Source organism: Epinephelus lanceolatus, chromosome 20 (assembly GCF_041903045.1).
Source record: "Epinephelus lanceolatus isolate andai-2023 chromosome 20, ASM4190304v1, whole genome shotgun sequence".
In the NCBI taxonomy this organism is placed as follows: domain Eukaryota; kingdom Metazoa; phylum Chordata; class Actinopteri; order Perciformes; family Serranidae; genus Epinephelus; species Epinephelus lanceolatus.
The window spans coordinates 9,405,418-9,477,506 of record NC_135753.1 but is presented as its reverse complement, the minus strand read 5'-3'; the positions used below and the strand labels follow the sequence as shown (position 1 = coordinate 9,477,506).

General features: G+C 41.1%; 1 long non-coding RNA gene and 2 pseudogenes across 1 annotated transcript; 1 reads left to right on the top strand and 2 right to left on the bottom strand.

Moving 5' to 3' along the window:
* Nucleotides 1-24,478: 24,478 nt before the first annotated feature.
* On the bottom strand, nucleotides 24,479-28,858 carry LOC144458995 (general transcription factor II-I repeat domain-containing protein 2A pseudogene; annotated as a pseudogene).
* Nucleotides 28,859-30,437: 1,579 nt separating this feature from the next.
* Nucleotides 30,438-31,919, bottom strand: LOC144458994 (zinc finger BED domain-containing protein 4-like; annotated as a pseudogene).
* A 7,441-nt stretch (nucleotides 31,920-39,360) lies between these two features.
* On the top strand, nucleotides 39,361-40,448 carry LOC144458958 (uncharacterized). Its single transcript, XR_013488288.1, has 4 exons — nucleotides 39,361-39,407; nucleotides 39,493-39,580; nucleotides 39,662-39,732; nucleotides 39,820-40,448. It is a non-coding gene; the product is annotated as an uncharacterized LOC144458958 (long non-coding RNA).
* Nucleotides 40,449-72,089: the final 31,641 nt, after the last annotated feature.

Here is a 72,089-nt window from a genome sequence, read left to right as displayed (position 1 = left end):
ACCCGGTGGGCAGTCACACCAAGGAAGCTCCTTCTCCTAACTGACCAGCAGTCTGTAGTGGTGGCGATGTGATCCACTTTACTCATCTCCTCAGTTAACACGTTTTTCATAGTCTTTGCTAAATCTTCAATCCTTGATCTCAGGGTGACCCGTGTGATGACTTTGGCAGTAGGAAGGAGATCTGTGAGAAGCTCTCTGAAGGCTTCATTTTCAACAGTTGACAATGGCTGGAGCCCGTTGACAACATACTGAACAACGGCCCTGTCAACTGCACTCTGAGATATGGATCGGGTATCCAGCAAGGTGGTCTGTTTGATGGTGGAGGTCCCAGCTTCCGAAGCCCTCTTTCTTTTCTGTGAAGTCAGCTGCTCATATTTTTTTAGATGGTGTGGATGTGCTCTCTACATGAAAAACACAAAAGTAAAAGAAATAACAATATTGGTTTAAATGATACTCAAGACATCATTCAACAGTTACCACAATGATAGGTCTGGATTGTTCTAACCACTTTCACCCTGGTGTCCCATTTGTGGGCATGTCCAACATTGATAAAAAAAAATGTTGGTCAACTGTCAACTATATTTTATCTTTCAAAAATACCAAATTGTTTAAAGCTAAAACATAATACAGCACACTGAGCTTGGACATCTAATTGCTGTACAGCAAATACAATTTAAAAAACAAAAACAAAGCCATTTTATTGAACGGCATGCTATTTTACTACAGCTCCTATGAACAAACAACAACAAACAATAACCCAATGCTTAACTTCAAGTTACTAATCTTGTATGATTTGATTGTGTATTTTTCATAAAAAGGTGAAGCACTTGATATTAAAAATGTATCATGCAGGAGGAAAACTGCCTCGTTTGAGTAAGTTAAGATGCTAACCTTGTTTTATTGACACTGCCGCAGAACAATTTTCCGCAAGATATTATCTACGGGCAAGTTGCTTATGTTATTAGCACATAGCATTAGCAACTTGCTTCTTACTAGCACGTAATGTTGGCTAACGAAAAGGCCAAAATGTTGGCTAAAACTATGTAAAACTATTAGCACATATTTATTAGTGCTGGGCCTTTAACGACCGTCGGTAACGGCGTCGTTAACGCTCGTTAACGGCCCAGCACTAATATTTATACTCCTCCTGCCACATGACATGACATTGGCAGCGATTAACTTACTTAATTCACTTACCTCAATGTGTTTCTTAAGGTTGGATGGAGAGTTGTTAAACGCCTTTATCTCGTGGCACTTTGGAAGGCACAACATGCACTTCATTCGGTAGGTTTTGGGATTTATCCCCATCCCTAGGTAGCTGAACATTGTTGCCAGGTATGACCACGGGTGACCGTCGTCTTCTGCCGAAGCTGTACCGTCTTCTGTCTCCCCCTCGTTGTCGACATGTTCTGCGGCTGCCATGTTTACAGTGCTGCAGATCTCTGCCACCCCGCGCATCCCGCCCTTCACTTTAATCTTCGCGAGAGTACCGTACGTGGTTCTTCTCGTCCTCTCGGACCCGCGCATTCCAGATATCTCTTTGATTATTTTAATTTGTAACGAGTAACGAGATGGCAAATGTCAAAGTAACGAAGTAAAAGTATATTTTTTTTACTTTTAAATGTAGTAAAGTAAAAGTAAAAGTCTTGATTAAAAAAAAAACTCAAGTAAAGTACAAATCCTCAAAAAAACTACTTAAGTAGTGTAACGAAGTACATCTACTTCGTTACTATACACCTCTGTTCTCATGGGACTGGCTAAGTGCACAGAGGATACTGTTTACAGAGGCTTAGATCGTAGTGACTAGTTTGGAGGAGCTGATATCAACCCATTTGTATTTAACCCATGACAAGAGGCACTGACTGCAGTTCAAAGCACTACATAGTACAAGACTTCACCTTTTAAAGTACAAGCCAATCTCACATATGCACATTTACAGTTTTTAACACTCCTGAAAAACACATTTAAAAGCACAAGCTGAAAGTATTGAGCCCTCTATTTAACACATTTAAAGTTGACTGTATAATCAGAACTACAAAACACCAAGAAGTAAAGAGCCATTAGTCAGTAATACTGCTCTTCAGTATGAATGCTGGATGTGCCAATCATTCATTGAGGTCAATGCACCTGTTGTGAGAGATACTGAATAAGGTAGACTTATCTCCCCTGGTTACATTTTCTAATACTGTGATTCAGCTCTGACCAAGACTAAAGATTTATTATTATAATGTATTAAAAACTGCAGCATCATTCATGTCTTTTTTTTAACACTTCAGAACTGCTCCTTCAATTCACATCTAAAAAATCCTATCAGCGTTATGCATTAGAGATAGATACTCTGTTATGAACATCAAAGGAAACCACAGTCAAGGTTGTTTCTCCTCTCCTTTTGAAAGCTGTTACCATGGTAAACGTGTAGGTAGATAAAAAAAAAACATTATCTTTATATCTAACACGCAAACGTCCTCTGAAAGACGAGGAGAAAATGTAGATACCTTATAAACACAACTTTAACTTGTGATACAGATTAATTGCTCATTTAATGGTCTTTTTGGTTCCTTGTATGGCATTAAAAGCTGCAGTAAACTGCAACACATTTCTACCACAGCTCTTATTCTCACTTCTACACCTTTAGTTGTTCCCCCTTCTGCACCCACACTTTTCACTTCCTCTTAAAATACTGTCTCCTTCAAAATGGCATCAGACCGAGTTTAACTACAGCCTGCGAGTAAACTAACCACACATGCAGCTGATCTACAGTAAAAATAGAAAAAAGGCAGTACTCATGTTCATGGTTGTCTTTAATTGCTACAAATTCCATCCTGAAAAACAGTGGAAATCCATGTGACAGAGTTACGGTGCTCTCTCGGGTAGCATGCTGAAATGATTGATTGAATGAATGATGGAAGCAGTTTCTCTTTTCACTGTACACAGCATCGACAGTTACCAAGGTGTCTTTTGTAACATCAAAGGCCTTGAACGCCATTAATTTCGAGGTGTGTATGCTTTTAGTATTGAGTAACAAGAATAGTATTATGTTATGTTATGTCGTGTTATGTTATGAATTTAATTTAAAAGGTTTTACAGACTTCACAAACCAAGTTCAGGGACAAATTTAGACACTATAGCCACCATATAATATTAAATGAAACTAGTTTATAAAAGTGTTTGAACATCAAATCCAAACAATTATACTAATTTTCTCAAAGTGTCTTACATTTAAACACAATCAGTCTTGTGTAACAACTGAAGAACATACCCTGCACAGACTTTTAGTTTCCACTTAGTTCACATGGAACTTTAATGTCCACACTAAGAAAAAAAGCATTGTATTTTTTTTCCCCTTAACATTTTTTATTCCCTTTATTTCCAAGTCATGGTCTGTGCCTTTCCTTCATTCCTCATGTATCAGCTGTTCTCCCCCCTCCCCTTTGCTTCATGTGGTTCCTTGTTTAGGCTCATTCAAGATGAACTGGGCCTTGCCTGGAAAGTAGACGAGATCAGACGGCTGCAGCAGGCGGCAGTCACAAAAAGCTGCGGTGAAGTCGGACAGTTTCCCACTCACATCCTGTCCGATTATGATGTTGGTTTATTGAAAATGTTATCAGACTCATATATCAGTTTGTTCTCAGTCTCTAATTGTTTTAATTATGATAGATTAATTTATTAAAATGGTTTACAAGCTTTCTGTAGTTGCTTTTCATGGTTCAATCTCCATTTTACATGAATTCTCAATAAATCAGCATCATATCAGTTTGCTGTTGCAGATCAGACCTGTCCCCTCAACTACACAGGCTAAATAAATTGTGTCTGGCTATAAGGTTAATATTTTCATAGGGGAAAAAAAACAAGACAACAGTTTTTTAAAAGATCAGTCAGATATAATCAGTATATAATATATATAATCATATATACACGTTATCTTAAGAATCCTCACATCCCACTGACCACAAGTCTCTGTGTTAGTAAATTGTCCACTTCAATAATAAACAGTCCAGTGTTAATATACAGTAGACTCTGTATAGTTTATGATGAATGCATTCAGTCTCTGACGACTAAACTTAACCATCAGTCACGTTTTCTGTTCACAGAATAAACCTTCAAATCAGACAAATAAAAATAAAATCTCTGAAATTCAACAAAAATGAATAGTTTATCTAAAACATCATATTGTTGAGTCAACTTCTAAACCAATCAGCTGTTAGATCAGGTGAGAACCAGGCATTTCCCATCATGCTCCTGGGTGTTGCAGTCGGTGGAGAGCAACTGCAGCCCCTGGCTCTAAAAACAGCGGCCGCCTTGCTGTTGTGAGATTATGGCTGTCCAGTTTTGCATGACGTCAGAGCAAGTCAGGATGAAGTCGGACATAAAACTAACTGGCATGCATTGTGCGCCAATCGCCGGTGTTCATATCTGTGCAGGCCTGGCTCATCTCGAACAAGCCTTTTGTCTCTCTCTGTGTCTGTGTGTCTGGGCGTGGCTCTCATCATTCCTGCTGCCAATCTGCCTGCTCACCTGAGAGCCATCCACTAATCAACCCCAGCAGTACAAATACCCCGCCTCTACAGTCCAGTCTCTGCCAGATCATTCAGTCTACTTTGTGGTACTAACTACGGCCTACTTGTTGCTTATTGCTTGTTGCCAGCCTGCCAACCTGTTTCTATGCCTGCTCAGCTTGCCTACACTGTTTTCCCTGAGTGCCCTGGATCAACCCAAGAGACCCCCTCTTGCTTTATTGAAAATTAATCCACTTAAAACTGAACAGCTGTCTGAGTCCCACTTTTGGGTCCAGTTCTCTCCACACCAGTGTTGGGTAAGGGTTACTTTAAAAGTAATCAAAGTACGTTACTGTGTTACTTTTTAAAAAAGTAACCAGTTACTTTACTGCATTACTCCCTGAGTAAAGTAACTCAGTTACTTTAAAAGTACTTCCAACATTACTCCCTGAGAAAAGTAACTCAAGCACTTTTAAAGTACTTTTGAGTATTCTACATTTCCTATTGGGCAATGGACCACAGGGCGCTAAGCCTACATTTTTTGTCTCCAAAATTAAAGTTATGGACCACTTGCCCTTCACTGAGATCCAATTCTCCCATCACAGCCGTCACTTTGACCAGTAGAAACACAGAACGACCTGCTGCCGTAGACAACTGTATGACAACAACACCCCAGCGTTTTTAATATTTCCTCTAGGGATGTTACCACACAGAGTAAAAGGGGGAAATGATGGTGTGAAACAGCAGAGGCACTTTGTCAACCCGCTGAGTACTGCCATTAGCATCAAGCTAGCAAACAATGGTACATCCTTACGGTCAGACATAAAGTAATAACATTAACAAATAGTGGCGGGGCTTTTACTCACCACAACTGCAGAGGCTCCCAGCTTCATTTGAAACAAACTGCATTATAGACGGTCTGTTATTTATTAATCCCTCTGTGTGTTTATATATTTACTTTTTATCCGCTCCGTTGTCTTTGTAAAGTTAACATATCGCACCGTCATTTCAAACTCAACACTTGTTTCAAATTAAAAGCCCCTTATAACTTCGGCTGAGAGAATCCCTCCATTTTCTCAATGGGCTTTTATTCTGAAACATTTGTCAGAATTTCCTGTGGAAGATACAGTAGCTTGACAGTTTACGTATGACGCTTCAAATGTAGCTCCTGCCATCTGCTGATGCTTTTAGGTGACTACAACAACATGTTGGCTGGCACATGAACAGACACACAGTGACTCAAATAGTGAAAGTAATAAAAATAGGACAAGAATAACCCGATGACATCACACACGCCGTGAAAGACGACCGGGGATAATTGGTGAGTACCAGCGTGTAGTGTGTACCAGGCATAATGCAAGTCCTGAGTCTGAAATATGTCTGTCAGCGAGTCCTACTCCACCTACTGAGTTGTGGGTATTTTACTGAAGGATCCTGCGGAATGTTTTAGACTCCACCATAGACAACGGCAGCATTTCTCTGACCACGTAGCGAGCCACAAGCTCCGTGGCTTCTTTCAGACTGATAGGTTTAATGTTATCTCCGTTATTAGAACCAAACGACAGCCGTTGCTGTTTCAGAGCTGAAGGACCAGCGTTCTAAAAGTAATTGAAGTAACTGATGTCTTGTTTGAAAATGTACTTAAGTATTTGATTACTCAAACAGCAAAAAGATTACTGCAAAAAGTAATCAAAGTACTCTAACGCGTTTTATTTACAAGTATCTATTCTAGACTTTTACCATCGCAGTACTTTGAAAACATCTGAGAAATGGTGAAAAATGTCATTGATATATATTTTTTAATCAAATATATAATGGAATAACATTGAATATATGGTATTATCAACAGTCTTTATTTATCCCTTTTTTTATTTGATAAAAGTTGTAAATTAATAATCTTAACATCACTTCCTTTACCATAAAATGACAATTCAACGATTTGGTTGAGCGTGGCATCAGACAGGAAAAAGTATCCTTACAAATTATTTCAGCATATTTAATTCAGTTCAATACAATTCTGTTCAGTTTAATTAAATTCAGTTAAATTCAGTTCATTAGAATTGTATTTATCCAAAAGGAAATCCTTGCACCAGAGAATGCTTCAAATTGGCTGTAAATTCATAAAATTACTCCCAACAGCCATCACATAACAGGAACGCATGCACACACTCAGGTTTCATGCTAAGTGTAAAGATTTGGTGCAATAACATGCCAGTTGCCAGAAGAAAATGTTGGCATCTTAAATTTCTGCAAACCAAAAATGTCACATTTGTATGTTTGTATCATAACGTTTCTAAAGTGATGCAGTGTATGAGCTGACTTTGTCATCGGGAGGTAGAGAGGATGGTGGATAGCGTGACACTAAAGCGAGACCTGCCAAGCTCCAGGCCACTGTTTGAGACCAACCAACAACAAAACTAAATACATGGGCATCTTGATCAATGACTCCCTCACTTTTAAGTCACATGTGATGTGCTTGGTGAAGAAGCTGAGGTTAAAGTTGGGGTTTTATATTCGCAATAAGATGTGTTTTTCTTTTAATGTGAAAAAGCATCTTGTTGCTATCACCTTTTTACCTGTACTGGACTATGGTGATCTTTTATATATGCAGGTAGGATGGTCTGCGCTGGCCACGCATAGGATGTGTCATTGGTACATGTTCATTTATAAGGCAATTCTTGGTCTGCTCCCACATTAACTGTGTATATTTATTGTGCAGAATGTTGGGCAGTACTTTTTGTGTTCTCGATCTCTTCCTGCTTAATGTGCCATTTGCACACACCAATCATGGTAAAAGGGCTTTCAAGCATTCTGCTCCTTTGTCATGGAACACACTGCAGAATGTGTTAAAACTTCATAATCTTATTACTTTGACTGCTTTTAAATCTAAAATGAAAGAAATAGAGTCTGAATTCTTACACTGTCAATGTTTTGATGCATAAATGCTTGATGATGTGTATTCTTGAGATTGTTTTTATGTTTAATTCCCTGTATTGTTGTTTGTAATGTTCTGTCTGGAACTGCTTTTATTGTTTACTGTTGCTGCCTGTCTTGGCCAGGTCTCCCTCGCAAAATAGATTTTTAATCTCAATGGGACTTCACCTGGTTAAATAAAGGTTAAATAAATAAATAAAAAATAAAATTACAGTAAGGGAAAAGCTGCAAGGTGTTCCCCCTTGGAGGACCGCAAGCAGTACCGCCCTTGACCAGGGGACAACCATTTAAGGCACCAGGCCAGAGAGGGCAAAAGCCCCCATCTACCCGTCATCCGCCTCAGCCTCAGGCTGGCACACACACCCTCGTCTCCAGTCCATGCCTTCATAATTCCCAACTCACAGGGAGATGGTACCAGTAACGCCTTTGGACAGGGGAAAACACTTTAAGGCGCCAAGCCAGAGATCCCCTGCCGATGCCAGTTACCTGCTTTGCCCTCTGGGCTGGCACAAGCACCCTCGCTTCCAGTCTGAGCCTTTATGATCTGTTCCCGTTCATGCGGCCGGAAATATAATCAGAACTGAGGGGCGGAACCACCACACTCCCAAAGTCCTTCCCAGGCATCTCTCCATTGGAGGGTGGATCACGCATTTGCCTCTGTGAAGGCGACAGCTGGACATGGCACAGGAACGGCTTGGGTGTACCACCGGCAGCCCAGAAACTGGCCAATACCACCCTACAGGGACTACTATAACTGGCATTTGTTGGGGACAATGATGGGCAACCCCACACCAAAAGGTGTCCCCCGGCATGTGTGTCTTCTGCATAATTATGGTAAGACTTTGTTATTTTACATAATCTGGGCCAATGTAAGGATGTAGATGGTAAACAAAAGAGGTCCCAAAATGGAGCCCTGGGGAACTCCGCATGTCATTTTTGTCTGCTCGAATGTATAATTAGCTATAAACACATAATAGTCCCTATCCTTTAAGCAGAAATTAAACCACTTTAGTACTGTGCCAGAAAGTCCCACTCAGTTTTCCAGTCGGTCTACTGATGCTGTGGTCAACCATGACAAATGCAGCACAGAGATCTAGTAATATTAAGACAGAAATTTTGCCACATTTGTGTTAAATTGGAGGTTACTGAAGACCTTAAAGGCACCCAAAAATGAAAATTCAGCCATACTCACCCATATGCCAATGGAGGCCCTGGTGAAGTTTTAGAGTCCTCACATCCCTTGCTGAGATCGGCGGGGGAAGCGGCTAGCACACCTAATGGCAGACGGCGCCCCAGACAAACGTCCAAGAACACAAAATTGAATCCACAAAATATCTCCATACTGTTCATCCGTAGTGATCCAAGTGTGCTGCAGCCACGACATAAAAAGTTGTTTTGAAAAACATCATATGAACTCTGTTTTTAGCCTCACTGTAGCCTGTAGCTCTGACTGCTTCTCTGTGCTCCACATTCACGTGTGCGCGCTTGCGCGAGACCAGCGAAAGCATGAGCTTTGCTCACCCGTGTTTACATCACGTGACACATGCACCGCAGGGGGGGAGACAGCAGTAACCACAGAGCTGAAAGATAATTTGCACTACGGTCTTCTAGCAAAGGACAGCCCAACATGTCTGAAGACTTTGAAATTGAGGAGGAACAGCATTTCTTTGTTGAGCCGTATTTGTTTTAGCCTGAGTATATGGACAGGCTACTGGACAAAGCAGCCGCTGCAGCTCATGAGCCAGCCGCAGAATACCGGAGTCGAGCACTGGAAACCTGGTGGTGTAGTTGTTTCAAATGCAAAGCAATGCCAACGGATGAGCAAAGTCTTTGCTGCTCAGACTGGGAATTGGCGATGCCTGCACTTGAGAATCTGGACATCAGTACTGACGAGACTGCTGCTCTTCAGAGACTGTGCATCACCGATCACCCTGAGCGCGCGCACACGTGAGCGCGGAGCACAGAGAAGCAGTCAGAGCTACAGGCTACAGTGAGGCTAAAAACAGAGTTCATATGATGTTTTTCGAAACAACTTTTTATGTCGCGGCTGCAGCACACTTGGATCACTACGGATGAGCAGTATGGAGATACTTTGTGGATTCAATTTTGTATTCTTGGACGTTAGTCTGGGGCGCCGTCTGCCATTAGGTGTGCTAGCCGCTCCCCCCGCCGATCTCGGCAAGGGATGTGAGGACTCTAAAACTTCACCAGGGCCTCCATCGGCATATGGGTGAATAGATAATGGCTGAATTTTCATTTTTGGGTGCACTATATCTTTAACAAGAGCAGGTTGACCATGACTGAAAGACATCAAAACCTTTTTTTCCCCAAGTTTTATAAAGAGGAAACGTTCTAGCTTGTCCAATTCCCAGTGTAAGATTATTCTACAATTCTACAATTGTGGAGCCCTTACAGCAAATCCCCTACTATCCTTTCCCCCAAGCTTCTCCCCAAAGAGCAACTGCTGGTGTTCAGATCTGAGAGTACGGGCAGGTGTGTACGGGGTGAGAAGGTCGATAATGTAAAAAGGGGCAAGGCTGTTCAGTGGTTTAAAAACAAGCAGAAAATCAATTCAGAACACTGCAGGTAACCAGTGCAATGAGGCATGAAAAGGGGAAATGTCTTCATATCTTTTTTTAAAGGTGACCAGTAAATGTAACAGCATAACAACACAGCTGACCTTCTCCAGGTTGGCTGGAAAGAGAAAAAACATGATTAAAAGGTAGGCAACACCACCATTTTTACCAACAGAATAACACTTTTTTGGTGTTTATGTTATTCAGTTGGAGACAGTTCTGAATATATGAATACAGAAATTGGGCCTCAGTGGAATAACAATGAAAAGAAAACGTGGGCTTTAATACACAAACCATAAGTGCACACGGGATGTTGCTTGGATACACAAATTTATAAGTTTAATATAAAATTGTCATCATTTAATATTGCATCAGCAGTGCCAGGGACCTATTAATGATGTCCTGCTAAGCTCCTCATGTCCCAGTGGGAGTTTACTCATTAACGGCCGTTAGATTTTTTTCAATGTAAGTGTATGGCCCTGTTGCAAGGATGTACTGTGTTTGTTGTAATCACAGAGGTACAGTAGTGGTAAAAGAAATAATGGTGCTAGTAGTAGCATCAGTTGTTTTAGTGTAAGTAATTACATATATATATATTTTAATTTACTTCTTGTGTGTGTTTAGTTTAGAAACAGACAGGGAGATGGGGTTTGACTGTTTCAGCAACCTGGAAAGAGATACAGTAAGTGAACGGGTTGGCTGGTTTAGCACCATGGAGGGAGACACAGTTAGGGAATGACTCTGAATGTTTCAGCCCCATGGGGAGAGAGACTCAGTGGGAGGGTTTGATAGTTTCAGCAGCATGGCTGGTTTCAGCAGTTGTAAGGGAATAACTGCATGTTTAAGCACCATAGAGAATGACAAAGTAAGTGGGTGAGTTTGGGTCTTTAAGCACCATTAACAAAAAAACCCAGTGCATTTCAATACCCATACTACCCTACTATTAAGTATGCCAGAAAAAGATTTAGTATGTCCCAATACATAGTATGTCAAATGCAATACATCAAAAGTACCAGGATGCACTACTACACCTTGTCATATTTTGCAATTGCAAATTCACAATTACACAACCGTACAATTATTTTTCATATTTGATTATATGCATTTACCATACTGACCCGTTCTGAAGAAATTTCCCTCCAGCCAGCCAACGAAACTCCAACTTGCAACTCAGCAACTCCAGCATCTGAAAAAGCATTTAAGAGTGAACAAAGAATGACACAGAAGACTAGAGATGCACAGTACAGCACGAAATTCAAAAGCAAGGTGATTCTAACATGGCAATAGCCCCATAGGCAAAAACAATCCATCACATCAACCTACAGTTTGGGCAGTGCAAAGAGTAGGGAAACTGGTTGTGCTCCAAGACTTTAAAATGTTGCTAAAATAGGATCTTAAAGGCTTCATTTAAAATCTTACTCCCTATAACCTGTCACCTCACCTGAGCAACCTTGGATCCTTGGAGCAAATTAAGAGGAAGACTAAAACAGACAGAGCAGGAGAATAATGCAAAGACAGCAACTGGTGGAACAGTGACATATTTTACAGTATTACAGTGAGACATTTGATTTGGCTTGTCAGGACCCTAAATGTCCACTTCCTGACCACGAATACAAAATGTTGAACCTAGTACCTGTGTTTATGTGTCTAGCCAAGCCTATTCAGAATTACAGCTAATCAAAACACACTGAACTGGAATTACACATAAGTGCTCCACAGAAGTAGCACTCAAAAAGCCCCTCCAAACAAACCCAATCCTAAGACGGACAAAACAAAAGTACACCAAAGCTAAAACAAAACTCACCCCACCAAGGCCTGAGCTAGAGCTTCCCATCATAAACTACAAGCTAATTCAGATTCCAACTCATAGGCTGAGCTCAAATTGACCCAATGCACAGCCAGAACATCACTAAAATACATGTACTGAAAATGTCCCGTAGGCAACTGACACTAACTGCGTTGCCACAACACTTCCACAAAAACAAACTGATGCGACCCAAAACGGAAATACCATACAACCTAGCAGGGACAGAAAATCAGTGATTTATGACCAATGACCATGCACATGGACATACAGAACATGTCACCATTGAACACTGCTCAGTAATACAAAAATTCAACCCTCAGAACTAAACAACTTGCTATTAAACCCAAAGTAGCAAAAACAGCTTCTCACCAAACTCGGTTGTCTCCCGACAAAACCAGCACGCAGCTGAACCAAACCACCTAATCAGCACATGCACTAAAGCATGTGCCTGCTGCTACCAAATGTACAAACACACACTTGCCAACAAATCAACCTGAATGGACAAGCTCTCAATTGTCACTTTTGGTAGCAACACAATCAAACTGGGCAAAAATACCACAAAGCCTAGACCTCATTTTACTAGCCCCAACTTGCTCTTAGGCTACCACAATGATGGGAGATGACACAAGTGTACAAATAGTTAAAAGCTTATTTATTTACAGAATAATGATAACTAACCAAATAAATGTTAAAGTCAGTATTCAGTCATGTCATTCCACGTGTGTGGAAATGTTTGCAGACAAAGCAAATGCAGCTGTGCCGTGAGGGAAGAGGGAAGTCTGATGAAAGGTGGTGAGCTTCATGAAGCACACTGGGCCAGGTGTGGCTCATGAGATGACCATCTGCCTTGTCCCTCATCCTGAAACAGAAAGAACAGCCAGGGGTTGTCACACAAGCCAGCATGCTTTTCTGTTTAATCATACCCACATCGCATCTACTGAGTCACAAACAGCTGGTTGACAGCTGTCAGAGGTCGCAATGATGGATGACAGCGCATTCAGGTGACTGATGACCAGTCAAATCATAATAATAGGAATATTAATTGTTTTTATTATTTTTGTTTACTTTAAAACAATACTTTGCCTTGTGGCAACCCATCTATCCATCCAGCCTGGCTGGTTCTGTGTGAACACTGAAATCATGACAGTATAATGAAAGTCATTCTCTCAGGCTGTCTTGTGTAGTCTACTCAAACAATGACGAAAAGTCATGACTACAAAAAAGACAGGAAACATTATTGAACTGGAAAAGCAAATGTGGTTAAAGGTGCCTGATTGTCATTTCAACTGACAATTCCTGGTCAAGTTGTGAAGCCCCCATAATGAAACAGGCGAAATGTAATATGTAATAAATATTCAATAAGAAATAAAGAAAAGGAAAAAAAAGGCTATAATAATCATTTGCTTAACGTGATCAATTTCACCTGGACAAACATGATCACGATAAGCAGCCACTGTAATGAAATACAAAGGGGAAACATCTGTAACAAAATCCAACTACTACATTTTTTTACTGTATAATAATCACTTTATATGCTAATGCTATGTTTAAACTGTTAGCTAAGTACAGCTAACATTAAGTTAGCATTGACAGTTGGAATTTGAATTTATTAAAAGGATAAGCCGCATGGTGGTGAACTGGTTTGCACTTTCGCCTCACAGCAAGAGGGTCCCTGGTTTGAACGAAGAGTGGGGGGTTCTAACCCAGGGAGCCCTTCTGTGCGAAGTTTGCATGTTCTCCCTGTGTCAGTGTGGGTTTTCTCTGGGTACTCCGGCATCCTCCTACAGTCCAAAGACATGCAGGTTAATTGGTGTCTCTAAATTGCCCATAGGTGTGAATGTGAGTGTGAATGGTTGTCTGTCTCTTTGTGTCAGCCCTCCGATAGTCTGACAACCTGTCCAGGGTGTACCCCACCTCTCCCAGTGTCAGCTGGGATAGGCTCCAGCTCTCCTGCAACCCCTAACGGGATAAGCAGTTATGGAAAATGAATGAATGAATGAATAAATGAATGAATGAATGAAAGGATAGCCCTTTGAGATGTAGCTCATTTTCAAGGGGGGTCAACTAGACACAAATACAAAACAAAAACATACAGACAAAACTGCTTTACATAACAAACATACACTACAGATACACAGATACACACATCTCACTCACCATCTCGCACCCACACCCCCTGCCCTCTGTTGCTGTACAGGAAAAATTAGAATTGGATATGGTGACCTTAAAGAGATATAAAGCAGTTTTCAATATGACATTTTAAAAACATGAGCAAGTTTATTTGAGATGTGAATATAAAGAGGTCCTGGAGCAGCAGAAAGATAGTTTAAAGTTAACAGAGCTCAGGAAAAGTGGAGGAATATATTCTAATCAGATGGAGCTTTGTATTAGAATGACCTTTGTCCAACTTCTTTGAAAATTCTGGGGACAAAGAAGAGAGTCCATGGTGTATGGAGTCAAAACAGTTTCAAATACGAGGGACAACTGAAAGAAATGAACACATTTGAAAATGAATTGAAACCAGTGAAATGCCCTCTAGATTTAGGCTGCAGCCAGTTCAATGATTCATAGATGAAACAATGGTGAGTTATATATGGTAACCTCAACACAAATATGCATAGAAAATGAAAGCTACATTAAAGCTACTCTTACCTTTCTTGCATTTCACACAGCACTCAGAATAAATTTGAACATCCACAACTCCCGCCTCCTTCCAAAGTCCCATCCCCCTCCTCCTGCAACTCCACTTCCCTCCAAAGGCCTACTCCCCCCTCCTCCATTACGTCCCCATTACATCTATGATAGACATAGGTGTTGGCATGGTAACGTTAGATACATGGAAGAGGAGAGCGACCAGGACAGTCAAACGCAACCCCGGATTTTTAAAACTCAACCGGAGTCAGTGATGACTGATGAGTTTTAGAATAAGGTTACAGTGCTAACGTTAGATAGTAGTGTTAACGTTACTAGGAAGTGGGAACGCACAAGGAAGATAACATTAATGTTTCAGAGGCTACGCTACAGTAGGCTAACGTTAGCCATTAGTAACTGAAATGAAATGACATTTCACATACCCCAAGCAAAAAGAAACAAAACATTTAAAACAATTTGTGCAACATATAAGAAAGAACATATAGTGCAATAGTAAGATGAAAAGGGTCGACATTTACAGGCAAAAACTCCACATCCTGAGAGCAGAACTGGGAGTTCCTCTTCACATCACAGCACCATGAATTGTTTGTGTATATTGCCAAACCATCACCACAGCGCTTACCAGATGATGCAGCCTCCCTGTCTGTTCTATGTAGTGTTAGCCCTATTAGCTCAACACCGGAGTCTGATATGTTACCATTCATCCATGTCTCAGTGAACACAAGGACGCAGCAGTCCCTCACTCCTCGGTGAGTGGATCTCCACAGTCAGATGTAATCCATTTTCGTGTGTAGCAAGTGGTTACGTCAGTCGGAGGCTTCCACGTAGGGAAGACAGACAGGACAGGAGAAAATTTGGTCCGAATGCAATGATTGGTCGAAGTTTTCTTCAAATCATATGAGAATGGTATAATTTTGAGTTTTCATCTCTGGTGGAATTCACTAACATTTTAGTGTGCCATCAGCTTATTAATAGTGTTGCTTTAAGGGGTCTAAGATGAGGGTCAGATGTGTTTTGATAGACAATGTTAGCATAATTAATCATAGGTAATATCAACTGTGATTTTTTTTTTCTTACCTGTAATGTGAAAAATTAATCGATAGAGTGAACAGGAGGTGATCCATCATCAAAATTAATATGCAAATTAAGGGGATGTGAGCGGTTGTGTTGTGTACCAAAAACCATGCTGCAGGACTTCTTCTCATTCAGCACAAGTTTGTTGTAATGAAACTAATTTTGGACCAAGTTAAAATCTAGCTGTAAAGAATCCTGGAACTGTAATATATCAGTTGTATGGAACAACATTCCACAACGCTTTCTTTTTTTTCCACGCGAGGATTGGGATGTATACAGTTCACATAATACGGTCAAAATTAATATATAATTTTAAACGCTTGATGATCCACTTATTACTAAAAGTGTATGTCATCCAAGAGAGACATTAAAAACTAAAGCAATGGTCAGAGTTGTCACATTGAAATTTAAAGTGTGCTGGTGGCTTCACATTGTCAACTCATGCAAGAAGCAGCAAAACATTGTTTCATTTTACAGTTATAGTTTACTAATATATGTAAAACTCGCCACAGTATGAACAGTGGTTACATTGGTCTCAAAATCAGCCACAACTCAGCCTTGTCTGCTACTGACCATTCAGTGGCCGGCAATGTTCACAGCTCCACCTTTTGGTACCAGATCTGTGTGCTTGGTACCCCAACAGAGGGGTGACCAAAAAATGGGAACGGTATGGAATGGTTCCATTGGTACCATCCACAGCTTTTCACAGTGAAAATGGAAAAAATGTGTACTGAACTGAACTGCACTATACTGCACTGCATGGTGGAAACAGGGCTTTTGAACACGATTGGGGTAAATCATTAATTAAAATATAATTTTATAATTTCCATAACTTTCTATAGTTCAGATATATAAAAAAGCCCCAGTGAGAGCCAATAAAAACAAGATGTCAGAGTGCTGTATGTAAATAGCCCCACTATCATGAGCTAATCAGACACTAGACTTGACCCCCCTCCCCCACTGCCCAACTTTGGCTACACTTTTGAGGTTAAAAAAAAAAGTCAAGCAAAAGACTTCAAACTGAAGCTGCTGGAAGAAAAACCAGACACTCTGCCCGCTGAGCTCTATAAAAATGGGGGTCAGCAAACTAATATTTTACTCCCCAGTGCTTGGCCCAGTGCAGTCACCCTACACCACCCCTCTGCAGGAAGAAAAGACATCCATAATAACTGGAAACTACAGCTAAGAGAGTGTGACGACCCAAAAACAGTGGTAACAACTAGCAACAGCTATAAAACTGGCAAACTGTGGTGCAAGACAACTTAAAGAACGTTCAGTTTGAATTTCAAACCCTCAAAATACAAGCAGGAACAAACAGAGAGAGAAATTTGGCCCTGTTGCTGCCCTGCCTTTGTATTCTTATTGTTTATATGATGACACTGTTTGTATGAAAATGCTTTGGCAACATTGCATTGTATGCAGTCACGCCAATAAAGCCATCTAAACTGAACCTGAATGGGTTTGGCTGGTTCAGCACCATGAAGAGAGACATAATGAGAAATAGGCTGCAGCTGTTAACCCAAACTGTGGATTTATCCAGGAAAGTGGCACAATAACGTGAACAACATTAACAGGTAAATGCTACATCCATTACAAAACAGGACACAGACAAGACACACACTAATTTGGAAAGCACTTGGGTATGATATAATGAACAAGCTTCAAGCATACAAACAAGATCTCACCCATCTCAGTGCGGATGTTGTGATTCCAACCCTGTGCTCAAGAGGGTCAATTAAAATTGCATGCTTTTAAGGCCTGTGGTGTGATGAGCATTTCCTGGGATCTGCTGTTCTATAGATAATTAGCAAACATTATAAAAGGGCTCTCTGTAACATTATGTGTTCTGAATATGAATCAGACTTTCCTTAAAGAAAAAAGTTTTTGCTTCTCTACTTTATTTCTCCAGAGAAGCTTCAGTGGTGTGGCTGCTGGGGGAGATAATACCAGAGACTATTACTTTGAACAGACCTCAGGAGTCTTTACCAAAAAGCACGCAAGAGTGCCAGTCTGGAGTTTTCACCTGCTTTCAGATAACTTAATTGCTTTTCATTTGTGCTGAGACTGTCTTCTTTTTCTTTTGCCTACTTTGAGCTGCTACTTTGGACATCTAAAGGGGAAACTATGTATGGTATCTTTACACCTTTTGTCAGGGTGTATAGAGATTTGCAACATTTCCACATTGGTATCCTGAAATTTGTTCTCAAAGCATCCATTTTCTACAACAGTCAGTGTATAAGGGGCGACAGGAAAGCAATCCAAGCACACCAAGTAACGAGGAAGTAATATTAAAAAGCCTACAAGATAGAGGCTAAGTCATTACAAGAGCCAACATGTTTCGACCACTGCAGATCTTCGTCAGGGCTTTAAAAACATAGAACTCAGGTATGGCAACACCTATGTAGGCAGGGACCAGTCAGAGGCCATCATATGACCCGTGTAATGGCATGACAGGTTAAACAAATAGTAATGAAAAAAATAAGTTAACACTTATCTTAAGCCACAGGCTGTGAAAAAAATAGCAAGGCTTGTAGAGAATAAAGACAAATCACAAAAAAACGCGAAGTCTATATCCTCATTGAGACCAGGATACATTAAAGCAGCATCCAAAAAGCTTCCCTTTGATTCAGTTCCTGTATTCTGTCATCCCTCAACGTGTATGTGTAATGTGTATGCATAATAAGGAATCATTAGCATTATGAAATTCACTGAAATGTCTTGCCATGTGGTCGTGATTTTTTGTTCTAATGGCAATTTTATGCTCAGCAAGGCAATCCCTCAGAGGTCTTTTTGTACGGCCCATGTAGAAAAAGTCTTAGACTAGAAGGTAAATAACAAAAGTAGTGTTCCACAAAATGTTTAGTTTGCATAACATTGTCACAGTGAGGGCAACACATACATTTAAAAGTGCCAAAAGCGTTTTTTTCTGGTGGAAGATGTAAATGCATAAGTCTGTCCCTAAGCATGGGGGCACATCTAAAAGAAAAAAAAGAGGGTTTAGGAAAGAATTTACTCAAAAAAGTATCACTCTCAGTAATAGCCCAATTATGTGGTGATGAAAATGGATGAGACTGATGTGCAGGCTTCTGCCTGATGTGTTTTTGAAGAAGTGTATTATGCTGAGGCGACTGTGGTCTATAAAAAGCTTGCTTAACCACTCTGGGTTTGTAAGTTCTTATAAAACCTATTGGGATAAGGGATGTTTTTCCCTCCTCGTTTTTCTATTTTTTTTTTTTTTTTCTGAAGTGCCCTTCATTGCTTCCTGTCGATCCTGTTGTTTCCTGTTCTCCATAAGCACCCAGCAAAAGATTTTGAGCTACGTTTGTATATACAGAGCAACCAGTAGTCTCGGGTCCATGTCACTGGTCCGACAGCCCATTGTTCCGACATCCCATTAGTCCAACGGTCCGCGGTGCTGAACGGCTCCCGGCGGGCGTATTTCTGCCTTGATGGTGCGCCGCGACCGGCTCTGGGTCAGCTGGGAAAGGCTTGAGGCGAAGCAGGCTCACGGCTTATGAGTTTGTCACTTTCTTTTTCATTTTAACCCACATCATGATCTTTTCCTGACACAAGTGGTTTTTGTGCCTAAACCTAACCAGACCTTAACCACAGGGCATCATGATGATTTCGGAACAATGGGTTTAATATGGTCGGAACAATGGGATGTCGGACCAATGGGCTGTTCCCAGTCGTCTCTCTCTTTTTCAACTGTTTTCGGGGCACTGTAAGTAAACATTAATGAATTAATACAGGGCCAGGGAAGGGGGATAATATGACAAACCAAAGAACTCACAAATTTACAAGAAAAAACTTAAAAAAAAATAGTTATGAAATCACAAATCTAACCCAAAGCCCATATTAACTCTGTATTGGTGTAACCGTTATTAGATCTCTCCGTGAAAGTAAATAGACTATATTTCTAGACAATAATGACTAGTTGATGCACAGATTTGCATATATTAGTACAAGGGTTAAATAAACACATGGTATTTTAACAAATGTATTAATTTTTTGATTGTGTGTTACAGATCCCTTGAGTCTAGTGTTACATAGAGGGGGCAGCTAGGCTATTCTTCCTCATTGTTTGTGCACCTGTTAACTAACCGAGACAGGTCATCTGTGGGGACAGAACATACTCCTCTGCCTGCTCTCTAATGGCCGTACTGCATGTGAACAAAGACAGCCAGTCAGAGCCAGAGTCTCCAATCAGGACAATCACTGCTCTTGAGCTGCGGTCAAACTGTCAAACTAGGCCGCACTGATCAAATATGAATCAAGACTCTGTCACTGCACTGCCTATTTCTCAAATGTTTTCAGAAAAATTATATATAATCTTTATATATACAATATTATACATATATATACATATATATATATATATATATATATACATACATAAATACATATATATATATATAAATATTATACATATATGTATGTATATACACATATATATATGTATATACATACATATATGTATAATATTTGTGATGTGACAGGGACATGGTTTGATATGAATCAATCCAAAAAAAACAAACCGCAGGAGGCTCAATCAGGAATTATTCCTGACGGAGACAGCAACATGCCTCCAACATTTTTTAGAAACCTAATCTGCAGTTTAAATCTGCTAAATGCTGACTAATTTAGCTAAGTGTGTTATTTTTCTAATCTCGTCATGTTAAACTTAACATGTTTCAAATGCATCTGCGTATCTGTGTGTGAACATAAACATAAACAGAGCACAATACGAATTAAAATTGTAATTCCTAATAATGACAAGCAATTGATTGATTAATTGATTGATTGAATCCTAATTTACACAAGCACTACAAGCAGTCAAGAAGCAGGTGTAGATTTTGTTAGTAGCTACGAAAAGATCAGAGCAACTAACATATTGATGAGTGCCGAAATACACCAATACACACAAATTTGTTCTGCTCATGTCTCATGAATTAGACCCACTGTGTTAAAGGCCATAAGCTGGAGAAAGTGTTTAAATGTGTTCTAAATCACCCATGTTACCCATTACACAGTAATTAATGTTCATGCATTTTACAATGGTCCTAATGGGTTACAGTTAATGTTGTAGTAAAAGACTTTGCACTGTGAGTTAAGTTGTATGCACAGATAGTGACCTCCCACCTGTGTGGATATTAGAGTGTGTAACATGAAGTTGTGCAGAGGTGAAATAAAGAGCACTTCCTGGTTCTTTCTCTGTGCCTTATTCCTGCCATCGAGAAACATAAACTGGCCACAACATATTTTTAAAGCTCAATGAGATTTAAAAAAAAAAAAAAAAAACAGTTGTAAAATGTGCAGTCAATGTTTTTATGTTCATGTGACATATAATTAAATGCTCAAACAACAACAAAAAGTTATATTAAACGGTCAGACAAGGGTCATGCGACAAATTTATTTTGTGTCTGGTGTGCTTAAAACTTTTATGTTATTGTGCTGTACTAAACCAAAAGTTTTGAATGCCAGCTGTTTCCAAAAAAAAATTTAAGTTGAGTGAGTGAAGTGGGGTTTACAGTGTACTGTTTAGCTGTTAAATGAGAAAGTCTGTGAACAGGCCGCCAGGTTGGATACAGTTTAACAGGAGTACCAAGCACCGCCCACCAGCTAGACAAAACCCTTCTAATAAACAGCTAAACAGTCTCTAAAATATGTTTCTGTAAACATCTGAGGTGAGAAATAGGCAATGCAGAGACAGAATCTTAATTTATATTTGATCAGCACTGCCTAGTTTGAAAGTTTGACTGCAGTTCAAGAGCAGTGATTGGCAGCTGTGTTAAAGACTCCTTGGCTCTGATTGGTTGTTGCTGACCATGTTGCAGGCTAATGTAAGCAATTGGAGCTCTAGCGAAAGTTCAGTCAGGAAGAAAACACTTTTCATGCTCAGCCTGTAAGTTTCTTTCTCACACTGCCATTCACTCCTTGGATGCATGCTCACTCACTATCTCTAGGTGTCATTGTCTAGGTCTGTCAGTTGAGTCATCAGCTGATTCACAATCAACCAGCAGCACAGCGCCACACCCTTTCTGCTGGCCTATCATCTTACTGCTCCTCATTTTTAATATGGGTCTTTCTCTGCCATAGTTCTTTCTTGCTGCACTTGTGCGTGCCCTCCACCTCCCCATCACCACTTAGTCTTTACGGATTCATCAGTCTCATCTGCCTCAGCAGTCAGCAGCCTCAGAGTCAGCAGCCACCACCACAGTGTCTGGACTCCATGGGGGGATTTATCTTGCTGCCACTCAGATGTCCCTTGATCACAAAATATATCCCACTGTTGTCCAGAGGGAGACTTCTGTTAAAGCTTAATCAGCAGAACTCATCTCTTAATCTGTCCACTCATTTTCCTTATTTAATACTATCTTAATGTCTGTCTCTCCTGATTAAAATGCCATTAGAGGCAGTAGGAGGGGAGGGGGATATGATTGTTTTTCCCACAGACTGTCTCATGTACTGGGGTGCCGAAAAGGGGGGGAAAAGGAGAAGGATTCTAGGGGCCCATGATTAAGAGGGGCCCAGAGAGGCCCCTAATAAAATTATAATACTGATAAAAAATAATATGACACTAAGTTATTAACTAACTTATAATCACAAATATATTTTATTTACAATGTACTGGTAACAATAACTTTATTTCTTTTGGAAACATTAAAAGGCGAAAAGAAAAAAAAGGGCACATACAGCGCGTTCTCGCCACTGAAGAGGGCACTAAGTTCCGCGTGTTTTCGAGGGCATTTTAGACATGTTTATATGTTATACAAATGGCACATTATATAGCCTTAAAACAGACTAACTAGACAGACTACTCAAGTTAGTTTGTAGTTAGGATCAGTATCCACAAGAACTGTGTAGATTCAACATTGGACTGTGAAGGACACACAGAGACATGGATGTATGAAGGAATAAATCCCTTGCGGGTGGGGGGGGTGGGGGGGGGGGGGGGGTGGTTCTGGGGTCCTCCCCAGAACATTTTCAATTAAGTAGATGCCATTTCCTGTATTCTAGTGCATTTTAACACCATATTAGCACCAGATAATCCAAACTGGTTCTGTGAGATATAGTTCTGGCTCAATATAGATCAAAAAAGGGCCCAACATAAAAGTCATTGCAACAGTAATGTTTTTACCACCCAAGAGGGCTGTTTATCATGTTTTAACCAGCCAAGAGGGCAGTTTAGTGTGTTTTTTCCACCAAGAAGGCAGTTTAGTGTGTTTTGCCAACCAGGAGGGCACTTTAGCATGCGTTTTTACCACCCAAGAGAGCAGTTTATCATGTTTTAACCAGCCAAGAGGGCAGTTTAGTGTGTTTTTTGGCTCCAAAGAGGGTACTTTAGCGTGCGTTTTGGCTCCCAGGAGGGCATTTTGGCTGCCAAGAGGTTACTTTAGTACGCATTTTGGCTTCCAGGAGGGCATTTTGGCTGCCAAGAGGGCACTTTAGCGCGCGTTTTGGCTCCCAGGAGGGCACTTTAGCGCGCTGCCTGGCAGCAGCTCCAGCAGGCGCTTGCAGCAGCCAAAGGGGCAGGGCCGGCTGCTGTAGATGTGTCCATCAAGGCTGACACAGATGTTCACTTTACAAGGATGAACAAATATATCATTTATGTCTTCACTTTGTATTATCCATGACTTTCATTACACAATTAAAATAATGCTAATAAACACAGTCAATATAGCCTTTATGAGTCCTTTATAATTATGATTTTACTCTCCTGTTGGCACATAGGACCACTGAGAAATGTAATTGGTGGTAAATAAGCAGGAGCTCATTAATCACCCTTTCGGAAGCCTCCTTTGCACTGCATCAGCGTATTTGCTGAGGAAACACAGGGCCCGGAGCCGTCAGGCCGTCTGGGTCCACAGAGTCCTGCAAACCCAGCAACTCCACGGTGAATTTCACCGGCTCGTACAGCTCCGGGAGAGCCCAGACCTCCGTACCCGAATCCCGGTCTGCAATTGGCTGCTGCTTCGGCAGCAGCGCTGCTCATTTGCATAAAGTTCAGCTTCTCTCAACTTCTACTTGATGCTCTGGACGCTGGTATCGCGCCGCTCGCTGCAGCCGACGCCCCTGACACCCTTCGTTGCAAGCGTACATTGAAAATGAATGGCTGCCACCCACTTACGACGCTCATGATGCTTTTGGTGTGAATGCACAGTAAGAGCGGAGAATGAAGCAAAGGGTCCACAGTATGTCACCCAGTATTTCAAAAAGCAAGGTGGGTTTGTTAGTGGTTCATGTGGTGGAAAGTTATGGAATATTAACTTTGTCCCTGGTCTATAAGCAGCTTATAGACCAGGGACAAAGTTAAAATTCAGAAGAAGGTGATCATTGTAGTTAGGGATGAGCAAGCAAACATTTTTTTTTTATTTTATTTTTTTTTTTTTTGCTGAGCGAAAACTAACTAATAACTGACAAATTATGGTGAAAAGGTAGTTTCTTGCAACCCTAGAATTAAGATAAAAATATTCACAAACGAAAAAACACTTCTGGTTACTAATAAGTAGTGTTTAACTTTTGATTTAACACTAAAAATTAAAACCCTCGGCGCGCACTTCAGCGCAAGCAGACAGATGCGCGACTCAGAGCAGTATGTATCACTGACACCAGACTCAGAGCGCAGCGGACCGGTGGAAAATGTCACCATCAGCATATTATCTTATATCAATAAAATCTATTTTATCATTATTTTGAGTCACACTGTTGAAAGAATTTAGTCATCTGTGTTCAAGCAGAATAATAGGTCTCCATTCATTGCACGTCAGGCTTTCCATTTCCATTTTGGAGATGGTGTTGCGTTCAAGGTCCCCCCCAAAAAACGGGAGAAAAAAAAAGGCTGAATATTCAAAAAAAAAAATTCACAATCGAATCCCGTGCCATCGAACGAAGCTTCGAAGCTACGAATTTTTTGGGTCAGCCCTATAACGTATACTCTACAGAGCCAGGTCCAGGATCCTCTTCAAGTTTGTCTGGGAGGAATATGGAAGTGGAGGAAGAGATTGTTCTTTTTTCACAAATGTGGGAATGATAGTCAAAAATACCATCAAAATGCATTGTTTTATGTAAAATAGCTTCAAAAATTTTCGGCGGCCTCCCGGCCAGCTGTGTGTAGTGCCCAGTAAAAATTCTTTTCATGGGGCCCAAAATCCCTGGCGGCGCCCCTGCTCATGTACTTCCTCCTTTTCACATCGTTACCTACTGTATCTAAGCTCAGAGAATTCATGAGTTTTTTTCTTGCAAATTTACAGCTTTAATCTCATATTTTTTGTTTTGTTTGTCTTAAAATCAGAATCCGTTGGCTGGCTTTGTTTAATTTAATTCCTATTTTGGCCCTAATACTTGATCATACTTTTCAGTGTGTCTTGATTGCGTGTTTAGCTTGCTGCTTGGCAAGCTAAACATGTAAATAGCGAGGACATAAGTGTGTCACACTGACACAATCAGTGTTCAATGGGAGGCCATGACTGGCCATTTCGGAACTTTTTTTTTTTCTCTCTCTATCATGCTGACTCTAAAATGTCCTCTCGACATGCTCCTGTGTGAGTGAATTAGCCCTGTTTTTTTTAATTTTCTGTTATCCTCAGCTACATACAGTTTTGACTCAGCAGCTGGAAATCAGGCTTTGTCAAAGAGAGATAAACACAAACTCAGACAGACATCTGCTCACACGCTGTGGACAAATGGAAACTGGTCAGTTTGACCTTTAGAGCACATACATGAAAGCACAAACTGGAAAATAAAACAACCAAAGACTAACTCAACCTTTCAAGCACACACATGCCAATATGCTGCATGCGAATTTGATGGTTGTGTGCAGGGATGGGTCACATTGGCCTCAGATTTACTGGAGGGCAGTTTTCTACACTGGATTTTGTTGTCGTTTCTCCATAGTGTTTGAAATATAGGAAATCCTGTGTATATAATACATCAGGGGTGGGCAATTAATTTTTAAAAGAGGCCACATAAGAAAACTGAGTTGTGTTGGAGGGCCGAACCAACAATAACTTGAACTTAATTCTGCTCAGTATTAATTTTCCCCATTGTAAAAAGCATTAAATTACATATTTTTGATTAGTTGCTACTGGTATTCAGAAGAATAAGGATATTCTGTAAATATTTATATAAATATATGAAATTGTGGTGTAGGAAAATACTCCTATAGAAGTAATGAACAGTAAAAACAATAATTGCATCAGTGTTTCATTTTATTTTTAACATGTTAATCTTCCCAAATACTGAAAAGGTGTTTTACAGTCTGTTAAAGATAAGCAACTGTCAGCTTGATGCAAAAAGCAATAAATGCTTTCAGTGTTTTACAGTTTATTTTACTTGTTCAGTGGGAAAAATCCAGCCTGCTCTGGGCTTGAACAAGTGCATTGAAATCTGGCTGAATGTCTGAGGTGGATATGCGAAGGACAGCTGAGAGGTGGTCATCAGTGATAGAGGATCTGTATCTGGATTTGTTGAACTTCATCACTGAGAATGTCTGTTCACATACAGTACAGGCCAAAAGTTTGGACACACCTTCTCATTCAATGCGTTTTCTTTATTTTCATGACTATTTACATTGTAGATTCTCACTGAAGGCATCAAAACTATGAATGAACACATGTGGAGTTATGTACTTAACAAAAAAAGGTGAAATAACTGAAAACATGTTTTATATTCTAGTTTCTTCAAAATAGCCACCCTTTGCTCTGATTACTGCTTTGCACACTCTTGGCATTCTCTCCATGAGCTTCAAGAGGTAGTCACCTGAAATGGTTTTCCAACAGTCTTGAAGGAGTTCCCAGAGGTGTTTAGCACTTGTTGGCCCCTTTGCCTTCACTCTGCGGTCCAGCTCACCCCAAACCATCTGGATTGGGTTCAGGTCCGGTGACTGTGGAGGCCAGGTCATCTGCCGCAGCACTCCATCACTCTCCTTCTTGGTCAAATAGCCCTTACACAGCCTGGAGGTGTGTTTGGGGTCATTGTCCTGTTGAAAAATAAATGATCGTCCAACTAAACGCAAACCGGATGGGATGGCATGTCGCTGCAGGATGCTGTGGTAGCCATGCTGGTTCAGTGTGCCTTCAATTTTGAATAAATCCCCAACAGTGTCACCAGCAAAACACCCCCACACCATCACACCTCCTCCTCCATGCTTCACAGTGGGAACCAGGCATGTGGAATCCATCCGTTCACCTTTTCTGCGTCTCACAAAGACACGGCGGTTGGAACCAAAGATCTCAAATTTGGACTCATCAGACCAAAGCACAGATTTCCACTGGTCTAATGTCCATTCCTTGTGTTTCTTGGCCCAAACAAATCTCTTCTGCTTGTTGCCTCTCCTTAGCAGTGGTTTCCTAGCAGCTATTTGACCATGAAGGCCTGATTGGCGCAGTCTCCTCTTAACAGTTGTTCTAGAGATGGGTCTGCTGCTAGAACTCTGTGTGGCATTCATCTGGTCTCTGATCTGAGCTGCTGTTAACTTGCCATTTCTGAGGCTGGTGACTCGGATGAACTTATCCTCAGAAGCAGAGGTGACTCTTGGTCTTCCTTTCCTGGGTCGGTCCTCATGTGTGCCAGTTTGGTTGTAGCGCTTGATGGTTTTTGCGACTCCACTTGGGGACACATTTAAAGTTTTTGCAATTTTCCGGACTGACTGACCTTCATTTCTTAAAGTAATGATGGCCACTCGTTTTTCTTTAGTTAGCTGATTGGTTCTTGCCATAATATGAATTTTAACAGTTGTCCAATAGGGCTGTCGGCTGTGTATTAACCTGACTTCTGCACAACACAACTGATGGTCCCAACCCCATTGATAAAGCAAGAAATTCCACTAATTAACCCTGATAAGGCACACCTGTGAAGTGGAAACCATTTCAGGTGACTACCTCTTGAAGCTCATGGAGAGAATGCCAAGAGTGTGCAAAGCAGTAATCAGAGCAAAGGGTGGCTATTTTGAAGAAACTAGAATATAAAACATGTTTTCAGTTATTTCACCTTTTTTTGTTAAGTACATAACTCCACATGTGTTCATTCATAGTTTTGATGCCTTCAGTGAGAATCTACAATGTAAATAGTCATGAAAATAAAGAAAACGCATTGAATGAGAAGGTGTGTCCAAACTTTTGGCCTGTACTGTACGTAGGTAGATCCAAAGAGGACTAGAATCTTCTGAGCATGCCTCCTCATGTGTGGAAACTTCTCCTCTTTGAGGAAAGAGTAGAAGTCAAGCAGTGAGACTGACAAGTGCTCTGCCAGAAGTGTGTCAGACTGCAGGTCAATCAGTTCCATCTGAACATCACTGGGTGCATTCTCTACACTGCAGGTGAAGGGAAAAGAAACCATGTGCATCTCACTCTCAACTGTTTTAAAGTCCTGAAATCGCCTTGAAAACTCACCATGCAGTGCTTCTAACATGGATGAGTACTTGTTGAGGTGATCAGCTGATTTTGTGGCTTCCTTCAGTGTTGGCAAGTGGGTGAGAATGTTGTCCTTCATTTGGCTTGAGAGAAGCTGCAACTTCCTCATGAAAGCCTTTACTGCGCTGTACATTTCATGTACAAAAAGGCCTCTGCACTGCAGTTTGACATTGTTCATTCATTAGTGCCGTCACATCTACAGCAAAACCAAGGTCTGCAATCCAGTCTGTATCTGAAAGCTGTGGAATGTCATTTCCTTTCTTCACACAGAACTCGTGACTCTCTTCTCTCAGGTCCCAGAAACATTTCAGTACTTTGCCCAGGCTGAGCCACCTGACAGCTGTGTGGAAGCCTATGTCACGATGTTCAGTCTCGCTTTCCTCTAAAAGTGAAACAAACTGTCTGTGATTCAGTGCTCTTGCCCTGATGAAGTTAACTGTTTTGGTTACAACATCAACAACATGGTTCATTTTTAACACTGACTTACACAACACTTCCTGATGAATACAATGCAAAAATGTCAATTTCTGCTCAGGGTTCATTTCTGTCACTTTATCCTGCATTCTCTTCAAAAGTCCAAAACATTTTTCCCCGTCAGATTTGGACAACCATCCGTTGTCACACCTGCCAGCTTGTCCCATTTTAGTCCCAACTTGTCCAAACATGCATTTACAGTACCTCTGTGAATAAATCACTCCCAGTTGTTGTCCCTTTCATTCACTGCATGGCTGCCAGCTCCTCCGTGATTTTAAAGTCTGTCGATATCCCACGTATGAAAATGAGTAGCTGGGCAGTGTCACGTACATCACAGCTCTCATTCAAAGCCAGGGAAAAATAGTCGAAGCTGACCACTCTGTTCTTCAGCTGAAGTTCCAGATTCCCCGCGATGTCCTCAACCCTCCTCATTACAGTCAATCGTGAGAGAGGCACGTTCTCAAAAGCTCCCTTTTTCTCCGGGCATATTAGGGCAGCAGAGTCCAACAAACACTCCTGAATAAACTCCCCGTCAGAAAACGGTTTACTTTTTCTAGCGATTTTGTGGGATATGACATAACTTGTCTTGACATAACGTAGTGGCGATTCAAATTGTAATCCTTGAACACGTCGACCTGTACACCACAAACTAAGCACATGGCTTTACCTTTAACTTCTGTAAATAAATAATTAGCAGTCCATGTCTTGTTGAAAACGTGGCATTCTGTATCGATTTTTCTCTTTTTGGCTGACATGTTGAGGGCTAGCTTACCAGCATCACATGTAGCTGTTCGCCTACGCATGTGCGTCACTACTAATAAAAAAAAAAAAAAAAAAAAAAAACGGCAATCTTTTCAAAATAAAAGCAACACAGCCGTATTTCATGCACAGCATAAACAGGCCTATTTTTTGATTTATGTTTTAACTTACTTGACCTCACGCGGGCCAGGCAGCCAACGGGCCGGATGTGGCCCACGGGCCGTAAAATGCCCAGGTCTGTAATATATAAATAGTACTTGAATTCAGTTCTGTTCAATTCATTTCAATGCCTTTGTTGTCATTGCACAGCTGTACAACAAAATGTTGTGATCTCTGGGCTATTACACATAAAAAAAGCAAAAGACAATAAATAATATCAATAACCAGCAACAGTGAGATGCATAAAATACACCATGGATAAGAAAAGGAAAATATATAATGCAGTAATGAATAAATAGATAATATAAATAGTGCAGTGTAATAAGAGCAGCAGCAGTATAGACTGAATTGCACATCTGGCCCAGCCAAAGAGCATACACACTATGCACTATTGAATATTGAATTAATATGAATAAATTATCTCAATAGCACTAAATAGCACAAATCAAAATACTCAACACTATGCAAAGTCTGGTATTACTCAATGTGACCTAAGACAGCAGAATATCCATAATTTATTATTAAAGTCATTAATTTGGACTCATTATCAGGTTAATGCCTGCTAACAGACAGTGCCACTTCATTGAGAGGGGGAACCCATTACTGTGAACAAATGGCTGAATGAGTCTGCCTGGCTTTGCAGCAGAATGACTGCCCGTTATCTCTCAATTTGGATTTGCATTGTAATTACTGATATTCAGTAAAATACATCATGGAATCAAACAAAACAGAAATAACTTCATAAAATTATTTATTGGCTGGATGGCTTTCAGTCTAAACAAGATCACTTCTGCCAACAGTGTCTGAAATATTTTAGTTGCCAAGCAAAAAAAAACATAAAAAAAATATAAAAATCTGAAAGAATAAACCTATTATAGAGCATCAGAAACATCTGTATGTGTTTCATCTGTATCATCCTGAGACAAAAGAGCTCTAAACACTTCAATTTCAACATTGAGTCCATAGAAAAAAGAAATAACAGCGTATCGTTCTTAGAAAAAGATTCCCTCACAGGGAGGATACAACATTAAACTTTGTTACATTTCACATATCTTTGTCTGTCTGCAGAGTATATCAGTAAGTCACTCCCTTTTTACAAGGTCTTGCACTTGCAAAATATAAGATTCGAGAGGGTCTTGTCTGCAAGCCGAGCACGATGTGGCCTCATGATGATCCCACCATGGCTGAAGACCCTTTCAACTGGGACACTTGAGGCTGGCATTGAAAGAGCTCTCCATGCGACAGGAAAAAGTGCAGGGAGGATACCCCTGTTTGCATCCCAAAAGGACAGACAAGCCTGCCAACAACAAAGACCAAAATAGTTATTTAATTGTGTCTCTGGACTGCTGGTTGTGTTCTGCTTGCGGTGTTTTCTGTACTCTGAGAATAACCCAGTGCTCTCTTCCTGCTGGTTCTCAACCTGTTGGAATCCAGGACTCTGTGGTGTTGTGTCAGGTGGCACCTCATGTAGAATTAGATCTAATAAAAACAAAGACAAAAAACAAGAGTTAATTTCATTTAAAGGGCAAGTGTGAAAACAAGCCCATGATTGTTAGAAAGTGAACTTCCTCATTCATTATTTCACAGCTCAGTTTGATATGCTTGCAAAAAAAGCTCTAAACATTTATTATATTGTTATTTATACAAATGTTGTGAATCAAAATCTTTTCATTTCCATAATTTGATAATGGTGACGCAAAGACATGCCTAACTGTATATCATGTTGTTAAAAAAATACATTCGCTGACCTTTCACCATGTCAGAAATGTCATTCTTTATGTCATCAGTGACAAGCACATCATGCTGAAGCCACATCATGGAGAAAGCTGGGTCCAGGATAGCCGCTCTGATGCAGAGCAGGTCTGCAAATGGCAGCTCTTCTCCTGGTGCCGCTGATAACATTTTCACATTAACAAAGATCCCCCGGAATCTTTTCTTGAGAGAGCACTGTAGGCTATGGATCATGCTTCCCAGGAAGCGCACTTGCTGTTTCAATTTTTCCAAATGGTGGTTTAGTGACAATACACAGGGGAGGACAGAGCTGACCGTCACAATGTTCTCTCCCTGAGTAAGATCGGTGGCCTCTGCAAATGGCTGTAGTACATCACAAAGCTCCTTCATCATATTCCACTCCCTAACTGAGAAGACCAACTCGTTGTGGCCTGTGCCCTGAACAACATTGCACAGTTCCTGATGACTGAATGACAACACTGCTTTGACTTGGCGGAGAGTTGAATTCCACCGTGTGTTCACAGGAGCAGGGATCCCTCGCTGCCCAAACTTATCTTCAAATGCATCAGGTGCTAGATGTATGCAGGAGAGAGCTCAGTTTGGAGCATTTTGCAAAGGTGCTGTTCATAATCTGTGCATCCTTGAGGCCATCACCAACAGTTAACTGCAGCGTATGGGCAAAGCATTGCTGACGTATAGGGCTTCCTCTGTTGATCATCCGTTCCACAGTCTCCCATTCACCTCTGGATAGGTCTTCCCACAACTCTGCATCATCCAGATTGTCGTCATCAGTTACTTCACCATCTTGCTCTTTTGGAAAACACACCGTAAATGCTCGCTTCATATTTGCAGCATTGTCACAAATAACAAAATCAAGTTTTTGTCTGATGCCATATTCATCACATATGGAATCAAAGGCTTCTGATATCCGTTCTCCTGTGTGAGTTCCTTTGAATCTATTGCAGGCAAGTATGATTTCAGCTGAACTCCCTCAGATGTTGCCAATACATGGCCAGTGACTCCCAAAAAGCCATGCATTCTCCTGTCTGACCAAATATCCAGTGTAACTGATACATGGTCTGCACCAGCAAGAAACACTTTTATTTTCTCTCAGGTATCTGCAACAAGGGATTCTATCTTTAAAGTTATTGTCCTTACGTTGCAGGGCAACACTAAGAGATTCTTTAAGGTCTGGCAGCCTTTTATTTCTCATTTTGAACAGGAGCTTTCATCTGCTCCAACATAACTGGCAGCTTCTGAATCCCCCCCCCCCCCTTTTTTCTCTTTCTCCTTTCTCTCTCTTTTTTTTTATTATTAACTTTTAACTATCACTATTATTATTATTGCTGTCATTTTTGTCATTTCTATTTATCTATTTATTTTAACCCGAGAGTGTCTGGACCACATAGGTGGTGGGTATGTTTGTTGTCTGGTATTAGTATGATTTGTCTTGTCACTGTTTTGTCTGTAGTTTAGACCTGTATTTGTGATGTATATATTGAGTCCCATTATCTTGTTTTGAATTGGATGTTTGATGTTTGAATATGAAAATCAATAAAAACACTTTGATTATTATTAAAGTTATTGTCCTCCGACCGACAGGCTGGTAGTTGGAGTCAGCCACAGACAGGAAGTGTCGGAAATGCCCATTTTCCGTGACTGAAAGAGGCATGCTACATCCTATCACCAGGTCTGTTAGAATGGCATTTGTTATGGCCTTCTGTCTTGGATGGTTAGCAGAATACGCTTCCTGAGGACGAGACTAGAGGAACTGAGAAATCGCAGGCTGTGTAGAATCAGTGCAGGCGTGTCTTGTCTTTTCATATTCTGCATATCTGTGAAACAGAAGCAAAAAACAAGAATGGGATGCACTGTATGGTCGGACAGACATGCAACATACAACATTATATATGGTAAAAAAAAAAAATTAGTTCTTTGAGGCTTAATTGTAGTTTTTATTTATTAACTTGCTCCATATTAAATCATATTTACTTAATTAATTCAGTTTTATCATCATATTCATTGCATTAAAGCTATATATACACCTAAACTCAGCTGTTAACCCAAATCAACTTCATATGCTGTTTTTAACTAAAAGTTACTTCATTTTAAAATCTTATTTATTTCATGTACTGTTTTAACATATTTATTCCATTTTAAATTATATTTACTTACTTTGCTAAGTTTTAAACCCATATTTATGTCATGATCTGCTTTTAAGCAATATCTACTTTGTTTACCAGTGTTTTAGCACGTAATAATTACTCAGTTTTAAAACCATTACTTCATTTAGTCCATCTCAAACAGTATTCACTCAACTTTACAACCTAAGTTACTTGGGTTACTCAGTTTTAACTTCAGATTCAGATTCATTCATTCAGATTCAGAATACTTTATTAATCTCCGGGGGGGAATTGTTTTTGTTCCAATGCTCCGTGCAAAGTAGAAATAGAAATACAGCATGAATGGAAACAAGAGATAAAGATGAAGATATAAATAAAATACTAAAATAGACAATGAAATAAATAAAATAAAATATTAAAGTAGACATTAAAATAAAATAAAATAAAATATTAAAGTAGACATTAAAATAAAATAAATAATAAAATAGTAAAGTAGACAATCTGAAATATATACAATATACAATGAAATGGTTGTAGCGTTATAAATGAAATAAGAATGAGTAATTATATTGTGTGTTTTGTTTTATAAATAGCCAAATGAGTCCGATCATCAGAGGGAGGAGTTGTACAGTTTAATGGCCACAGGTAAGAATGACTTCCTGTGGCGCTCAGTGGTGCATTTAGGAGCAATCAGTCTCTGGCTGAAGGTGCTCCTCTGTTCGACCAGAGCATTGTGGAGAGGGTGAGAGCCATGCTGAAGTATCGCCCGCACCTTCGACAGCATCCTCCTGTCTGACACTGCTGTCAAAGGGTCCAGCTCCACCCCCACAACGTCACTTCAAGTGACTTCATCGCTTCAATGTTTACTTTGCAGGGACGGCCCCCATGCACGCACACACACACACACCCACACACACCCACACACACACACACACACTAACCAAGGCAGCGGCCAAAATCACCCATTTAGCTGATTTAACTCTGTGTTGCTCGTTCATAAAATGTACAGCTGGTCTTGTGATGAACTGGTCGGAATGTTCGCTCACGTTTTCTTGGGTTAATGTTAGCAAATAAATTAAAAAACAAGTTCCACCAAACCCAAACACCAAATATAATTATATATGTATATATATATATATATATATATATATATATGTATATACATACGTATTTAGTCACCATCTTGTGTCACGAAACGGGCCGCACGGCCATGACAAAGAGGGAGACACATACATACATAAGGAAAGCCAATTAAAGGATTTTATTTACTAAAGAATAAACATAAGAAAAAGAACCCAATTAAACATGGTGTTTGCAATCAGTAAAGTCAGTGGTGTATGTGAGGGCATGAGTGAAACAATGTATGTGTGTGATGTTGCAGGGTGTAGAAACTAAGACAAAACCAAACCCAAAACCAAATGCTGTCTCAGGAAGGTGAAGAGAAAGAGCAGTGAGCAGCCAGAATTTTTTAAGGCTCACTGAGCTCAGGTGCTGCCACTTCCCTGATTACCCTCAGCCACGCCCACTGCTACCTGCAAGGGAGAACACAACAAGGTAGGCAGGGCAGAGAGGGTCGTTACACTTGTTTGAAGATGTTTAAATTTACTACTCTTGTTGCCAAGTAGCTGAAATAAAGCCACTGAACGTTCTACTGTAGCATGTTACTTTACTCAAGAGCAAAACACCAACTAGGGTTACACTCAGGGTATGTTAATCCTGCTTTTTGGAATGGCTCCAAAGAGGCCACATAAGCGTGTACACACAACAAACAGCTCTGTCTGTGGTCCTGAAATTTTAGCGACTGCTAACCTGACACAAACAAGATATTTATCAATTAATTTATCACTAACGATACACACCATGAAATGCACTGAATAGTAATAATCAAGTCTACCGATATTATTCTGTAAAAAGGCTCACCTGAACACCAATCACAGGCCAAGTGGCAACCTCTCACTAAGCCTCACTCCTTTGTGATAGTTCAACAAGCTGTCAGAGTACGAATGGGGGCCACACTGTAACTAACTGCATTCCCTGAATATTGTCATATTTTTGGAATAAAGGAAAAAGTGATTCCAGAGAGAAGCAGACAGAGGGGTCTACAAAATGTGCTTGAAGGATATATCCAGGATGTCAAACTCACTCAGCAGCAAAAACAGGTTAAAAAGACAAAGACAGTTAGAAGCTAAAGCCGAACTATAGGCTACAGATTACAGTGTAAAAGTGAACCACCACATCACTGCTGATCGCCACAGAAGACAATGAATATCAAGGGAAACTTTGCCCATATTGAACCAGCTGTGTGGCATCACAGTGTGTGCAGATGAACGGTGGTTGGCTTCGCCCCTGTGCCGCTGCTAGCGCCCGGACCTCTGCCGCTGGATTGGCAGGGATCTCCAGGGGAAGTCAAACAACGTTCATCTGCACACAATGTGATGACACACAGCCGGTTGAACATCAGCAAAGTTTCCCTGCTTCCCTTCACTGGTTCCTGTACAGCAGGGTCGCTCTTTGTTTCACTGTTATAATCATTAAAAAGCAAAAGCAGCATGTGTATACATTCAGTAGGCTACATCTTCAGTAGCTAGCTAGCTAACCCTACACTTTTCAGGGTTTGATTTTGTTTCTGAAATAGTGAAGAAACATATATCTTTTTCCAACGTTTCCAGGTAAGGAGTATCATTAATACACAATGCGCCCCAGGCACAACATTTAGCTCCAAATCCACAAAACCAGCCTGAAATGAAGGAAATCTGAAACGACTGCATTAGAGTCAATGGAGCACAGCTGTGTTGTTGTCGGACCTTGGTCTGAGCGGGCCGATGCTACATTATGATTGGCCAGTCTGCGTCCGGGTGTGGAACTTAGCGAAGGATCAATTGGCTCATCAGTGTGGCGGGACAAAACAAAACAAAGACTACACATTGGTGCACGTGAGTGCCTGGACTTTCCCGTGGGCGCATGGGCCCCGATGCATGGACTCGGTGCCTGTGGCACTGAGGTGGTTTTAGGAGGAGCTTTAGGAGGGTCAGACTGTGCGACTGATATCAATTAATGGATAATTACATGGCTGGATTATTTGGAAGGGAGTAGGCTGACACTAAACTGGTGAGTAGAACTGAATAGTTTCTTATCCTTGTATTGTGTACAAAGAGCTTAAATGTGGCCTGCTCATAAATGATGGGACACAAATTAAAATCATTTTTATGTGGGACTTTATTTCCTGACTGCACTTGAACAGTGTAAGAACAGCATTAATACTGTAAAAATCGAGCAAAGCAGATAATCACAGAACAGCCTTGAGAGACAACTATTGTGGGGATAAATTGACTGAAAGCAGGTCTGTTCGACATGAATGCCACTAAACAGCCTTGCTTCCTTAAAATCAGCAGTTCCCCAGGGACAAAGTCACAGTCTGTGTCACCAGAAAAATGCGGGGACAGTTGCTTTCTGAGAAAATTATATCTGATGTAAAAAGGAGAACGTTTTTTGTGTATTTATGGCTGGAGCACAATGAATGCCTTCCAGTCTCAAAGTAATTATGAGTTAATAGTCATTTAGATTATCAGAAATCAATTTTACAAATGTTGCCAGTGGCTTTCTACTTAATTCTAGCAAAATTATACCAACCATACTTGCTAGCAAAACAGAGAAGGCACATAATGTTATTCTATAACCAGCAACCTTATTATGCCCCTAATGAAGTAGTAAAGCTGTCTTACATTAGTTGACTTTCATTTAAATCATATGAATTATTTAAAGCACACATCACTTTATATTTGCATGAGGGGTACTCTGTGCTAAAGGCTTATGGCCTACCTACATTACAAGTGGAGGTTACAGCTATCTTTCTCTTCTTCCATAAATATCAGTCCGTGATGAATACGGAAAAGTTGATCATTTTGGTGCAGGGCTGTCAGAGCTCTGTCCCACAGACGATATGCACACTCACAGTAGGCCTACACACAAACAGGGCCTAGAAGAGGATAAGCTCTTCACTCAGGATTTCAGGTAAATAGTCTACAATACAGTACTTGTACAGTAGTTGCTTAGCAACCTCAGTTGCAACCTGACACCGAGCTCCTTAAAGCTGACACCAAAAAGCACAAAAGTAGCGCCCAGTGCCCGACTTCACATTTTCCAGGCAGTTAAAGATGTGGCATGTGTACGGGCCCTGAGGGATCCCGGAACTCACTGCTTGCATGAGCAACACATGATGGCATCCTTGCCGTACTACTGCAACTCACATGCTTGTGGTGTCCACACTGACAGCATTGTTGCTGCGGCATCACTGCAGAGCTGCATGCTGCTGTAAATAATGTAATTCCACAATTAAAAGCTGATACTCTGTGCTAGCCACGGGTCAACAACACTGTCATGCGAAAATTTTACAATTAAAAGCCTTGTGTTCACAAATGAAGGGATCCTGCCCTCAGAAATGCTGTGAGAGGCCGTTTATTTTGAAATGAAAAAGTGTGTTGTGTTTGACTTGAGACTGACAACTGTGGTTTGTATCTTTCCAGGAAGATGTTTGTGAGAGCATACATATAAGCGTTCTGTAATACTGTTATCATAGCACAAGTATTTTGGATAGGTGCTATATTAAACTAAATATCTGTTCCAGATGTGTGCACAAGTGTATATTGTTATCAAATAGTCTGTGTGTTTAAGTGACTAATGGGAACAACAATATTTAGAATACGTCCAGTATTCAACAAGACCGTTGCAGCCAGCAGCCTCAAAACAGGCTGCAATGTAATCACTCCACACAACTGTGCCCATAAAAGTACGCCCACTCACAGTGCTTGTTTTTGCCACTGACATGCTCAGATTGGTATTCAGTGCCAACCAAAAAGGTCCATCTCTGTAGGTATCCTTTCCATAACGTTGTATAAGTGGCAGATCCTATATTAACCAGAAACAGCCATTTGATAGCTTTTGTCTCAGCTCTTATAGGAGTGACCTGAGTCAGTAAAACATATGCTAAATTAAAAGCACAACAAAACAAAATAAAGGCAAATAAAATCCGGACAGGGCAGAGGAAGTAACAGCATATCAGTTAAATCAAAGACAGCAACATCGACAACTTTACATTTCCTAAGGACTTCTCCCTTTTGGTACTGTTTTTCTGTTTGTCTCAGTTTTTTAAAACCCTAACTCGGAAGACCATTATGAGTCACATTTCTAAAAAGTAGTGTTGCAGGCATTCTGAGCAAAGATCATGGTTTTGTGATGTGTAGTTATGTGTTAAAAATGACTAAGGTTTGTACCAGATCTGTTGCTGTGCTAACAGTTCTGGTGTGGGGTTTGATGTCAAGGTTGCTTTATAGAGAATACAAACAAAAGGAATTCAAACATCTCAAATATAAAAAAGATATTCTGTGCAGATGGACTTAGTTTTTTGTGGAGGCTTTACTGTTGTCTTTTCTGGCAACAATTAAATCGTAGGCAACTGGACTTTGATTTTGTCTAGAAGACGTTTCGCCTCTTATCCAAGCGGCTTCATCAGTTCTGACTAGTCCTCACTAACAGTGGAGTAAGGCTCAGGTTTTTAACCTCTGTGGAGGTGTACACCCACCACCCTCATAAGACAATACTTCGTTAGTGGAGTTTCACTGGACCATTGTTTGGGTCAGGTGAGTCACACTAGTGAACGACGGTCGTTAGGAGTGGGTGGGACTGTTGCTCGCTTGGATAAGAGGCGAAAACGTCTTCTAGACAAAATCAAAGTCCAGTTGCCTATGATTTAATTGTTGCCAGAATGGAATTGACCTGGATAAATGAGAATATCCACAGACTTTACTGTTGTCAAATGTCTTAAGAAAAGTTATGTATTATTCCCCAGTTTGCCTGAAATAAAATATCAAAACTGCTCCCTTTTGAAACGGTCAGTTTAGAAGTACATTCTAATTAGGGCTGCCCCATAATAGTCGACCAAACGTAAGTCAACCAGAAAGATCATTAGTCGGTAAGATTTCATTGGTCACTTAAGTGATAATAAGTAAGTAAGTGTGATAGGTAGGATTTTGGCCTAGTAAGGCCACCATCCAGTTTCTCCCTCCCAGGGAAGCTCCACCCTCTGCCTCTCCATTAGCAGGCACACACCTGGAGACTATTTTCATTAAGAGTTTATATTCAGGGAGCACTCAGGATGTCTCTTGATGCATTTTCTGTCCAGGGTGGCTGAGGAGCATGTTAGTCTCCTGAAGGTATGATTTGAGGCTACTTGTTTTAACTTTGTGAACACTTTAAAATATGTTTTTATTGATCAGTTTTACTTTGTTTTTACTACAGGCATTTTAAGCCACCTGTCGCCCAGACCCTGTAGGCCTGGTTTAGCTAAGCTCACCGCAGGGATGAGACTGGAAGCCAATATCCTGAGGTTAAAGTTATTACCTGGTCCAGCTGTGAAACTTAACACATGTATGTTGTTTGCCTGTGATAACACTGGTTTACATTGCAGTTACCTTAAACATCCAGTCATTGCATGAGTGGGAGCCAGATCTGGGTTTCATTATATACTGCATTGTCGAGGTAAATATGAAGTGCAAGGTATTTAGAAACAATAAATGTTGTAGTTCTGTGGCAATATGTATTAATTGTTTTAAATTCTCGTTTTAGGGTTGTATAGCCACTGCTGTTTTGCCTGCCGGACAAACAGTTGCCAGTTATACCTTGCTTTTGTATATGAATGTTTATCTTTCGACTCAGCTACAGGTGTATGGGCTGTTGTAAATGTTTTGCCAAAGGCTAGGTCTTGTTAAGAGAGTAGCGAATTTTTGTGCTGTGATTTATCCCAGCTTCTGACCGCCTTTTTGTCTCCTCTTCCTCTAGTGTCCTGCTAGACAGACAGGGTGGTGGACTGTGGGCCCCCCTTCACTGCATGTGGTGGTGTGTGTGTAACAGCTGTGTGCACCAGTCTAGTTCAGCCTTATTGTGTGCGTGTGTGTTTTGCGTGTGTGTGATTTGCGTGTGTGTGATTTGCTGTGCTTAGGTGGCTGTGTACCAGTGTGAGTGTGGTGGTGTCCGGACCTTTTGGGAGCACCCAGGTAACTCCCCTACATGTCTGGCTCTTGTAACGGTTGTGCTTTTTTTTTCTCCTTTTTAGCGTTTGTGCCCTATTGGCATTTTTGTCCTCGTAACACCCCTAGTACTGTTGGCATAACATCTACCCTATTGCTCAAGCTCTTATCGTGTTTCATGAATAAACTGCCCCAAAACCAGATTTTTAGCATATATGTTCAATAAATTGCCCCTCCAGTCAAAGGTTATGTCTCTGTATTTTATTTATTGTGGGAAACCTATGGTAACAGTTCATTAATTATTTGGGGCTTTAACCCCTCACCACTTGACTCGGTTACATAAGTAAAAATAAAACAAACATGAAACTCTCTTAGGAGCTGCGCCTTATCAAAATAAATCAAAACCTGTATAACTGGAGCATGTGGGAATTTAATTTGAAAGAACACAGGAAGAGGCCATGCTCAGCAGTCAGACAGGAGTCATGTTACAAACCAGTCACAGCTGACACATATCCTTCCCTAAATATCAGTCTGATAAATACAGAAACATTGGTCATTTTAGCACAGGGCTACCCAGAGCTTTACATCTGTCCCACAGACGATAGGCTAACACACTTACCAACAATGCCTGGAAGAAGATCAGCTCTGCGCTTAGGATTTCAGATAAATAGGCTATGATACCATGCTTGTTAAGATTGCTTAGCAACCTCAGGTGCAACCTGCTGCTGTGCTCTTGAAAGCTGGCACAAAAAAGCCACAAGACAGGGCTCCAGACTTACCTTTATTAGTGGGAGCACTGTAACTTCTAACTGAAAATTTTAGGAGCACAGGCAGAAAATTTATGGGCACATCTTAAATCATCATGCAATGCAGTTATTCACATTTTTGGCCATGTTAACTATAAACTATAATCTATATCTATCAATGGGGTGTGAGGATTCCTTAAATAACATCTGTACAGATGTGAAGCCTTGACTATATCTGACTGATCTTCCATGAAAGCTGTCTTGTAGTGATGTAACGTTCGCGAATGTTCCCAATTTCTTTGTTTTTTGCTTTAATTTACTGTGTATCCATTAATTTCAGATTATTTGATCCAGAACAAGTTGAGAGAGACTAGTTTGTGAGGAAGAAAGACAGTGCAGCCGCTCACTCGTTCACTTCAAAGAGCCAGTTCACTCGGCTCGTTCGCGAACGTAACATCACTAGTTAGAACAGAACAGTAGGAAGCTTACCCACTATCCGCTAGCACTTGCTTGTATTGACAGGCTTGTTTATAAAGGGCGTTGCTATGGCTACACCAAACTTTATATCTGCGGAGTCTATTCTGGATCCATGTTACAATATCCAGATCACGTGATGCGATAAATCACCAATGCGATTCGTCGCTGAACCCACTAACCCCCCCTCCTCCTCCACACACACACACACACACACACGAACGAACCACATCTTTGAACCGACTCTTCAAAGTGAACGAGAGTCAAAGAACCGGATCTCACAAGTGAATGAGAAATCTTATCACTATTGTCTTGTATTTTTTTCCTCTTAAAATATTAACCTTATAGTCAGACACCATTTATTTAGCCTCTGTTTATATGAGAATTCCTTTAAAATGGAGGTTTGAACCATGAACAGCAATTACAGAAAGCCTGTAAAGCACTTCAATAACTCAGTCTATCGTAATTAAAACAATTAGAGACTGAGAACAAACTGATATATGAGTCTGCTAATATTTTGATAATTCACCATCATATCAGACATCATCATCATATTGTGTTTCTGTGACTGAAGGCTGCTGGAAACTGTCAGAAAACTGTCCACCTGAATCCAAGGCTGAATCCAAATGTCCACCCTCAGGACTTGCGGACTGAGCCCTTATGGACTTCACTTGTACAGTAGCCTACGTAGTGTGATGTATTTACTGTCATCACTTAAAGTCTGCCAGGGCAGAGACTGCAAGCGGCTGATAGATAGCAATCTTTCAAGCTTTCCAACTGCCGTGATTTCAGTTCAGCCGCCATTTCCATTTTATCTGTGGACTATATCAGCAGAACCCGAATACCACAAGGTCACCACAGATTAAAGGTGTGTATTAGCTTTTAGATTAGTGACGAACCATTTAAACAATGACTAAATGATTTATGAACCTGATACAAGAATATGTGTGTGTGTGTGTGTGTGTGTGTGTGTGTGTGTGTGTGTGTGTGTCTGACACTCTTCTCTGAGGTAAAAATGTTTTGGTAGGCTAAAGGCTACTGACTGCAACGTTTGAATAAGGTGAAGCAGACTATGCAGGATGTGTTAAGCTTAAACATGTTATCAGTGAGACTTATCACTGCTGAAGGACAGAGGAAAACAAATAACCACTGAGTGTTTAAATTAAAAACTGCCAGTGGTACTTGAGTCTAATTAACACTTGCTGAAATTACAGTGGAGGCTATGTTGTTGTCTTGCAGGCATGATTTATGTGATGATTTCTTTCCCATTGATTGTATTTAGTGGTGGGGAGCAAGGAAATGACAGCACAGTGTAACCCTTAGAAAAATGAACGAAATGAGGGCTTGTGTGGACCTCTATCAAACCTAATTTTAGAGCCGCAGCAGGGGTGGGCTGTCTGTGCCATTTGCTGCTTTTATGAAACAGCTTTATCAGATGCCATTAACTTTTCAGTGACTACGCAATGAGTGGAACATGTGCTGGGGAACAACATGCATGAAAAATCTAAACCCAAACACACGCCACTGTTGTCTAGCTCTAAAATGACATTTTGGTTTATTAACTTTAGTTTGGTGTCATGAACTGTTACCAGAATAGCTTTTGTTTAACTGGTGTAATTGTGAGACATTTCTTGAATCCACACATTCATCATCTTTCACTGGACTTGCTTTGCTGAGAAACGCAACAAATTGATCCCTCTGACCCTTAATGATGTGTAACTGGTGGGCTGTAATACAGCATATTACTCATCTCCTGGCACTTTTCAGTCTCAACATGTCATGGGTCCATTTGGGGCCATTTTCTCCCATAGCCTGGGCTGCTCATGCTGCTGAGTGGTTCACTGTAATTGCTTAAATTATTTAACTTAATTATGTGGTCATAAGAACTTTAACATCTGCCATGTCTTATCATGTTGAATTTGGTGTACGTTCACAAACTTTTTTACACTTTGTTATGTATTTTTAGCATGTGGCAAAGAAAAGAAGAACAGTGCTTGCACAAAGGATTAGTATTTCATATGAATCAGTTTCAGAGACTGTGTATGGAATGCCCAGAGGGTACATTGATGTCACACTGAGTGACAAACAGCACTGGATGTAGGCATAGAGATCAGGCAGGTGGTCAGATGCAGAGACTTTAATGTTTGGGGCTAATCAGAGGACAGCTGGTTATATAAATGAAAAACACTGCAGAGAAAAACAAGAGCTTAGCTGGACACATTCTCAGAACCCATCAGCTGTATTCGGCGTCTGACTTCCAGCAGACGGCAATACAGCCTCTGGGGGCAGACCCCCGATTTTTTGGCATTCTGGTTTGATTTGGGGCGGAGGAGGCGAATTTCCGTTTCCGACTTCTGTTAATATATAAGTAAATATGCTGAACCATTGCGATGGATTCAGAGTTTGCAGTGACACCAATTATGTTCCGCCTCGTTAGTTCACCGCACGGAGCGCTTAACCTGCCAACAACTGCAGCTGGCTCAAACGTGATTGACTACAAACAGCCTACAACCGGAAACCAGGGCTCTTCCGCTCTTCTTCCAGAGGCAAGATCTCCGGGGTTTGCCTACAGATTCTACATGCACTGAATGTAGAGTCTGTATATAGAGACTAAGCTGGAAAAAGTTGAAAATCATGAGCAGTTAACAATAAAATTCCATAATAAAACTCCTGAGGACTAATACACAACTCAGAATTTTATTTCCTATTGCTCGTTGATTACTTCATCCATTACTGGTTACCGTGGAAACAACAGTTCTTCCTGGGGTCCAAAGCTACACCCAGTATCATCCAACAAACACTAAACACTTACACTAAACACAGTGCATCATTTTGACATCATTGTGCAAAACATCCTAAAATAACCTGAGGAAATTGTAATTTGAGTGAGCTGGCAGAAATTAGACCTCCGTACCTCCTCTTGGCTCTGTTCTCAGGCTTTAGAAAATCTAGCCTGTGTGAGAGACGTTGGCCAATCACAGGTCATTTCAGGAAAAAGTTCATTCCCTTTGACAGTTATACAATTGGAGACGTGGGTGCACGTCCCTTTGGTGAATGACTGACTCAGTGGCGATGAATCCTGCAGAGAAAGTTGTTATTACAGCATTGGCGACAACTGCCTACACTACAGAGCAACCTAAAAAAAGTAAGATGGACTAATCAAAAAGAGACTCTAGGAAAAGTCTGACAATAAACAAACAAACAAAAAAAAGTCAATATCGGCAAGGCGTTTCACAGATGGAAAGAAAATTTTGCTAATGGTTTGACCTTCTGCTAATCCTTGCTAAAGGCATGGCCCCACAGCTGCAGCTAATTTAAATAAATATCTATGTTGCTAGCTATCCTTGAATCATAGTGTGTCATCTAAGGGGCCGTTGACAAACCAAGTTCAACTTTTGGAACGCAGCACCCTGCATTGCATGTCATGTGATGAGAAACAACCAGTCACAGCCGACAGATGCTTTTCCCTTCTTCCATAAATATCAGTCTGTGGTAAAGACCAATCATTTTGGTGCAGAGCTGTCAAAGCTTTTTATCTGTCCCACAGACAATATGCCCACACACAGAAACAGTGCCTGGGAGAAGATCAGCTCTGTACTCAGGATTTCAGTTAAACAGACTATGATATAATAATTGTTAAAATTGCTTAGCCACCTAAGATGCAGCCTGTCGCTGCACTCATGAAAGCTGGCTCAAAAAAGGTACAAAAGTAGCGCCCAGCATCCAACCTCGTGTTTTCCCTGCGGTTAAAACGTGGCAAGTCTATGGCCCCTTAAGGGGCTTTACATGCACAGACCCCACCCCAAGTCAGCATCAGTAGCATCTTGAATCCAGCCAGCACAAACCGGAGAGACCGGACAGTCCTAACTCCATGACAGATCTGCAAACTTTCTGTTGCTGCAATTACACAGGCTGGATCCGATGCTGCCACTAGGCCAGCACTGGGGTTTGCGCCATGGATATTTGAAGAGACCTGGATACAGTGTTGGAGGCGGGAACCTGTTTATTCCTATTTAAAGTTGCTCTGTGGCACATGAAGCCAAAAAAGCTCTAATTCTGCAGTAAGGAAATACCTGGATGATGCTGCTTCCACATCATTGGGCCTAATAGAGCAGACTAGGGACTTGCGCTGGCCAAGGCAGCTACTTTCCGTTAGCACTCTGCTAACTAGAATGGAGATAAAATTAATTTATCTTGCAGCCCCCAAATGTTATCAGACTGAATGGATTAATTCTAATAGTGAAATGAATCATTTGGCGGGGGTTGTAATGCTCAAAAACATTTATCCACTGATATACAGACATCTCTTGCCCCATGTAGGTCTATGGGAAAAAGTCTTTTTGGGCCCAGTGGCATCTTGTGATGTACTCGGGAGTTGGAATTCAATTGTTTGGCCCCAACTAAAATTGACCTCAAAGCTCCTCACGCATTCTTATGGCTTGATTTGCGCTCACTGAATTTGAGCCGCTACAGAGACAGACTGAAGGTCCATCTCTCAAGCTGCTGCCTGCTCTTCTATGAATGAAGTAGTCTATAGCGGTGGGGAGTGTGGCGGAAAGACCGTGGGGTGGCTAGCTAATTCTTGTCTCATTTGTGGTCTGATAAACAGAATGAGAGAGAGCGGGGCAATGAAATAAGGTTCAATAAATTGATGTATGAGAAACACAGGGTTGCTGTATGAAGCATGTGCATATGCCTGTGGTTGTCTGGTGGGAAGGGGCTTATAAAAGACAGGGAAGAGCTGCAGACACAGGATGTATTTTCAAATTCTGCTGTTTCTTTTTGTTTTGTTTTTTTCATTACAAAGGAAAAGCCCTGGAAGTGTATTTTCTTAGGGGCTGGACACATGCCGCATCTTTAACCACCTGGAAAACACAAGGTCGGGCACTGGGTGCTTCTCTTCTGCCTACTCTGTGCCAACTTTCAAGGGCGCGGAGACAGGTTGCGTCTGAGGTTACTAAGCGACCATAAGAGCGTGTATGATAGCCTACATACCAAAAATCCTGAGTGCAGAGCTGATCTTCCTGATGTTGTTTTGTAGGTGTGTATTAGGCCAAAATAATTGTCCGTGGGATAGATGTAAAGCTCTGGGTAGCCCTGCACTAAAATGATTAAATTCCTCTCAATATTTATTACAGACTGATATTTGCGGAAGAAGGGAACGATATCTGTTGGCTGTGATTGGCTGTTCCCTGTCACATGACATGTGGTTCGCGCTGCTGTGTTCCAAAAGTTGAACTCTGTTTATCACAGGGGGCAGTCATCGCACCATGAAAACTAGGCCCTCAGGAATGCATGAACGCCACTCTGGTGTTGTTCTGTGGTTTGAGCGTGTCCACCGTGCGTCTACATTGAAAATAATGAATTTGAGGGCACTTAAAAGGCAGCATGTGCACAGCCTCTTAATCAGCTTTATATTATGAGCAATTGGGTCCAACAGTTTTTTAGTTATGTGACATGAGAGATTGCTGTATTTGTGTTTTTGTCTGTGGGTGGGTGTTAATGAAATAGGTGATGTCACAACCTTCTGTGATCCAAACAGGATTTAGCAGCATTTGAATCTGAATCTGATGAAAAGCGTTGATGAGAGGCGTTTGCTAATCAGTCAAACCATACCCAAACAGTCCTAAAGAAGATTTACAGGGTTTCCAAGTTTTCATAAATATAATCTATTATCTGTTATTGTCCAAACCTCCACCTCCACCTTAGGCTACACTATCTGCTCAGCACCAAACAGCAGACACAGTTAGATACTGGCTAGTGAGCAAAGTGGAATATTTAGCAGCTGAAGAACCAGATATTTCCACCAGGATTTGATAAACATGCCTGTTTTTTACTGACATTGGACTAAATGATGGCTCAACTTTTTCAGCTTGGCTACACCCGGCTTTCCATGTGACCATGGCAACCACTGAAACCACACTGAGGACCAGATAATGCAGGGACTGATTTGACTGTCATCCGAGTTCCCTGAACAACACGTCTCTTCACCAACAGAAAACAAACATATATATGAAGAGAAACAGTGCTGGAGCGACATCTGCTTCAAAGTTAAATTGCCTCCTAAATCTGCAACAACAATGTCGCCCTTTACTCCTCTTTCACAGCTGAATGCTCGTGGAGCTGCTCTCTCCTGCACTGGCTGAAGCTTTATGCAGTTTTGGTTTTCTTTCCAACATATCCCCACAGTCTCACTTAGATCGTGATCACTTCTGCCAGAGAGACCTGAGTACAGAGAGAAAAACAACCATTGTTTGTCTGCAAGGTTGGAGTAAGATGGGAGAAAAACAGAAGTGTTTTTGTATTTATCTGTACAGAGTTGGAACATAATGTCAGTGTTTTTCCCTGCATGATACCTATTCCAGGCAGTGGCTGCATTAAGTCCAGCACAACTGCCTTCAACTGCTGTAACCACTTTTTTTTTCCTCCCCGAAATTCAGGATTATGGGCAAAAATAAAACCATATATATAGTATTTGCAAACAAAGCACATTCCTTTTAATCTAAATAATATCTTGTAGTCCATGATGCACCATTCTTTTTCAGATTTTGTTAGGGTGTGTTCATGATTTAAGAGCAGATAATTCAAAGCAGCAACTTTGCTTTGTCATAAAAGTCCTTTTTATCTGATGTTACTTTTCTCTATTCAAACCTTTTGCTTAAGCAGGATTTCTATGTCAGAAGGGCAGCAAAGTGTGAAATATGGTAAGACATTACAGCTCCAACCAAAGACAGAGGTGTAGGATTATTATTCTTTCTATTGATACAGAAATGGTCACTTACACAGGCCATGTCAATAAAGGTAAAATTTGAGAAAAGTTTATTGTAAGTGATGGATTAAGGGTCTGGAGGAAAGAATGAAAGGACAAAAGGATGAGGGTCAAGGGATAAACGGATGAGTGGATGAAGGGTGAGGGATGAATGGATGAGGGTCAAGGGATGAAAGATTGAGGGATGTAAGGATGAGGGTCAAGTTGCGAAGGGATGAGGGTCGAGGGATAAGGGATGAAGGGATGAAGGTGGAGGGTTGAAAGCATGAGGGATGAGGGTCAAGGGATGATGGGTTGCGGATCAAAGGGATGAGTGGATGAGGGTCAACGATTGAAAGGATGTGGGATTATGGGTTGAGGGTCAAAGGGATCAGGGATGGAGGAATGATTGGGTGAAGGTTGAGTGACGAAGGGATGAGGGTCAAAGGATGAAGGGATGAAGGTTTAGGGATAAAAGGACAAAAGGATGAGGATTGAGGGATGAAAAGATGAGTGGATGAAAGGTGAGGGATGAATGGATGAGGGTCAAGGGTTGAAAGGATGTGGGTTGAGGGATGAAAGATTGACGGATGGGATGAAAGTACAAAAGGATAAGGGATGAGGGCTAAAGGAATAAATGGGTAAGGGTGGAGGTTTGAAAGAATGACAGTTGGGGGATGAATGGTTGAGGTTTGAAAGGATGAGGGATGAACGGTGAAGGATGACTGTATGAGGGCCATGGAAAAAAGGCGTGACAGGATAAGGGTTGAGGGATAAAAGCGGTCTCCAAGCCATGGATGAGTGTGATGATGGAAGTTTCGGTCAAAGGCAGGACCACAGGAGGGAACTGGAGGAGGTGAGCTTAAATACTTTTGGGCAGGAATGGGATGTGTTCAAGGCATAGTCTCTGGCAGAGATGGGACCAAGTCACACATGCAAGTCTCAAGTAAGTCTCAAGTCTTAACCTTCAAGTCTCAAGTAAGTCATTACTTGCCAAGTCATTTTTTCTTGGGCAAGTCAAGTCAAGTCAAGTCACAGGTTATGTCAAGTCAAGTCAAGTCAAGTCCTGTAATAGGTCAAGTCCAAGTCAAGTCACCTTATTATTGTAATTTTACCTGCAGAATCTGATCTTAATAAAGTGAAAAGACAAGATATAAGTAACTGTCAGTAAACACTGACTTCATCGCTGCAATGTTTACTTTGCAGGGACGACCCCCATGCGTGCGCGTGCACACATACACACACACACACACACACACACTAACCAAGGCAGTGGCCAAAATCACCCATTTAGCTCATTTAACCGTGTTGCTCGTTCATAAAACGTACAGCCGGTCTTGTGATGAACCGGTCGGAATGTTCGCTCACGTTTTCTGGGGTTAATGTTAGCAAATAAATTAAAAAACAAGTTCCACCAAACCAACAACCCCCCCACCCCCCCACCACACCCCCACCACACCCCCATATCGTATAAGCTAACGTTAGCTAACTACCGACTAACCAGATAATATTAGCTAATTGACAAGCACTTACTGGGCAGAATGGCTCTTCAAATGACGAACACAGTTTGAAGTTGTCGCCTGGCTGTCCGAGATGTTTATGCCGCCTGTCTTGCACTGTGCTGTTCTTCTTTTGCCGTAATAATGGTAATTCGGAAAGCCTAAGACGATGACTCTCGGTAGCCCTCCCGCTGACATGTTGATGCCTATCTGATATAAGAGGGCCTGTTTCTCCAATAAACACGTAAGGTACATAGGGAGGGCATGACTGATTGACAGGGTAGTGATCCAATCATGACAACGCCATTCTCAGCCTGCACTCCTACTGGGTAATCAACATTATTTTTTAAATGAATTTATTAATTTTATATTCTAACCGAAAACATGATGTGAATAACACTCAAGTCATTCAAGTCATCGTGTCTCAAGTCAAGTCCTGAGTCTTTAACTTCCAAGTCCCAGTCAAGTCTCAAGTCTTTTATTTTTTGTCAAGTCACAAGTCATCAAAACAGTGACTCGAGTCGATTCGAGTCCAAGTCACAATGACTCGAGTCCCCATCTCTGGTATTTACGTTATATAAGTTATATTAGTGTTATACTAGTATTTATTAATTGTTTAACTGTACCAGATCAATTCAACTGTCCATTTAAAAAAATGCATATAAACAATCAAAGTGGCTGCCTCTCTGATAAAAATCATTTACTCTTTTGATGTATCACATTCAATGACTGATATCAGCCAGCTGGGAGACAAAGTATTACTATGAGTTTGGGCGTCGCCATGAGGACAACTCTAAAGTACATGAACTCAATTCCCAGCAGATATGTAAACATAGTGCTTTGTGACAATTTAATAGATGTTTTTGTAGTAATATGTATCACTGAAACATGATATCAACTAACATTATAAGGGCCTTAAGGCAAATCCTTGTTTATTACATGACCTTAATGTTCTGTCCTGAAGAAGGCCACAGGCAAGGCAAGGGAAGGCGGCTTTATTTGTAGAGCATATTTCATACACCAGGGCAATTCAAAGTGCTTTACAGAGCAATGAAATATAAAACATAATAAAATATACAGAATTCAACAAAGAGTAATGAGAAAAAAGGATATAAAAGGTAAAATTAATTACTAAATGACTTACAATTTTGAAAAATAAAAATTAACTCTGGAATAACCTGCCCGAGGATATAAGGCTGTCTGAATCACTGGCTTCTTTTAAGTCTCTCCTAAAGACATCTACCGGAAAGCATATCCTGATTTTATCCAAGCTGTCTGTCTATTTTATTGCTATCTTATTGATGTAATTTCCCTTTTATTATCTTGATTTTAACTTTGGCCTTCCTTATTTTATCTTTTATTTTGGTGACATTTAATGAGTAAAGGGCCGTGATAATCCTTGGTTCACTGATGAACTCTTTATTATTTATTTCAAGAAAGAAATTTAGCCTGGGCTAAGGCAAGGAAAACTGATCAGGAAAGAGACTGGGTGGCTTGTAGAGCCCTGAGAAATAAATGTACAGCCCTTGTACAGTTTCCCAGTCCAACTAACAATAAATGAGAGACAAATAACTGATAGATCTGTAATTGTAAATTGCTTTAACGAACATTTGACCCAAATCAAAATGTTTTGAATGTACCCCATTCGGAGGGAGATAGCAGCACTAGTGCTGGCTTCAATTTCACTCCTATTAGGAGGCATGAGGTTTTGATGGCCCTAAAAACACTTGATACACACAAGTCTACTGGGCCTGATGGAATTGAGCCCATTTTTCTGAAACATGCAGCAGAGATCATTGCTGATCCACTGACATACAGTACAGGCCAAAAGTTTGGACACACCTTCTCATTCAATGCGTTTTCTTTATTTTCATGACAATTTACATTGTAGATTCTCACTGAAGGCATCAAAACTATGAATGAACACATGTGGAGTTATGTACTTAACAAAAAAAGGTGAAATAACTGAAAACATGTTTTACATTCTAGTTTCTTCAAAATAGCCACCCTTTGCTCTGATTACTGCTTTGCACACTCTTGGCATTCTCTCCATGAGCTTCAAGAGGTAGTCACCTGAAATGGTTTTCCAACAGTCTTGAAGGAGTTCCCAGAGGTGTTTAGCACTTGTTGGCCCCTTTGCCTTCACTCTGCGGTCCAGCTCACCCCAAACCATCTCGATTGGGTTCAGGTCCGGTGACTGTGGAGGCCAGGTCATCTGCCGCAGCACTCCATCACTCTCCTTCTTGGTCAAATAGCCCTTACACAGCCTGGAGGTGTGTTTGGGGTCATTGTCCTGTTGAAAAATAAATGATCATCCAACTAAACGCAAACCGGATGGGATGGCATGTCGCTGTAGGATGCTGTGGTAGCCATGCTGGTTCAGTGTGCCTTCAATTTTGAATAAATCCCCAACAGTGTCACCAGCAAAACACCCCCACACCATCACACCTCCTCCTCCATGCTTCACAGTGGGAACCAGGCATGTGGAATCCATCCGTTCACCTTTTCTGCGTCTCACAAAGACACGGCGGTTGGAACCAAAGATCTCAAATTTGGACTCATCAGACCAAAGCACAGATTTCCACTGGTCTAATGTCCATTCCTTGTGTTTCTTGGCCCAAACAAATCTCTTCTGCTTGTTGCCTCTCCTTAGCAGTGGTTTCCTAGCAGCTATTTGACCATGAAGGCCTGATTGGCGCAGTCTCCTCTTAACAGTTGTTCTAGAGATGGGTCTGCTGCTAGAACTCTGTGTGGCATTCATCTGGTCTCTGATCTGAGCTGCTGTTAACTTGCGATTTCTGAGGCTGGTGACTCGGATGAACTTATCCTCAGAAGCAGAGGTGACTCTTGGTCTTCCTTTCCTGGGTCGGTCCTCATGTGTGCCAGTTTGGTTGTAGCGCTTGATGGTTTTTGCGACTCCACTTGGGGACACATTTAAAGTTTTTGCAATTTTCCGGACTGACTGACCTTCATTTCTTAAAGTAATGATGGCCACTCGTTTTTCTTTAGTTAGCTGATTGGTTCTTGCCATAATATGAATTTTAACAGTTGTCCAATAGGGCTGTCGGCTGTGTATTAACCTGACTTCTGCACAACACAACTGATGGTCCCAACCCCATTGATAAAGCAAGAAATTCCACTAATTAACCCTGATAAGGCACACCTGTGAAGTGGAAACCATTTCAGGTGACTACCTCTTGAAGCTCATGGAGAGAATGCCAAGAGTGTGCAAAGCAGTAATCAGAGCAAAGGGTGGCTATTTTGAAGAAACTAGAATATAAAACATGTTTTCAGTTATTTCACCTTTTTTTGTTAAGTACATAACTCCACATGTGTTCATTCATAGTTTTGATGCCTTCAGTGAGAATCTACAATGTAAATAGTCATGAAAATAAAGAAAACGCATTGAATGAGAAGGTGTGTCCAAACTTTTGGCCTGTACTGTATATTTTGAATTTATCACTGTTACAGAATGCAGTTCCTGAAGATTGGAAATCTGCTCTGGTTCTACCACTGTTAAAAGGTGGTGACCCATCTAAATTGGACAATTACCGTCCAATTTCTAAACTTCTTGAAGATCTTGAAATCTATCGTTAGTGAGCAATTAAAACAGTTTTTGGTTAATAACGATATTTTGTTGACCTATCAGTCTGGTTTTAGAATAAATCATAGTACTGCTACTGCCACCATGAAGGTATTAAATGATGTAATCAGTGCTCTTGATAGCTGTAAATCATGTGCTGCATTATTTATTGATTTAACTAAAGCTTTTGACACAGCCATGACCTCTTATTATTGTGGTTAGCTAGTATTGGTCTTTCTGAGAGTGCTATAGGCTGGGTAAGAAGTCATCCTGTTAATAGTCTCGCCACCAGACAATCAGAGGTCTCCGCCTTCTGATAGTCTGGGGACACTCCTTTCTAAAGTGTGCTTAACACACCGGCGAAAACGGCCGGCAACAAAGCAACGCCTCTTGCATTTTTGAAAAGGACACGCCCTCCCAGAAATGTGCGCTCCCCCTTTTCTCATCCGCAAGGAAACAAACACACAGAGAGCTTGAAAATGGATGCCGAGAGATTTAACTCCGTTTTATCAATCGTGTGCTCATCCGTGAAAAAAATCTTTTTTCCAGCGAATGTCTTAGTTACAACATGATTGAGCTAACTGGAGTAGTTTCATGTCGTATCCAACAACGGGAGGCTTTTAACAGATGATGTCCTGATGTTAGCTTTGCTGCTGCTGTTAGCTGTCCCTGTCAGCTGCAGCCACTGATGCTTTCTAGACATCGTGATTTCCCAAAACTGAATAAATACCACACATAGCAACACAAAGCTGCTTTGCTAGCTCAACCATGTTGTAACTAAGATATCCGCTGGAAAACAATATTTTTTTCACGGACTGTTTAATGAGTTATTACCTATTACAGACTCCGCTAACAGCTAACAGGGCTAACAGCTAATGGTTAGCCCAGCTAATCTACGATAACCATGTTATTGAAATAGTAATCTTTGTTCAATCATTGTGTTTATAGACTTCACAAACATCAGATTGGTCTAAACGGTGATATAGTGACGTGCAAAATGTGATATATATATATATATATATATATATATATATAGGTATAGATATAGATATAGATATGTATAGATATATACATAGCTAAACTCTGCTGGTTTTCTACCCGGAAGTATTTGTTAACAACAAGGCGGTTCCCTATATAGTCCGGTCGGACAGATGAGTCATGGCCTTGTAAAAGATTATGTTTGTTTCTTTTAGTTGGTGAGAGTCGCCGCAAATGCGACAAACATCCACTAACTTTGATTTTGTACCGCTATACGTGTTTCTAGTGGGACTATGTTTACGAGCATAAGAGTTCAGCGAGCCACCGAAGGACCACCCTGCGGATTTACTATTGGTTCTGCAAAGTAGGGAGTTTTTTTAAACTCTGAAATTGTATCCGCCCATCTAAACACAAAATCAGGGAGAAAGTCATCAGTCTTTAGTTAAGCAAAGCGGCTTGTGAGTCTATCCTGTTAAAACCGAACGTCCCCCAGTGAGGGCGACTTTGCAAACACAGTGTGAAACAATGCACTGATCCCAAAGAATATAGTGATGTAGCAGATCAAATTAAACAGCAGAACCTGGGCTACAAGGCTGTAAAAACCCTTTTAACATGCCCCAACCACAGCTCAAACAACAACTAAATAAACAACAACAAATCCAACTCCATACAGCACGGATATCCTGACCCACTCGGTATATTTTGGGCTCTAACTCTGACACGTTATGCAAAACACACACCATTCATCTCAAATGAAAGCAGAGACTCCCGTTTCCACACATATGTGCCAAAGCACTCTACACCAAAGCATCAGAGAGATAGAGGCCAGAGAACAACAACAACAGAAATCGTTTAGCCGAACTATAGTTGTAATATTTCTCTTACCTTTGTTGTTTTTGCTGTGAAAAGCTCCTTCTGCTGTTAAATCACGCTACATTCCCATTAACCGACATGTTGTCCCTCATTCAAATGAATCCGGGTGAACATGACGACCTTCAGGTTCCGGGGATAAACATAACAATGACCACTCACAGCAGCCAACATCTCCCCCACAGCAGCGTTCTGCTGAATCTCATTGGCTTACAGTGCTGTCAATCTTGTTTTGGTGGGTATAGTGACATTCTATTGGCTCTAACGAATCAAACGAGATGTCAATCACTCAAATGTAGATGTGGATGTGTATTGGTCAGTTTGGAGTGGGAAATACATGCAAAAACGAAACGGACAGTTGTATGTGTATATCCTAATGTAGCCCCTGTGAGAAAATGAGGGGTTAAATAAATGTAGTGCTTTATAAGGGAGGAAAGACCTAATAAGATAAGAAATGAAGTGAAATTAAGGTTGTTTTCATAACACTTAATAAGGTTGTTTTCATAACACTTAATAGAGACACAGTAAATATTAATAAATTAATGGAGATTTCAGTTAAGAATACAACTGCATGTTAAGTTCATTTTGAAGGTAAATAGTTAAATATCGTGAGATGTACATTCAGAGAATTCATGTGGGTTTGTTTTATTGTTTTATTGGTCAAGTATGTGGTCAGTTTGATTTGACTGTGATGATTGAGGGGAAATGCGGAAGAGACGAGGGGAGAAAAAAAAAAGAAACACGCAGCAAGAGGCAGCAGCTAAGCTAGCACCGGGAAGAGCGGAATGTGAGGAACAGAGTGTATCTCATACAGTTAGAAGAAATGTAGGCTAGTTAAACACTACTGCACAGTTCCTCATTATCTGAGAGTTATTGAGGCTCGTATTAGTGTGTGTGTGTGTTTGTGCAACGTGATCGGAAGTTAAAAGACGACACGTTGGACCGGAGTAGGAAGACTTTGCCGCCGTGGTCGCCGTGTTCCTTTGTTGATGCCCGCCGAGGATTCCTCTAGCTGAACTGTGGGTTTGCCTAGCTGCACTTCGGTGGTGTGGAGCAGATGATTTTTCCAGCTGTACTGTGACTTTGCTGACTGTTTCTTCTGTGGGGAAAAGCGGAGGATTTCATCAGCTGAGTGGTGAGTTGGACAAGCTGTGTTGTTTTCGCACGGAGGAGAGGACTTCTTCATCTGAACTGTGAGCCTGCTGTGTGGATTCGCTCGCGGGAAAAAGAGGATTTCCATCGGCCGCAACACACCCGAGCATCAAACAGGCTGCAACGGGGTTTTCTGTTGTCGTGAGTGTGTGAATGTGAGTGTGCGTGTGTGGGCCCACATTACGGTATAGAGTATCATCAGTTATTGAGTACCAGTTATTGAGTAGCTATTGAACCATTAAGGTATTTTGATATACATTTGTGGTATGCTAATTGACAGGTGTATATGTTTTAGTATTTTCCTTGCTCAGTGAGGTAATTTTGGTTTAGTCCAGAGGTTATTATAGATTTCTTTTAAAGGGGTCAAAGATGTGTTTTTGGCACAATATATTTTTTTTTGTTTGTTTGTTTCATTTTAATTCAGAGGGTAAATATTTGTATTGCTGCAAAACTTTCAGTAAACTACGTTTGTTTCATTTTATAAAGTTGTCTGGTGTCAGTTAATAAGTTAGAACGGGTGTATATGCCTGGACTATTTTTGGATATCATTAAGAGTAATATCAGCTTACTTAAAATGGGTAAACCTTCGGGTAGCTACCTTAACAAACCCAAAATCACCCCATTAGTCTAGTGTGCAGTGGGGTGCTACACTAATAATCATTAGGGATTTACAGAAACAAAAATAAAAGCTATAGGATTGTACATGACAAAAATCACATGCAAACATGGTGCAATTTTGGATAGCTCGCCTGAATTTTCTGTACTAAAACCTCTCATATTCTTCTGCTGCACTTTATCAGAATCAACCTTTGCAGAGTTAATGTTCACATATTGTACTATGATTTGATAGAGGTTTAGAGCTGCAGCTGCATCATTCCAAAGGGATACTCATCCTGAAAATGCTTTTTTTTTTTTTTTTTTAGGCGAACCTCAAAATGTTTCATTTGTGCTGTGTGCCATCTTCATTTACTCTTCACATATACCACATATACTGATATTTACACATCTTAACAAATCTCACAAGTGTTCCCTTTACTATGACACCAAAAGTATTCAAATAGACCTTGTGGTTGCAGAGATATATTCATTTCATTATGGGTATGCAATTTTCTTGTCCATGGTTGCCTATCTGAGAAACTTACTGTGAGATCTGGTGTACCCCAGGGCTCTCTTTTGGGGCCCTTACTGTTCACGATAAATATTAATAACCTCAGTAATAATGTTTTGAGTGCAAATATGCATCTGTACGCTGATGATACCATAATATATTGCTTTGCAAAGTCACCTGTTGTGACAATTTCTAAGCTACAAGAAGCATTTGAAATTGTTCAGCGCAACCTTAATTCTCTGAGGTTAGTTCTCAATGACAGAAAGACGAAATACATGATTTTCTTCTGATCACGTAACCAGGGAGCTTCCCTGCCTCAAATTCACACATTACAGGGCAAACCAATGGAACTAGTTTCTTCTTACAAATGCCTGGGCTTTAATGCTGGAGTAAGGCTTGTCTTTTAAATTCCACATTGAACAATTACTCATTAAACTAAAGTTAATGTTAGGTTTCTACTATAGAAACAGCTTTTGTTTTACACAGGAAGCTAGAAAAAGATTAGTGGAATCTACCTTCTTGCCTGTTTTAGATTATGGTGCTGTGGTTTTTCCCACAGAAAAAGAAGAAACACACCATCATGTTTAGTATTCCCTCAGTTGTCAAAGACTGGGCACTAATATTAAAGAACATTGGCACATGTTTTCATCAGACCCAACGGTGTCCATGGATTTAAAAGAACCACCACTCATTGATGTCCATCTAATCTACTGAAGAGGACGTAACCGTAGAGACAGCTTGGTACATGCTGATGCAAAATCAGAGAAAAACAAGAGCAATATAATGATAACCTGGAACAGGAAAAATATATATATTTTGAATCTTTTGAGTTTGAACTCATCCTGGGGACAGCTGCTATGTTCCAAATATTTTCACTAAATCAACCTGGAATCTGTGTGTAACAGCAAAACTACATGATATGTAGAAATCTCTGAAGGACACTTCCATTTAGATCCCCACCAATCCTTTTTATCAATTTAAACAGATCTAATTTATGAAGTTACTGGTGCTGTGCCATGTGCAGAAAATGAGCACAGCACCTCTTTTTCAATGTGGAGACGCACATATTGATCCAGCTGCTGTGTGATGACTACAAACATTTAATAAACTTAAAAAAGAAAAGAAAAATCAACTAAAAACAAACAGTCGCAGTGCAACACATAATGCTCAATGGTAAAATGTACAGGATCTACTTGATCAGATAAATTTTGCTGTAAATTTTAAAATGCAATAGAGCAAAGTGAGAGAGACAATACTCATACACATTTTGGTAACTTTGAGATAAGTTAAAAAAAATAAGGAATACTACCGTAAATGAAGCTGCTGTATTAAATAGTTGCCAACCCCCATAAGTAGGCCTGTTCATAAGACTGAAGCAAACTTCTAGCAGACAATATGAGTGAGGACTTAGGCTACATTTACACATAGTTTGATATGGAATTGATTTCAGGTGTTTTGCAGGCTGACTGGATAAAACTACAGATGAGGTGAAAATCACCACAGTAACAAATGTGTCCATTTCAGCTATATCTATATATATATCAGCTAGTATCCCACATTAGGCCAATGTAAAACTGTCTTTGATATAATACTTTTCTTTTATAGTGTTTAATACTTTCCCCATCTGTTACAGAGTAGCATCAAACGAGTAAAACAGTGCCCCCATGTATTAGTGGTCAAAACGGGATATTACACCTTGCCGAAATCTATGCCAAGGGAAAGCTGCATCTCTTAATACTTTCCTCGCAATGTATTATTTATATGTTTCCAGCCACCACCAGCATTTCTGATCATATTCACTAATGTTTCAAGACCCACAGAATAATTTATGCCATGAATATGTAAACAATATATACATCAAAATAAAGAGATCTTGTTTTTATACACACACAAAAAACATTTCATTCTATTTATTCCATTCCTTTTTTATCAGCACTTGAATTTGTGCATTTTTATTAAAAAAATCATTTCAGAGAAAAACTTGAGAAAATTGAATTTTTATCAAAGACAGTTCATTTCATGTACAAAAAAAATACATTTACAACAACACTGATTGATGTCCCTGAGCTGTCCCTGATCAGTGGTCTTAGATATGAGTGTCGTCCGGCGTTTTTTTGAGTGCCCTCAGCAGGGTTCCTGAAACCAATCATGTGGAGAACATGTGCACCAGCTTCTTCCCGTTTGGATCCCAACTCAGCAGGAGTTCCTTTGTGATGCTGTCATGCCCTGGGGAGGAACAGTTCTTCATTATTGGGAGGTGTTTCATGTCTTCCAACAGAGTAATTAGTCGACAAAAGACCCAGTTGACCTGTGCGCCCTAGACTGTCAAACTGACCCAGCCCACAGAATGGCCTGACATCACCCCATCTGCCCTTGAAGACTGAAGCAATCTCAGACAGGGGGATGGAGCAAGAATGTCCCTTTTGTCCATCCAGAACAAGTGATGCCAACCATGCCCTATCTACAGACGATACAAGAATCAACAGGCTCACTGCCTAGACCTGCACTGCCTGCCCTCCCCGTGGACCAAACGCCCAACAGGTCCCAACTGCCCCCCACCGGTCTGAGAAACCAGGTCCCACCTTTCGACCCACTGTTGGGGTCATGTTTGAGGAGGCAGATGCATATGCTTCATGCAAGAAATCATCTTCCATGATGGGGATTTTGCCTGTCTCATTAGCACTCCCCTCAGCATTAAGGACCTCATGGAGCGTGTCCTTGACTGTCTGCTGCAGTGTGGGTGGAGTTGAGGAGATCACCAGTATTCCCCTAAGCCGTTAGCCCTCCAATTCCTTCAGCTGACAGACTACAACGCGGTCAAAGAGCTCTGTGCAAGAGTCTGCACTTTGACCTAATCTGCTCCCCTGTTTTCTCCATCCTGGGGGGAACGGCCAGCAGCTCACAGAGGCAGGCAGATGGCACGTCACAACACTAAGGAGCTAGCTCGCTGACCTCCTCGACCGAACACAGGCCAGAATTGAGGACCGTGGCCGTCTGGAGCCGACCTTTCCAGCATGTCGGCAGCCATGTGTGCATGTTGCTTGTGCAAGGAGAGACAGATGGCCGAGCAGAACACCCTGGGACAGCATTTGCGCTCAAAGCTGCCCCAAGCCATCAGTCCCCAACACTTGGGTAAGTGACAGGAAATCTGGTGGCGATTCGACTAGGTCCACCCACACTTATGGCACCCCCACAGCACAGACACCACCCAAACTCACAAGGTGACTCGCGAGCTCAGAGGCAGTGCTTGTCTGCGCATCACACTATCCACATGGTACAAAATCAGGCAGCCGGACCACATACGATGAATCACCAGAACCCCCATGGCCATGTTGGGACAACAGCACACCTGAAGGCTCACTTCCACTGAAATCAGTCACTGATTTGTCAGATCCCACCAGCCAATGTTCTTGCATGGTGAGCTGACCATCCGACACCGGAGCTGAAGACCCTGTGCATTCTTTTGGGCTACCATAGCCCGTCACTCCACTAGTCATCATGGGGGAGCCCCATACCAGAGTACCTAGAACAGGCTCCTGGCTTGAGGATGCACCATTCTTCTGTGCCAACAAGTGGCAAGGGTCAAGACAATTTTGTGGGGAGGTTATGCCAGGGTTGGGGGAAGGTACTCCCCACATCCTCTCCCTGCAATTCTCCCTCAGAGGGGTAAACGAGCATTCGCCTCCATGAAGGTGACATCCAAACGCAACACCGAAACAACATGGGCATGTGCCCAGCCTTCCAAGCATTGGCCGGTGCCCCCTTGCAGGGACCACTATCCCTTGCGTTCAAAAGAAGTGGTTGAGTGCGTAAGGGGGAATGATGGAGGGCGCCTCTCCTGGAGGGTTACAAGCAGTACCACCTTTAAGGTGTTACTGGGAAAACACTTTAAGGTGCCGAGAGAGAGGTCACTGGTATGAGCACCCTTGCTTCGGGTCCAATCCTTCATGATCTGATCTGATTGAGATCAGGACTAAGGGGGTGAAACAAAATTGATTGATTGATTGATTGATTGATTGATTGATTGATTGACTGAAACCACCACATCCCCAGTGTCCTCCCTAGGTGTCTCTCCATTGGAAAGGGGTCATACAAAGGTTTGGGCGTACACCCAGCAGCCAAGTGACCGGCCAACGCCACCCCGCAGGGGCCACTGCCACTGGCATTGGAAGGACACAATAAAGTGGTTATAGGGAAACACTTTGCAGGATTCCACCTGATAGACCACAACCAGTGCTGCCCTTAGCCAGGGGACAAACATTTAATGCGCCAGGCCAGAGAGAGCAAAAGCGCCCACCTACCAACCTGTCATCCTCCTTAGCCTCAGACTGGCACCCGCACCCTTGTCTCTGGTCTGTGCCTTCATAATTCTCAACTAACAGGGAAATAGTAGCGACACCGACTAGCAACCGATTAGCAGGTTGTGGCAACAGGGCCTGACAAGATCCTGACACACCAAGCTGATGGTCCGCCATTGGTCAATGTCATCGATGAGTGCCTGTGACCCTTGCGTTCCGCACCGTTGCCCCTCATTGGCCCCTGTCTTCTTGCTTGTTGAATTGACATCAGCAATGGCATTGACAACAGCAGAGCCTGTTTGTGAATGAAGTCACTCTGATTGTCAGTTCAGCTCAGCACACTAGAAGAGAAAATGGAAGTGAGGAAAGTGAACCAACAGCTAAAGCTGAGAGGGAATGAGACCAAAACAAGCTTTATATATGAGGTGAGATTATTTTTCTTTAGCCATTGAGCTCTTTAGCAGAAATGTTTCATGACAGTTTGTGATGTTGTTCACTGGCGCACATAAATATGCTTTGTTCAACATTGGATTGTGTTGCTAATGTGCTAACTGGCTAACTAGCGTGAAGACCAGTTTCCAGTTTCCCTTTTTGAATGACAAATACAGGCAACCACTGTCTGCTGCTATGGAGAGCTATGTCCCTTCACACAGGAGCAGAACGTATGTGCTGGTTTGCCATTGGCTGTTGTCTCTGTGGTGTGTCCATTTGCAACTTCTTGGCCAAGACACGGTGACGTCAGGCAACGCAGCAGGGGCCCTTCGCCACTGCTAGTTCTCTGAAGTCAGTTGAGTGTGTCTGGGAGAGAACATAGTCATTTTAGGACAATCTGTCAGCTGGGTTGTCAGAAAAACTAATACAAGTTATTTAAAGCCCTTGAATAACAGTGCTGTCACTTGAGGATAGTCTTAATCAGGGTTTTTTTTTTAATTTTCAGCTACAATTTGAAGACAAGTTTTGCTGTTTTTCCTCCTAAATTGTGCACTTGTCTGCATGAACACGCTTGGTTCATTATTATCATACTACTCTGAGATGAAAATTGATTCTAGGGATCTTGTAGTGATCAATCTTTATCTATCAAGGTTTTCAAAGCTCTTGGGGACTGAAGGACAGCACCCCAGAAACAAAGATTGTGTCTGTTCAAACAGGGGGGAGTAAAAAGGAAAGGGAGGACAAGCCAAACTGCAGGATCAACAAATAATATAGTACAATGAAGCATCAGGGCGGTGTGCTTTGTGTTAATAAAATAATGAGATGTGGCAGAGGCTCTACGAATATTGTCCACTAAGTGGCATTTATAGCCTGCCTGGCAGATGAGACTGTGTGAGTAAGCATCAAACGCACGGGAAAAGGCCTGATTCACTCGATGTCCTCATTTAATTCTATTTTTTTTGCAGTTTTGGCTTAGTGTGTTTGCTAAATGATTCCTGGTGTAATTTAGTAATATTTGGTAAATAACTCCACCACAGACACCAGTATGGGCATATCACCATGCAGGACACACGTTGCTCATTCAACAAATTACTGTGATATATACAAGAGTTGGTGCTAATGAGAGGGCAGCATGGATGCAAAGACAGACCCAGCTCACAGGAGCTATACTCAAATCTAATTGGCTATGTACTAATAATGCACATCCTGTGTTTACTGCGATTTTGTCTGTTTCTTCTCCAAAAGAAGTGTTGGCTTTGAAATGGAAATTCAAGGGAAATATTTTTTTCTGTGCATTTTGGCTTTGCGGCTGGTGGCAGATAACACACCTGCTTTACAAAAGCAGCTCAAAGGTCATAATGGAAATAATTTAAGGTGTGTGAACAGGAATTTACCAAGACACCAACCAAGACACATTCTCCTTCGAACACAGGTACAACAGAAGACCAATTGAGATCTATTTGCTGTTTGATGATATTAAGCAGGTATTTAGATGGTCTGTGGTAACTGGTAAATATCATACAGTATAGTAAACCATTTGAAAAACAATATAACAAGTTGCAAACAGTGGTAGACAGACACATGGCACATTCACACAAGTGAAGCTGTAGCGAAAGTTAAGTCAGGAAGACAATACTTTTCATGCTCAGGCTGTAAGTTTCTTTCGCACCTTGCCACTCACTCCTTGCACTCATGTATGGAGCTCACTCTCTATCTCGAGATCTGGGTCTGTTAAATGAGTCATCAGCTGATTCACAGTCAACCAGCAGCACAGTGACACACCTCCTCTGTCAGTCTATCATCTTACTGCTCCTCATTTTAATATCTTGACTTTGGACTTTATTCATTTTGAATATAAGTCAAAAAGGATTTGATTGTTATTATTTACATTTTACACAATGTTCCAACTTTTTTTGGAATTAGCGCTGTATTATGGAACTATAAAAACTCCCACTGAAAAATACATTAAAATACAACCAACAAAATCTTAAAGTCCAATAGTATTTATTTTCTTTGATTTTCTTTTTGTAGTTCTCCCCAGAGAGCAAGCCATACTCTGGCACAATACAGGACCATCTCTACAACTGTGGTGTCGATGCTGATGAGATGAGTTGGGTCTGTCCTGCTGTCCAGCGACTGTGAGGTGACAGTGGCAAGGAAAAACTCCCTGCTAGAGGAAGAAACCTTGGGAGGAACCAAGCTCTCTTGGGGGGGGCCCATCCTCCTAAGGGCAAGGGAACCATCAGCTGCTCCTGGCCACGGGACATCTTCTTTGTTCATCCTCCAGTCGTCTTTCCTGGTCATCTGTTGTCCACCGTCACGTTGAACAACTGCACCAAGAAAACAGACAAGTTTAGAAACTCACTTACCTTCCTTGTCCCGTGGCGGGTCTCCTGGCTCCATGATGGTCATCCTGTCTCCGTGTGGTGTATCCAGGTCCCTTAGTCTGACATCACGTCTTGACTGTGTCGTCAGTTGGGTTACACTACTGAGAATGAAGACAACGCACTTGATATAAACACTATGTTGGCGCATTTAAAAATCTATCTCTTCTTCAGGACTTGAGTTAAGGATGTGACGGTGTTGTCCTCTTACTTCTCTTGTAGAACAGGATGTAAGCACCCCTCTCCTGCTGCTCACAGACTAACTTGCCGGACGTCTCAAAGACCATTGAATCATTGAAGGTGAGCCAATGATCATCTAGTTCGTCCGGATTGTAGTCTGGGTGGATGCCTTCGCTGATGTAGTGTCCTATAAAGAGAGAGATCTTGATTAATATCTTAAAACATAGTGGAGGTTATGAAGGTTAACTGATAACAAACAAAGGGGTATTTTTTAGAATCACGACAGCTTGGCGTATAACTCACCTATAAAGCATTATTATTTATTTCTTAACCATTCATAAAACCATTAGTTACAACTTAGTGCTAACTTACATGTGTCTTTTCAAATACACTTCTGTTTTCACAGGAAATGTGCAGTTTCTGCTCGTTACCTGCATACGTTCTCTCTCAAAATAAACTTGCAACGTAGGTAAAAGACTTCATTTTTTATGTTTACTTCCTTTCTATGTCAGATTTAGGCAACTAAAGTTAGATGTAGACAAAAACCAACATGTTGTTATGTTACATATGTCACTTGACATACTTCAGTAGTGTAGCGTGCTACACACGCTAGCACACTATGTTATTATTAAAATAACTCCACTGATTTTGGTTTCACACTGGAAGTGAACAGTTGGCTCCCAGCTGAAAGTCCAGCATCTGTTTGACCCATTCACCTCCCCTCCTGCCTGCCCTACACAGACTTTCTTTCCCTTTATACTACAGTTGTTGCAGGCAGCGTCACAAACTGCTGCTGCCCAGTACGTGTCATACTGCCAGAAAGGGTGCCTCTGTGCGTCGGTGTCTGACGCTAAGATCAACTGACTCTCAAGGGTCCCTCAGGGTCAGTCGACCCCAGTTTGGGAGCCACCCAGGTCAGGTGATCATTTATGTCAGATGTGATATCACTTACTGTGGCAGAGTGAGGAGGGATGATCTGCAGCTCGATGTGTTCCCTCCGCAGTCACACCTGAACTCCACCTCCATCTCCTGCAGAGCAGCACAGAGAAACAGGATGTGTGTTATGAACACAACTACAACACGTCCACATGCTCAGACAGAGGCAGTGTGTATGTGTGTGTGTGTGTGTGTGTGTGTCTGTAGTGTTTGTTGCATGATGTTTTAGATCAGTCAGTGATCATGTGACTGAAGGAGGATTTGTGCATCTCCTCCACAGAGCCTCCAGGGATGAGGTCTAGAGACAGGTTTGTAAATTCCTCCTGTCTCACTGACTGTGCTCCACAGCTGCACATTAAAGAGACAATACACATTAATATTGGCTGCAGTGGTCACAACACAATTTTGTTTCATAACAGGACAAGAGCAGGGCTTATTCAAGACCAGATCATTAAGGTGGCAGCATTGAAAATTGACTGTGTGTGACCCTGAACTGTGCCGTCTCACCTTTTGCATGTCCTGGTGTTCTCCATTGTGATCACCAGGTGATCGTCTACAGGGCAGGTATAATGTGTGCCCATGAAAGCTGCTGTCTCCTGCAGCAGAGGGGCCAGACCTCTCATCTGTTCCAGGACTGCAGTCAGGAACTCATGAGCGTCCTGAATACACAGAGAAGAGTTTGAACACAGAGCCCAGACAGTCAGGAGGTGAAACAACAGAATGTAAAGCCAGCTGACTCACCTTTTGCAGAGTGTCCCAGAACACAGGCACCTGGGCAGAGACCACATCCTTAAATGACTCCAGGAGGGGGATTTTAACTTGAGCGTATATGGACGAATGAACGTCCCGACATCTAACAAGCTTCTGCAGAAGGCGAAACGAAAAAAAAAGAGACATTTTTGCATGTGTTTCATTTTGGTACTCAAGTTTGTGGAAAAACTTGAGAATGACGTAAGTGTGAATGTGTGTGTGTAGCTGCTGTACCTCATCAGTTGAGCCTCAGGTACTGAGCTCCAGACCTGCTCCATGCAACTGATGCCCCCAATGAAGTCCTCTAACATTAGGAGACTCTGCAGGCTTGCGTTCATATAGCAGGTCTGCCCAATGTTTGGAAATCTGACACAGAAACACAGCAAGTCAAAACACACGTCATTATTAATTCTTCACTGACCAATCACAAACAGGTATTTCGGTTTGATTTGATGGATTCAGCTCTCGTTACAGCTTTGAGTCATGTGCAGATGTACCCACCCGAAGCACTTAGAGTTGCCACCCGTCCCGTTTTTCACAGAATTGTTCTCTTTTTTCATCAGCTGTCCCGGGAAAAAAAATCTCTCCCGGGACACAATTTGTCCCGTTTTTTGGGGAAAATGCAGCAGCAGCAGGCCAAGGAGTCCATCCAGAACGACGCATAGTGCGTCCAAATTCACACCCGTTCTTCTCTATGGTTTTTCTCCGCGACCGTGCGTCATAGCGAGAAACCACGCATATCACGTGAAACAGCGGAATCGTAGCTTTCCGAATGTTTTCACAGCGAAAGAAAATGATAAAATTACACTAAAATGATGTATAACAGAGCTTTCATACAGCTTTGCACACACATTACTTTTGGATGGATTACTCGCGAATGCAGGCTCTCACAGAAATGCCACGCATATCACATGAAAGCGCAGAAGCAGAGCTTTCCAATGATACCAGACACATCATTGTGCTGTCATCCCATCATGCTAAAAATCCAGATCAAACGTCTACAAAATAAAAACCTGACGCATTTCTTTACAATCCATTATACAGATCTTGTTATCAGTCACTTCATATAGTGAGGAATATCGTATCTTACCACGTCTTAGGCTTGCGTGTGTTTCTCCCTGTCTATCCACGTTTGTAGTCCGGCTTTCAAGATGCAAATATCTCCATATTGTCCAGTTGACACCCCATCAAACTTTGTATGACAAGACCAGCCACTTCACCTTTGCGCACCCAGACAGCTGCAGCCTAATTATGCATGCTGACAGGGCCGTGGTCACCATATACATTGAGGGGGACATGTGCCCCCCCCCCAATGCCCAGTTGTTTTTTTTTTACTGCAATCAAAGTGGCAAATATTATCTTGGAGGACATCATTGCACTTGGCTGACTATTTTTCTATGATCTTAGATGTAAATATTGCATGTTTCTTTCAGATAAAACACATTTTTTACTTGTGAATGAGTCAATGGAATTTCTTGCAATAATGAAAAAATACTGGCAATCATGTCTGCCTGGCACAAACCACATGTTTTGGACAGCTGTGAAGTGTCAGAATGGCCCACCATCATGGTTCTTATATTGCCAGATTCCAGAGAGTCTCCCCTCTTCAGATATGGCAGAACATGTCAACTTCCAACTTGCTATGGTGAGATACATGTAAAAATGTAAGAATTTAGTAACACAGATTTGTTTTTTTCATTGATATAAAAATTAATATAAAATACAGGCACATAGAAGGACATGGAATGATGGCAAATCTGGTCTCCTATGTCTGAATTTCATGTTCATTGGTCAGTCTGAACTGGTAATAATGGCCGAGCCCTCCGCCTCAAACATTTGGTCGAGTGTCCCTTTTTTTCACAAATCCAAGGTGGCAACCCTAGAAGCACTTGATGGGCTTTTGCGTTTTCTGGTTTTAACAAACATTCTGATTACTTTGATTCTGCTGCAGTGGGATCAGATTTTAATATGCAAATCAGACTTTACTTTATAGTCAACTCATCCATATACAAGTACACAGAAGGAGGAGGCTTTGTGACGCTGGGGCAAATGATACTAAATTTATCATTTTAAAATTGGGAAGGCAGAGCTGCCTCAAGCAATCCCATATCTCAGTCTTAACTAACGAGCCTTGCTTGCACTTGTCTTGAATGTCAAAGTGGTTCCTCTTGAAGCAATGCTGTTGTCTAGGCTATACTGACTTTATATAATCATGGGAGAGGATCGTCTGTTTTGATGGGCAGCTTGAGAAAGTATTAAAAAGAGGGGTCAGGTGAACTTTTAACAGTTTAGAAAACATGGTCAACATGGTCTCTTTGAAAACACCATTACTGTACCAAACGACATGATAAATTTACCTCTAATTACCACTCAGCCAACAGTGTGAGTGCCTTTGCCCATTGATAAAACTGTAAACTAGACTTGAAGAATAGTTCAATGGTGTTCATTATGTCTTTTGTTTATGATAATGACTTTAAGTTCTTTTATCTCAGACATGTTAGTATATTACAAACCTTGACATGTTTCAGTGGAAACTTCCGCCTTCCTCAGAAGTGTCACTTGGTGGTGGTTGTGACGCGTCTTTATCAGCTGATCTGTCAATCAGCCGACACTAGGGAGGCGTGACCGTCCTGTCAGTTTTTGACAGGGTGGTCACGTCAAGATCCCATGTCAAGGTATGTAATATACTAACATGTCTGAGATAAAAGAACCGAAAGTCATTAGACTTGAAGAAGTTCAAGGGTCTGCCACATTCAACATAATTGAGAAAATAAAACTTTAGATGGAACAAGGATAAAAAAGTAGCGTAAAGTTCAAACCCATGGAGAGTAGTACAGTGGAACTTCTCTGCTTGACAGGATTTGGTAAGAGCTTTAGCATCAGGAATTCAGAAAAATCATCCATCTAACTGAAAAAAGCAAGACAATGCTTTCTATTATTAAAGCCCAGAAAGGAAAGGGCTTAAATCGTTGTCTGGGTACCCTTGAATTTGAACTGTCTGGAGGGAAACAATATCATTAAAAGGGTTTCTTTATTCACTTGGCAGTCAGATTTTGATTAAATGTAATAATATTTGGGAGAAGCTGCTTTTATCCTGAACACCTTGAAATGTCATTAATGCACACACTTTCAGTCTTGTTTGATTCAAATAACGTTTTGAGCGTTGGCCATAATGTGGTTTGTTTAACAGATCCTTACAACAGTCAGACCCTGGTGTGTCCTAAACCACTAGACCATGATGTAAAGTAGTTCATATGATGTCTCAGGAGAACAGACATACAAGAATTTGTATAATATCTAATAAATTAGCATCTAATAGATAGGTTTAGGAAAACAGTCATGGTCAAGTGTTGTCACATTATGTATATGTAAAGTCAGGTACTTCATGTAAAACCACATTGGTTAGGTTTAGGAAAACAATTATGGCTTTTCATTGTCAGGTTATTTACATATAAAGTCCTGTACTTAATGTAAAATTACAAAGGTTAGGTTAGGTTTAGGTAAAGAATCATGGTTGGGTGTTGTCACGTTATGTATACTTAAAGTGAGGCAATTTCCTTTTATGTAGCCTAGGTTTAAGGTAAAGTTATGTAGATTAGGTTTTGGAAAAAAATCATGGTTTAGCATCAAGTTACTAATATGTAAAGTCCGGTACTTAATGTAAAATTATGTGGGTTAGATTCAAGACAGTTACGTAGGATAGGTTAGGTTTAGGTAAACAATCATGGTTGGGTGTTGTCAAGTTATGTATACGTGAAGTCAGGTGATTTACTTAGGTTTAGGAAAGTAAAGTTACATAGGATAGATGTAGGAAAACAATCATTGTTGGGCGTCGTCACGATATATACACACGTAAAGTCAGGTACTTCATGTAAAGTTACATAGATTAGGTTTAGAAAAGTAAAGTTACATAGATTAGGTTTTTGATAAAATCATGGTTGGCCATCATCACATTACATGTATGTCAGGTACTTAATGTAAATTTACATTGGTTGCTTAAGTAAAGTTTTGTAGGTTAGCTTTAAGAAAACAGTCATGTTTGGGTAAAGTCACTTAATGTATACATGAAGTCAGGTAATGAAGGTTAAGTTACATAGGTTAGGTTTGGGAAAACAATCAAGGTTGGGCATTGTCACATTATGTATACATACAGTCAGGTACTTAGCATAAAGTACTGTAGGTTAGGTGTAAGAAAGTAAAGTGACATTGTTTAGGTTTAGGAAAACAATCATGGTTGTGCATCATTCCTGTTACGTACAGTACAGGCCAAAAGTTTGGACACACCTTCTCATTCAATGCGTTTTCTTTATTTTCATGACTATTTACATTGTAGATTCTCACTGAAGGCATCAAAACTATGAATGAACACGTGGAGTTATGTACTTAACAAAAAAAGGTGAAATAACTGAAAACATGTTTTATATTCTAGTTTCTTCAAAATAGCCACCCTTTGCTCTGATTACTGCTTTGCACACTCTTGGCATTCTCTCCATGAGCTTCAAGAGGTAGTCACCTGAAATGGTTTCCACTTCACAGGTGTGCCTTATCAGGGTTAATTAGTGGAATTTCTTGCTTTATCAGTGGGGTTGGGACCATCAGTTGTGTTGTGCAGAAGTCAGGTTAATACACAGCCGACAGCCCTATTGGACAACTGTTAAAATTCATATTATGGCAAGAACCAACCAGCTAACTAAAGAAAAGCGAGTGGCCATCATTACTTTAAGAAATGAAGGTCAGTCAGTCCGGAAAATTGCAAAAACTTTAAATGTGTCCCCAAGTGGAGTCGCAAAAACCATCAAGCGCTACAACGAAACTGGCACACATGAGGACCGACCCAGGAAAGGAAGACCAAGAGTCACCTCTGCTTCTGAGGATAAGTTCATCCGAGTCACCAGCTTCAGAAATCGCAAGTTAACAGCAGCTCAGATCAGAGACCAGATGAATGCCACACAGAGTTCTAGCAGCAGACCCATCTCTAGAACAACTGTTAAGAGGAGACTGCGCCAATCAGGCCTTCATGGTCAAATAGCTGCTAGGAAACCACTGCTAAGGAGAGGCAACAAGCAGAAGAGATTTGTTTGGGCCAAGAAACACAAGGAACGGACATTAGACCAGTGGAAATCTGTGCTTTGGTCTGATGAGTCCAAATTTGAGATCTTTGGTTCCAACCGCCGTGTCTTTGTGAGACGCAGAAAAGGTGAACGGATGGATTCCACATGCCTGGTTCCCACTGTGAAGCATGGAGGAGGAGGTGTGATGGTGTGGGGGTGTTTTGCTGGTGACACTGTTGGGGATTTATTCAAAATTGAAGGCACACTGAACCAGCATGGCTACCACAGCATCCTGCAGCGACATGCCATCCCATCCGGTTTGCGTTTAGTTGGACGATCATTTATTTTTCAACAGGACAATGACCCCAAACACACCTCCAGGCTGTGTAAGGGCTATTTGACCAAGAAGGAGAGTGATGGAGTGCTGCGGCAGATGACCTGGCCTCCACAGTCACCGGACCTGAACCCAATCGAGATGGTTTGGGGTGAGCTGGACCGCAGAGTGAAGGCAAAGGGGCCAACAAGTGCTATACACCTCTGGGAACTCCTTCAAGACTGTTGGAAAACCATTTCAGGTGACTACCTCTTGAAGCTCATGGAGAGAATGCCAAGAGTGTGCAAAGCAGTAATCAGAGCAAAGGGTGGCTATTTTGAAGAAACTAGAATATAAAACATGTTTT